Source organism: Somniosus microcephalus, unplaced genomic scaffold, assembly GCF_052327205.1.
Source record: "Somniosus microcephalus isolate GS21.2 unplaced genomic scaffold, FLI_Smic_1.0 unresolved_chr2, whole genome shotgun sequence".
Classification (NCBI taxonomy): Eukaryota; Metazoa; Chordata; class Chondrichthyes; order Squaliformes; family Somniosidae; genus Somniosus; species Somniosus microcephalus.
This window is the reverse complement of record NW_028225180.1, coordinates 17,281,213-17,353,301: the sequence shown is the minus strand read 5'-3', so window position 1 is coordinate 17,353,301 and position 72,089 is coordinate 17,281,213. Positions and strand designations below refer to the sequence as shown.

Here is a 72,089-nt window from a genome sequence, read left to right as displayed (position 1 = left end):
CTACACTGTCCCATCAAACACTCCCAGGGCAGGTCCAGCACGGGTTAGATACAGAGTAAAGCTCCCTCTACACTGTCCCATCAAACATTCCCAGGGCAGGTACAGCATGGCTTAGATACAGAGTAAAGCTCCCTCTAAACTGTCCCATCAAACATTCCCAGGGCAGGAACAGCATGGGTTACATACAGAGTAATTCTCCCTCTACACTGTCCCATCAAACACTCTCAGGTCAGGTACAGCACGGGTTAGATAGAGAGTAAAGCTCCCTCTACACTGTCCCATCAAACACTCCCAGGGCAGGTCCAGCACGGGTTAGATACAGAGTAAAGCTCCCTCTACACTGTCCCATCAAACATTCCCAGGGCAGGTACAGCATGGCTTAGATACAGAGTAAAGCTCCCTCTAAACTGTCCCATCAAACATTCCCAGGGCAGGTACAGCACGGATTAGATACAGAGTAAAGCTCCCTCTAGTGTCCCATCAAACACTCCCAGGGCAGGTACAGCACGGGTTAGGTACAGAATAAAGCTCCCTCTGTACTATCCCATCAAACACTCCCAGGGCAGGTACATTATTTGTTCGATACAGAGTCAATCTGCCTCTACACTGCCCCACCAAACACTCCCAAGGCAGGTACAACACGGTTTAGATACAGAGTCAATCTCGCTCTAAACTGTCCCATCAAACATTCACAGGGCAGGTACAGCACGGGTTAGATACAGAGTAAAGCTCCCTCTACACTGTCCCCATCAAACACGCCCAGGGCAGGTAAAGCACGGGTTAGGTATGTAGTGTATGTACCCGTCTACCTTTAAGGGAACTATTGAATGTAACCGTTCACCTTTAAGAGAACTACTTTAGGTGTGGCACTATTTGTTTGGCTTCTGTATACTGTAATACCGATAGTGACCACACCAGTATATAAGTGCTGTGGCAGGATTGCTGGGGCAGATTCGCCCGGACCTTCGAATAGTAAGGACCTGTTTGTTTGTTACTTCTGAAGTCTGTGTATTTATTAACTGCACAACCCACAGACTTTACAGTGGCGACGAGTCCGATCGTACCCTGCAGCAAGACTACCAAAAGCAACGAAGAGCGTCGAAGAGAGACAACCGCCCTCGTCGTGCTACCAAAAGAAAACACGAGGCTGCAACAACAGAAAGCAGGAAGACTAACAACAAAAGCTGTATCAGCAACAGGCACTGACTACCCTTCTGCCACGGTGCGGAGTGAGCCGACCAGCAAGAAACAAGGCGGCCGAAGAGACTGTGAGTAGGGGAAGGTGTAGAAGTATCCGGAGGATAAGGGCAGAGCACTCGACCTCGGTCGAGGGGGAGCTGTGTCGGCCAAAAGTCGGGTCCAACGGCGTCGGGTGACAGCCGGACCGCGATCGGCGGGAAAACTCCGGGCAGCGACCGCAGCCACGAAGCGCTGAGCCTGCGAGTAGGCGCGGGAAGCGAAACCCAGCCGCAGCCGGGTAGGGAAACACCGGTCTGCGAGAGGGCTGGGGAGGCGAACGGGAACCGTGCGGGTGAGAGCCGGGTGCGGAGAGAGAGACTGCGAGGAGCCAGTCCAGCGGCTGAGCTGTTCTCCACCAACGTGGTACTCAGAGCCGTCAAAACCGAACGTGCGGGAGTGGGTGAGAGACACAGCCGAAAACGGGGTGAGAGACTGCGCGAGAGCCAGTCCAGCGGCTGAGCTGTTCTCCACCAACGGGGTACCCAGGGCCGGTAGCACCGAACGTGCGGGTGAGAGAGCGACAGAGCCGGGTACGGAGAGAGAGACTGCGCGAGAGCCAGTCCAGCGGCTGAACTGTCCTCCGTTAACGGGGTGTACCCAGCGCCGGTAGAGCCGTGCGGGCGGGAGGAAAAGACAGAGCCGAGTAAGGGGAGCTGTGCGGTAGCCAGCCAGCGGCTGAACCTGTCCGCTGTGGGGGAAGCGTACCCCTTCCACCGGGAAGAAACGCGGGAAGCCGCCATTAGGCGGAGAAGATGCCAGAAGCGGGAAACCGCCATTGAAGTGGGCGGGGCGAGAAAGGAAGAGCGGGAAACCGCCATTTTCGCGGGAAAACCGCCATCTTAGAAATAAACAAATAAATAAGAATACTTAAAGAAATACTGGTGCTGCTCCCAAGGGAAGAAAGATGCCTAAGCGAGGGAATATTAATGATTTTAATTCTGAGATAGAAGACTGGGCCACGTACGTGGAACGCATCGAGATCTATTGTGAAGCCAACAAAATAGAGGAAGACGACAAGGCGATAACATTGTTAAACTCGATGGGCGCAAAGACATACGGGCTCTTGAAGGATTTAATAGCACCAGCTAAACCGGCGGATCAGTCTTTCGAAGAGATTGTGGTTGTTCTGAAGGACCACTTGAACCCCACACCGTTGATGTTGGCTGAACGATTCAAATTCTATGCAAGAACGCAACGGAAAGACGAAAACAACGCAGAATACTTGGTCGAACTGCGTAGGCTAGCGAAATACTGCCAGTTCGGAGGGAATCTGACAGAGGCATTGCGAGACAAGTTCGTAGGCGGACTGTCCAAGGAAGGGACGCAAAAGCGCCTACTCGAAGAGAACGACCGTACACTTGACAGGGCTGTCCTTATAGCCGCATCACACGAAGCCGCAGCGAAAGGAACGGCGGAAATGCAACTAAAGGCGGCGGCGCTCGGGGTGGACCAAATTACCTCGAGTACAACAAAATGCTATCGTTGTGGGAAGACAACACACGACCAGAATCAATGCTGGTTTAAGAACCAAGAATGTAGGAAATGTGGCAAACTGGGTCACATCGCTAAGGTATGCCGGTCAGGGAAGAAGACCAACAACCAAAGGAAGCCATCACAAGAAAAGTACAACAAGGTATACAAGGGGGCTGAGAAGAGTTCAGACGAACAGAATCCAGACTCAGATCCAAACGGCCAGGAGCTGGGTCGTCTGAGTATCCACCATGTGAGTAAGGAAGCTGACCTACAAACTATCTGGGTCATGCTAAAAATAGCTGGAGTCCAAGTGAAAATGGAGTTGGACACTGGATCAGCTGTATCAGTCATAAATCGAGGGGATTACCACCGGCTATTCTCACACATACCCTTAAGAGATACCAAGTTCGTATTGCAGACATACACGGGGCATAAAGTATACCCCATGGGAAAAATAAGAGTCAAGGTGAGAGATAGGGGTAAAGAACACCCAAGAATGAACTTGTATGTACTATATGAGGGAGGACCACCACTTCTAGGACGGGAGTGGATCAAGAAAATAGACATGGAATGGCACTACCTACAAGCAATGACGAGTGAGGACTCGGTGTAGACAAGCAGCTCAGACTCTGAGCCGGAAGACGATAAGTCCAGCCCACGTATGAAAAACAAGGTTAACATGAACTCACTGACTAAGGTTGGAAAAACGATGGCGTGCATAAAGACAGAGAATTCTGAGTCTGTTCAAGTCACAGACATATGCATTACGGAGGAACACCGAGCTCGAACTCAACGTTATTTCAAAGTACGACAACAATTCGAACAATTAAGTTACCGTCTCGTACAAGAGATGAAAACAATGAAAAAGTTCTATGACACCGAATGGGAGAGTCTGGAAAGACAACAGAACCTGCTGGCTCAAGCAGAGAGCGACCATAGAGCCATCGTGACCAATTGCCGATCACACCTCCCTTATGATGTTCAGGAGTTAGAATATTTGCATGATCTAGAGATACAGCATAAAGGCAAACCACGCTACACTGAGGATTTTGTTCTGCAATTGGAGACGGAGCTAGTGCAGGCAAGGTTAAGAGAAGCTGAATCGCAGTGTGCACTTAAAGAGATGCAGAAAAAAATCTTGGACATGGAAAAGAGAAACGCTTCTTTACCTGATGTGAATAATGTGGCCATGTTGCAAGAGGAGCTTATCACTCAGTTAAATGAAAATAAACGGAAAATGACTGAGATAGACTGCAAGAATAAAGAAGATTTGATGGCAGTGAGACTTCGAGAGGCAGATAGCATAGCAGCCTTGGCTGAACTCCAACAGGAAATTGCGAAAGAAGCAAATGAAGAGGAATCTTCAGGAAGCCGGGATTTTATTCCAGTTCTTCTCTACGACTCCTTACAAGCAGAGTGTGAGAAGTTGAAAGAACAGTATGAACAGGCCCAGGCTACAATTCTGGAGGGGATTAACTCGGCAACCTCCGAAAAGCTAGTTTCAGTAGAAGCATATGAACAACTAAAGGTTGAACATGAGCAAGAAGTCCAAAGGCTGCAGGAAATTCTTGATGAGCTCAAGGCCAAGACAAACTCATCGGTAGAAGTTCCATCCATAGATGAGAATTTAGCGGTGAAAGACATGGCAGAACATGAAAGACAAGATGTCCAAGAACTCATAAAAATATTGAAGGAAACCCAAGACAAATATGAGGCGGCAATGACCGAGGTTCAACGACTTGAAGAGCAGAGTCAACTGGGAATCCTTTCAGTGGAAGGGAAGGAAACTGTAAGAAACACAGAGACTGTAAGAATGGGCTCTGAACATGAGCTTGGGAGCATCAAGGCGCAACTTCTTCGAGCGCTTGAAACCAAAGTACAAGAGGAAAGGAAGGTGAAAGCATTGGAGGGAAAGGTGGATGAAATGGTGAAGACTCTGATCCACAGAGTCCCCGTGGAAGAGTTAACGGTCAGCCAACTCCTTCACATGCTGAGAGACAAGACTCCACAATGGGAACACGAGCTTCAATCTGCAAAGGGAAGGAAATCGGAGCTCCCAAAAGTTACGGAAATAACTGAGGTGGCAACACAGATTTTGTGTTACAGTTTACTCTATGAAGAGTTCGTTGAATCACGTCAATGTGAACAGAAGAATGTTGAAACAGCTGCTTCAGTAGAAGGATTAAATAGCCTGATACCGCAATCCCCGGTGGAAGGGAAGGTATTGAACTCACAAATGAGGTCAGTAGTGAAGGAATGGCAGACAACCCAGGAAGAGCGGGATGAATATGAATGCATGAAGAAGTCTTTTCAAGAAAGATGTCTAGGGAAGGAACCACCGTCAGCTAACGTCCAGACGGGGGAGGAGGAAGAAGGGGTAATAATAGTGGGGGATTTCAACTTCCCCAATATAAATTGGGACAGTCAGAGTGTGAAAGGCTTAGAGGGTACAGAATTCTTAAAGTGCATCCAGGAGAGCTTTTTGAGCCAACATGTAGAAAGTCCTACAAGAGAGGGGGCGGTACTGGACCTAATTCTGGGGAATGTAGCCGGGCAAGTGGTGGAAGTGTCAGTAGGAGAGCATTTTGGCGACAGTGACCATAATTCGGTGAGATTTAAGGTGGTCATGGAAAAAGACAAAGACGGCCCGGAAATAAGGGTTCTAAATTGGGGGAAGGCCGATTTTAATATGATAAGGCAGGATCTGGCCAAAGTGGACTGGGAGCAGCTGCTTATAGGAAAATCCACATCAAAACAGTGGGAGACTTTCAGAAGGGAAATAGAGAGAGTACAACGCCAACATGTTCCTGTAAAGGTCAAGGGTGGGACCAACAAGCAAAGGGAACCTTGGATGACAAGGGATATACAAAAATGCATTAGAAATAAAAGGGGGGCTTTTGGCAGTTACAAAAGACTAAAGACAGAAGAAGCCCTAGAGGAGTATAAAAAGTGCAGGGGCATACTTAAAAAAGAAATTAGGAGGGCGAGGAGGGGCCATGAAATAACACTGGCGAGCAAAATAAAGGAAAATCCTAAGATGTTTTATAAGTATATTAAGGGCAAGAGGATAACCAGGGAAAGGGTAGGGCCCATTAGGGACCAAAGTGGCAATCTGTGTGTAGAGCCAGAGGATGTAGGCGGGGTTTTAAATGAATTTTTTGCATCTGTGTTCACTATGGAGAAAGACGATGCAGACATAGAAATCGGGCAAGGGGACTGTGACATACTTGAACATATTAGCATCGAGAGGGAGGAGGTGCTAGCGGTTTTAGCGGGCCAAAAAGTGGATAAATCCCCAGGCCCGGACGAGATGTATCCCAGGCTGCTGTGGGAGGCAAGGGAGGAGATTGCAGGGGCTCTGACACTAATTTTCAGAACCTCTCTGGCCACAGGGGATGTACCAGAGGACTGGAGAACAGCTAACGTAGTACCATTATTCAAGAAGGGTAGCAGGGATAAACCAGGGAATTACAGGCCAGTGAGTCTAACATCTGTGGTGGGGAAATTATTGGAAAAAATTCTGAGGGACAAAATTAATCTCCACTTGGAGAGGCAAGGATTAATCGGGGATAGTCAGCATGGCTTTGTCAAGGGTAAATCATGTCTAACAAATCTGATCGAATTTTTCGAGGGGGTGACTAGTGGGGTGGATGAGGGAAATGCTGTGGATGTGGTGTACATGGACTTCAGTAAAGCTTTTGACAAAGTCCCGCATAGGAGACTGGTCAAGAAGGTAAGAGCCCATGGGATCCAGGGTGCCTTGGCGCGTTGGATCCTAAACTGGCTGAGTGGCAGGAGGCAGAGGGTGATGGTCGAAGGTTGCTTTTGTGACTGGAAGCCTGTGTCCAGTGGGGTACCTCAGGGATCGGTGCTGGGTCCCTTATTGTTTGTGATCTACATAAATGATTTGGATGAAAATGTAAAAGGTATGATCAGTAAGTTCGCAGATGACACGAAAATTGGTGGGGTGGTAAATTGCGAGGAGGAAAGCTTCCGGCTACAGGACGATATAAACGGGTTGGTCAGATGGGCGGAAAAGTGGCAAATGGAATTTAACCCTGAAAAGTGCGAGGTGATGCATTTTGGACGGACAAATAAGGCAAGGGAATACACAATGAGTGGTAGGACCCTAGGAAGTACAGAGGGTCAGAGGGACCTTGGTGTACATGTACATAGATCCCTGAAGGCAGCGGAGCAGGTAGATAAGGTGGTTAAAAAGGCATATGGGATACTTGCCTTCATTAGCCGAGGCATAGAATATAAGAGCAGGGAGGTTATGATGGAGCTGTACAAAACGCTGGTGAGGCCACAGCTGGAGTACTGTGTGCAGTTCTGGTCGCCTCACTATAGGAAGGATGTGATTGCTTTGGAGAGGGTGCAGAGAAGATTCACCAGGATGTTACCTGGGATGGAGCGCCTCAGCTATGAAGAGAGGCTGGACAGGCTGGAGTTGCTTTCCTTGGAGCAGAGAAGGCTGAGGGGGGACCTGATTGAGGTGTACAAAATAATGAGGGGCATAGATAGGGTAGATAAAGAGGAACTTTTCCCCTTAGTGGGGGGGTCAATAACAAGGGGGCATAGATTCAGGGTAAGGGGCAGGAGATTTAGAGGGGATTTGAGGAGGAACTTTTTCACCCAGAGGGTGGTTGGAATGTGGAACTCAATGCCTGAAAGGGTGGTGGAGGCAGGAACCCTCACAACATTCAAGAAGCATTTGGATGAGCACTTGAAATGCCATTGCATACAAGGCTATGGACCAAATGCTGGAAAATGGGATTAGACTGGACAGGGATGGATGGGCGGCGCAGACACGATGGGCCGAAGGGCCTCTTTCTGTGCTGTAAAACTCTATGACTCTATGACTCTATGACTCTCTCGCTGGCCTAACTCAGGACGAACCCGAATATTACCATGACCTGTTGAGTGACACTGAATATTACGAGGATGTGGTCTGCCCAGCTTGTGATGAAAACTCCCAAAGTGCTGAAATCGGAGGAAGCACTTAAGGTCTAAGGAACATAGAGAGTTGGTGGCGCTACAGCTGGCAGCCGAGAAAGGAACTCGGAGAGTTTCAAAAAGGCAGAAAAGAAAAAGAAGAAGCAGAAGATAATAACTGTCTAAAATATTAGCACTTCTACCATCTCAGGCGGGACACTACGAAAGGAGCTAAATTAGTTGAAAAAACTGGAAAATGTCAAGACAGCCAGTTGGTTGTAAAAGTCCGCACTGCTGGTTCAACAGGACGAAAGTTCAAGCTGTTACGTCAAGAAAAAGGCTATGGAGGAGTCACGCTAGCCAGGTGAACCGGCTACACCAAAGAAATGTTGTTCGGAACGAGTCAAGATCAGAGACTGAATCTATGAACTGTTTCCGCAGAGACTGAACCTGTGAAATGTTCCCACCGAGATTATATCTGTAAATTGCTTTATATGACATTGACTCCACCGAGATTATATCTGTAATTTGTTTATAGGAAGTTGAAGATATGTATGTTTAACGGAGACTCTGTAAGTAATAAGCTAAAAAGGGAGGATTGTAGTGTATGTACCCGTCTACCTTTAAGGGAACTATTGAATGTAACCGTTCACCTTTAAGAGAACTACTTTAGGTGTGGCACTATTTGTTTGGCTTCTGTATACTGTAATACCGATAGTGACCACACCAGTATATAAGTGCTGTGGCAGGATTGCTGGGGCAGACTCGCCCGGACCTTCGAATAGTAAAGACCTGTTTGTTTGTTACTTCTGAAGTCTGTGTATTTATTAACTGCACAACCCACAGACTTTACAAGATACAGAGTCAATCTCCCTCTACACTGTCATATCAAACATTGCCAGGGCAGGTACAGCACGGGTTAGATACAGAGTCAATCTCCCTGTACACTGTCCCATCAAACACTCCCAGGGCAGGTAAAGCAGAGGTTAGATACATAGTAAAGCTCCCTCTAAACTGCCCCATCAAAAACTCCCAGGGAAGGTACAGCACAGGTTAGATACTGAGTAAATCTTCCCCTACACTGTCCCATAAAACACTCCCTGGGCAGGTACAGCACAAGTTAGATACAGAGTAAAGCTACTTCTAGTGTCCCATCAAACACTCCCAGGGCAGGTAGAGCATGGGTTAGATACAGAGTGAAGCTCCCTCTACACTGTCCCATCAAACACTCCCAGGGCATGTACAGCACGTGTTAGATACAGAGTAAAGCTCCCTCTACACTGTCCCATCCAACACTCCCAGGTCAGGTAGAGCACAGTTTAGATACAGAGTACAGCTCCCTCTACACTGTGCCATCAAACAATCCCAGGGCAGCTGCAGAATGGGTTAGATACAGAGTAAAGCTCCCTCCACACTGTCCGCATCAAACACTCCCAGCTCAGGTACAGCACGGGATAGATACAGAGTAACGCTCCCTCTACACTCTCTCATCAAACACTCCCAGGGCAGGGACAGCACGGGTTAGATAGAGTGTAAAGTTCCCTCTACACTGTCCCATCAAACATTCCCAGGCCAGGTACAGCATGGGTTAGATACAGAGTAAAGCTCACTCTACATTGTCCCATCAAACATTCCCAGGGCAGGAATAGCATGGGTTAGATACAGAGTAAATCTCCCTCTGCACTGTCCAATCAAAAACTCCAAGGGCAGGTACAGCACGGGTTAGATACAGAGTAAATCTTCCCCTACACTGTCCCATCAAACACTCCCAGGACAGGTACAGCACGGGTTAGATACAGAGTAAAGCTCCTTCTAGTGTCCCATCAAACACTCCCAGGGCAGGTACAGCACGGGTTAGATACAGAATAAAGCTCCCTCTACACTGTCCCATCAAACATTCCCAGGGCAGGTACAGCATGGCTTAGATACAGAGTAAAGCTCCCTCTAAACTGTCCCATCAAACATTCCCAGGGTAGGTACAGCACGGATTAGATACAGAGCAAAGCTCCCTCTCGTGTCCCATCAAAAAATCCCAGGGCAGGTACAGCCCGGTTAGATACAGAGTAAAGCTCCCTCTAGTGTCCCATCAAACACTCCCAGGGCAGGTACAGCACGGGTTAGGTACAGAATAAAGCTCCCTCTACACTGCCCCACCAAACACTCCCAAGGCAGGTACAACACGGTTTAGATACAGAGTCAATCTCGCTCTAAACTGTCCCATCAAACATTCACAGGGCAGGTACAGCACGGATTAGATACAGAGTAAAGCTCCCTCTACACTGTCCCCATCAAACACGCCCAGGGCAGGTAAAGCACGGGTTAGATACAGAGTCAATCTCCCTCTACACTGTCCCATCAAACACTCCCAGGACAGGTACAGCATGGGTTAGATACAGAGTGAAGCTCCCTCTACACTATCCCATCATACACTCCCAGGGCATGTACAGCACGTGTTAGATACAGAGTAAAGCTCCCTCTACACTGTCCCATCCAACACTCCCAGGTAAGGTAGAGCACCTGTTAGATGCCGAGTGAAGCTCCCTCTACACTGTCCCATCAAACACTCCCAGGGCATGTACAGCACGTGTTAGATACAGAGTAAAGCTCCCTCTACACTGTCCCATCAAGCACTCCCAGGGCAGGTACAGCACGGTTTAGATATAGATTAAAGCTCCCTATACACTGTCCCATCAAACACTCCCAGCTCAGGTACAGCACAGGTTAGATACAGAGTAAAGCTCCCTATACAATTTCACATCAAACTCTCCCAGGGCAGGTACAGCACGGGTTAGATACAGAATGAAGCTCCCTCTAGCCTCCCATCAAACACTCCCTGGCAGGGATAGCTCGGGTTAGATACAGAGTAAAGCTCCCTCTACACTGTCCCATCACACCCTCCCAGGGTAGATACAGCACGGGTTAGATAGAGAGTAAAGCTCCCTCTACACTGTCCAATCAAACACTCCCAGGCCAGGTACAGCACGGGTTAGATGCAGAGTAAAGCTCCCTCTACACTGTCCAATCAAACACTCCCAGGGCAGGTACAGCACGGGTTAGATACAGATTAAAACTTCCTCTCAACTGTCCCATCAAACACTCCCAGGGCAGGTACTGCACGGGTTAGATACAGAGTAATGCTCCCTCTACACTGTCCAATCAAACACTCCCAGGGCAGGTACAGCACAGGTTAGATACAGAGTAAAGCTCCCTCTACACTGCCCCATCAAATGCTCCCAGGGCAGGTACAGCACGGGTTAGATACAGAGTAATGCTCCCTCTACACTGTCCAATCAAACACTCCCAGGGCAGGTACAGCACAGGTTAGATACAGAGTAAAGCTCCCTCTACACTGCCCCATCAAATGCTCCCAGGGCAGGTACAGCACGGGTTAGATACAGAGTAAAGCTCCCTCTACACTGTTCCGTCAAACACTGCCAGCGCTGGTACTGCACGGGTTAGATACAGAGTAAAGCTCCCTCTATACTGTCCCATTAAACAATCAAAGGTCCAGCGCGGGTTAGATACAGAGTAAAGCTCCCTCTACACTGTCGCATCAAACACTCCCAGGGTAGGTACAGCACGGGTTATATACACAGTAAAACTCCCACTACACGGGCCCATCGAACACCCGAGGGCAGGTACCGCATGGGTTAGGTACAGAGTAAAGCTCACTCTACACTGTCCCATCAAACACTCCCAGGGAAGGTACAGCACTGGTTAAATACAGAGTAAAACATTCTCTACACTGTCCCGTCAGCAATCACAGGGCAGGTATGCCCTGTGTTAGATACAGAGTAAAGCTTCCTCTACACTGTCCTATTAAACACTCCCAGGACAGGTAGAGCACGGGTTAGATACAGAGTAATGCTCCCTCTACACTTTCCAATCATACACTCCCAGGGCAGGTACAGCACATGTTAGATATAGACTAAAGCTCCCTCTACACTGCCCCATCAAATGCTCCCAGGGCAGGTACAGCACAGCTTAGATACAGAGTAAAGCTCCCTCTACACTGTTCCGTCAAACACTGCCAGCTCCTGTACTGCACGGGTTAGATACAGAGTAAAGCTCCCTCTATACTGTCCCCTCATACACTCCCAGGGCAGGTACAGCACGGGTTAGGTACAGAGTAAAGCTCCCTCTACACTGTCACATCAAACACTCCCAGGGACGGTACAGCACAGGTTAGATACAGAGTAAAGCTCCCTCTACACTGTCGCATCAAACACTCCCAGGGTAGGTACAGCACGGGTTATATACACAGTAAAACTCCCACTACACGGGCCCATCGAACACCCGAGGGCAGGTACCGCATGGGTTAGGTACAGAGTAAAGCTCACTCTACACTGTCCCATCACACACTCCCAGGGAAGGTACAGCACTGGTTAAATACAGAGTAAAACATTCTCTACACTGTCCCGTCAAACAATCACAGGGCAGGTATGCCCTGCGTTAGATACAGAGTAAAGCTTCCTCTACACTGTCCTATTAAACACTTCCAGGGCAGGTACAGCATGGGTTAGATACAGAGTAAAGCTCCCTCTACACTGTCCCATCAAACACTCCCAGGGCAGGTACAGCACAGGTTAGATACAGTGTAAATCTCCCCCTACACCGACCCGTCAAACTCTCCCAGGGCAAGAAGAGCACCGGTTAAATACACAGTAAAGCTCCCTCTGCACTGTCCCATCATACACTCCCAGGACAGGTAGAGCACGGGTTAAATACACAGTAAAGGTCCCTCTACATTGTCCCATCAAGCACTATCTGGACAGGTACAGCACGGGTTAAATACAGAGTAAAGCTCCCTCTAGACTGTCCCATGAAACACTCCCAGGGCAGGTACAGCACGTGTTAGGTACAGAGTAAAGCTCCCTCTACACTGTCCCATCAAACACTCTCAGGGCAGGTACAGCACGTGTTAGGTACAGAGTAAAGCTCCCTCTACACGGTCCCATCAAACACTCCCAGGGCAGGTACAGCATAGGAACAAAAGAACATAAGATGTAGGAGTACAGTTCTGGGCTCCGTACCTTCGAAAGGATGTACTGGTCTCAGAAGGAGTGCCGCTCAAATTTATCAGAATACATAAGAACATAAGAACATCAGAAATAGGAGCAGGAGCGGGTCATTCGAGGGGAAGCATCCTCTCTGCATCTACCCTGCTGTGATATCCGAGTGGTAAGGTCAGAAACTGAGAGAAGCGAGATATTGGAACAAAACCCAACTGTTTATTTACACGGTGTAGCAGAGAACATATCTCTTACACTGCTGGTGGCAAAGCACACACTTATTGCACGAGCACCAAGATGGAGGATTCACCTCTTAGTCATACCCATAATGCCGTGCCACATTACCATATTAACTGATGTACCAGGACATTGAATACATGACCCATTACCTTAAATACTGGTGAATGTGAACCCTTAATATTTGCCTCCATCTGGGGGATAACTTAAACATTACATCCCAGATTATAATACCTGTTGAGCCCCTTCAGAATCTTATATGTTTCAATAAGATCCCCTCTCATTCTTCTACTCTTCAACTCCACTTCCCTGCCCACTCCCCATAACCCTTGACTCCCTTATCGTTCAAAAATCTGTCTATCTCCACCTTGAATATATTCAATGACCCAGCCTCCACAGCTCTCTGGGGAAGAGAATTCCAAAGATTCACGACCCTCTAAGAAAATAAATTCCTCCTCATTTCCGTTTTAAAAGGGTGCCCCCTTATTTGGAAATTATGCCCCCTAGTTCTAGATTCCCCCACGAGGGGAAACATCCTCTCAACATCTACCCTGTCCAGCCCCTTCAGAATCTTATATGTTTCAATAAGATCCCCTCTCATTCTTCTAAACTCCAGTGAGTATAGGCCCAACCTGCTCAACCTTTCCTCATAAGACGACCCCTTCATCTCCGGAATCAACCTCGTGAACCTTCTCTGAACTGCCTCCAAAGTATATCCCTCCTTAAATAAGGAGACCAAAACTGTACGCAGTACTCCAGGTGTGATCTCACCAATACCCTGTACAGTTGTAACAGGACTCCCCTACTTTTATACCCCATTCCCTTTGCAATAAAGGCCAACATTCCATTTGCCTTCCTAATTACTTGCTGTACCTGCATGCTAACGTTTTGTGATTCATGTACAAGGACCCCCAGATCACTCTGTACCTCAGCATTTTGTAATCTCTCCCCATTTAAATAATTTGCTTTTTTATTTTTCATACCAAAGTGGATAATCTCGCATTTTCCCACATTAAACTCCATCTGCCAGATATTTGCCCACTTAGCCTCTCTATATCTCTTTGCAGATTCTTTGCATCCTCCTCACAATTTGCTTTCCCACCTATTTTTGTATCATCCGCAAATTTGTCTACATTACACTCGGTCACTTCATCCAAGTCATTAATGTAGATTGTAAATAGTTGAGGCCCCAGCACTGATCCCTGTGGCACCCCACTAGTTACAGTTTGCCAACCTGAAAATGACCCATTTATCCCGACTCTCTGTTTTCTGTTAGTTAGCCAATCCTCTATCCATGTTAATATATTACCCCCAACCCCGTGAGCTCTTATCTTGTGTAGTAACCTTTTATGTGGCACCTTAGCGAATGCCTTCTGGAAATCCAAATACACTGCATCTACTGGTTCCCCTTTATCCGCCTTGCTCTTTACATCCTCAAAGAACTCCAGCAAATTTGTCAAACACGATTTCCCCTTCATAAAACCATGCTGGCTCTGCTTGACAATATTATGATTTCCAAATGTTCTGCTGCCACTTCCTTAATGATGGACTCCAGCATTTTCCCAATGACAGATGTTAGTCGAACTGGTTGATAGTTGCCTGCTTTCTGTCTCCCTCCTTTCTTAAATAGGGTCATGGATTAGATAAACTGTAAAGCTCCCTCTACACTGATGCAATAAACACTCCCAGGGCAGGTACAGCACGGGTTAGATACAGAGTAAAGCTCCCTCTACACAGTCCCATCAAACACTCCCAGGGCCGGTACAGCACGGGGTTAGATACAGAGTAAAGCTCCCTCTACACAGTCCCATCAAACACTCCCAGGGCAGGTACAGCACGGGTTAGATACAGAGTAAAGCACCCTCTATACTGTCCCATCAAACACTCCCAGGGCAGGTACAGCATGGGTTAGATACAGAGTAAATCTCCCTCTATACTGTCCCATCAAACACTCCCAGGGCAGGTACAGTACGGGTTAGATACAGAGTAAAGTTCCCTCTAAACTGCCCCATCAAACACTCCCAGGGCAGGTACAGCATGGGGTTAGGTGCAGAGTAAAGACCCTCTACACTGTCCCATCAAACACTCCCAGGGCAGATACAGCACGGTATAAATACAGAGTAAAGCTCCCTCTACACTGTCCCATCAAACACTCCCAGGGCAGATACAGCACAGGCTGGATACAGAGTAAAGCTCCCTCTACACTGTCCCATCAAACACTCCCAGGACAGGTGCAGCATGGGGTTAGATACAGAGTAAAGCTCCCTCTACACTGTCCCATCAAACACTCCCAGGGCAGATACAGCACGGGTTAGATACAGAGTAAAGCTCCCTCTACACTGTCCCATCAAACACTCCCAGGGCAGGTACAGCACGGGGTTAGATACAGAGTAAAGCTCCCTCTACACTGTCCCATCAAACACTCCCAGGGCATGTACAGCACGGGTTAGATACAGAGTAAATCTCCCTCTACACTGTCCCATCAAACACTCCCAGGGCAGGTACAGCACGAGGTTAGATACAGAGTGAAGCTCCCTCTACACTGACCAATTATCCTGCTCCTATTAGTGAGGTTGACTGATTGGCCGGTGGGGGGGGCGAGGTGACTTGAACCGTTTTTGCGCTGACTGTACGCTCTTGCTTTCCAAGGTTGTACATGTGACCGTGGAGGACCTGTGGCTATTGGAGGATGAGTCAGAGAGTCATGATACGGAGGAGAGGCTTTGCGAGTGGCAGTAGGGCAGGTTCAATACTTCCATCCTTTTCCAGAATGGATCCAGAACCACTGGAACCCACAAATTGGTCTCTGATCCCTTTCATTCCTCAGGACCTTGCAGAGATGGGCAGGATCTCCTGCGGATTGTCCACCTCTGTCTCCCAACTGGGCCAGAAACTCATCAGGAGATCCATCTACCAGCCTGGGGTTCAACCAATCAGACCATCCATTTCCCAACCTTGGGATCAACTAATCAGACCATCCATCACCCAGCCTTGCGATCAACCAATCAGACCATCCATCTCCCAGCCTGGGGATCAACCAATCAGACCGTCCATCTTCCAGACTTGGGATCAACCAATCAGATCATCCATCTCCCAGCCTTGGGATCAACCAATCAGACCATCCATCTCCCAGCCTTGTGATCAACTAATCAGACCATCCATCACCCAGCCTTGGGATCAACCAATCAGAACATCCATCTCCCAGCCTGGGGATCAACCAATCAGACCGTCCATCTTCCAGACTTGGGATCAACCAATCAGATCATCCATCTCCCAGCCTTGGGATCAACCAATCAGATCTTTTCTCTACCGAACCTGGGATCATCCAATGAGGTTGTTGGTGTTGAATGAGCCTATAGTGACTGCTCCCTCATTCGGTCCCCTCGAGCCTGCTCCGCCAGTCAATGAGATCATGGTTGATCTGTATTCTATGCCCATCTACCCACCTTGGTTCCGTAACCCTTAATACCCTCACCCAACAAAAATCCATCAATCTCAGTTTTGAAATTTTCAATTGACCCCCGGCCTCAACAGCTTGTTGGGGGAGAGAGTTCCAGATTTCCACCACCCTTTGTGTGAAGAAGTGCTTCCTGACATCACCCCTGAAGGTTCGGCCCCCTTGTTCTGGACTCCCCCCACCAGAGGAAATAGTTTCTCTCGATCGAACCCATCAACTCCTTTAATCATCTTCAACACCTCGATTCGATCGCCCCTTAATCTTCTACACTCGAGGGAACACAAGCCCAGTCTGTGCCACCTGCCCTCGGAATTTAACCCTTTTAGCTCCGGGATCATTCTGGTCAATCTTCGCTGCTCCCACTCCGAGGATAATATTTCATCCCTGAGGTGGAATCTTTTGTCGGGAACACGTTATCGTTTTGTGGTCGATTGTTTCTCCGTCACTTTATTCCAAAGAGGCAACGAACTATTCCAGAATGTTCCATTGTCTGGGAACTGTTTCTGAATTGTTTTCCCGAATGTTTAGGGCCGTTTATTATCGTTGTTTACAGATTAAAGTTTGACTGTTAAAGTCTGGAATCTAATCGAGGAGTGCGGGCGGTTTATTGATGAGGAGGAACCAGAGGGCGTTCGGTCATCTCCTGATTTAAGTTCCGATGGTCAGACCCCAAACACACACACACAGAGCAGGAAAGGCCCAGGCTCCATCCCCGGCCTAGCCCTGAGTTAGCCTGATCTCAGACCTGGTGTGGTACTGAGCCCCACACACACACACGGAGCAGGAAAGGTCCAGGCTCCATCCCCGGCCTAGCCCTGAGTTAGCCTGATCTCAGACCTGGTGTGGTACTGAGCCCCACACACACACACAGAGCAGGAAAGGCCCAGGCTCCATCTCCGGCCTAGCCCTGAGTTAGCCTGATCTCAGACCTGGTGTGGTACTGAGCCCCACACACACACACGGAGCAGGAAAGGTCCAGGCTCCATCCCCGGCCTAGTGCTGAGTTAGCCTGATCTCACACCTGGTGTGGTACTGAGCCCCACACACGGAGCAGGAAAGGCCCAGGTTCCATCCCTGGCCTAGTGCTGAGTTAGCCTGATCTCACACCCGGTGTGGTACTGAGCCCCACACACGGAGCAGGAAAGGCCCAGGCTCCGTCTCCGGCCTAGTACTGAGTGAGTCTGATCTCAGACCTGGTGTGGTACTGAGCCCCACACACACACATGGAGCAGGAAAGGCCCAGGCTCCATCCCCGGCCTAGTCCTGAGTTAGCCTGATCTCACACCTGGTGTGGTACTGAGCCCCACACACGGAGCAGGAAAGGTCCAGGCTCCATCCCCAGCCTAGTGCTGAGTGAGCCTGATCCCACACCTGGTGTGGTACTGAGCCCCGCACATGGAGCAGGAAAGGCCCACAATCAACACCCATAAAGGCTCTACCAATACAACCGGCTGGTATTCGGGGTAGCATCAGCTCCGGCTATTTGGCAGAGGGCAATGGAACAAGTCCTGCAAGGGATCCCAGGGACCCAGTGTTATTTGGACGACATCCTGGTCACGGGCGAAAATGACAGTGATCACCTTGCCAACCTGGAGCAGGTGCTCACTAGATTGCAGGAATATGGGCTCCGAGCTAACCGCCCCAAATGCGAGTCTTTTAGAAAACAGATCTCGTATTGTGGCCACGTTATCGATAAAGAGGGGTTACATAAGTCCCCAGAGAAGATTGAGGCAGTAGTCAAGGCTCCAGCACCGGAAAATGTGTCACAACTGAGGTCGTTCCTCGGGCTGGTAAACTACTGCCATAAGTCCTTGCCAAATTTGTCTACAATACTACACCCACTGAACACCCTACTGCAAACTGGGGTGCCATGGAAGTGGAGTGACAAATGTAGACGAGCTTTCCAGAAGAGCAAAACACTAATCCCATCGAAAGAGGTATTGGCCCATTACAACCCGGCATTACCAATTCGGTTGGCATGTGATGCGTCACCCTACGGCATTGTAGCGGTGCTGTCGCACAAATTCTCGGACGGCTCAGACAGGCCAATAGCCTTTGCGTCACAATCACTAACCTCAGCCGAGCGTAACTACGCCCAGATTGACAGGGAGGCCCTCAACCTAGTGTGGGGAGTGAAAAAGTTAAATCACTATCTGCACGGGCAGAAATTCACCTTGCTGACTGATCACCAGCCTCTTGTCTCCATTTTTAATCCGAAGAAGGGCGTTCCGGTGATGACTGCGCAACGACTACAAAGATGGTCACTTTTTCTAGGGGTGCACCACTATGAGATTGAATATAAGGGCACGAAACAGCATGGAAATGCTGATGGGCTTTCACGCCTGCCACTGCCTACTGCGGAGGAAGCACCAGCAGTGGATCCTGTCGAAATATTCCATTCGACTATAGTTGAATACCGACCGGTAACTAACGCTTGTATCGAAAAGGAAACCCGGAATGACCCGACACACACTCTGGTCTATGATTTGACGGTGAAGGGATGGCCAGCACATGGCGACTCACTGTTGCCAGCATTCTCGACAAGGAGAGAACAGCTGTCAGTGTGCCGGGGGACCTTGATGTGTGGGTCCCGAGTGGTTATACCACCCAAGTTAAGGGGTAGAGTGCTCAATGAGCTTCATGAGGGTCATCTGGGATGGGTAAAAATGAAAAGCCTAGGCAGGGCTTATGTGTGGTTGCTGGGAATCAATAAACAAATCGAGGACCTGACCAAGAGCTGCTCAGGATGCCAGAAAGTCCAAAAAGCACCAACACAGGCCCCTCTACACCCATGGGAGTGGCCCTCATCTCCATGGCAACAGGTGCATATTGATTTTGATGTTTTTAAGAGCCGTGAATGCGCACTCGAAATGGCCAGAGGTCATCAAAATGTCCTCCACCACCACGGAGAAAACTATTGCAGTCCTACGGACCATTTTTGCCAGGAATGGCTTGCCAGAACAGATTTGCTCCGACAACGGACCACAGTTTGTGTCCGAAGAGTTCCGGAGGTTCTTGAAAAAGAATGGGGTAAGGCATTACACATCCGCCCCGTATCATCCAGCCACAAATGGATTGGCTGAGAGGTTCGTACAAACCTTTAAGAAGGCAATAAAGGCTATGTACAATGACAACATTCCGCTGCAGCACAAGGTGGACAATTTCCTGTTCACCTACCGGAATGCGATACATGCAGTCACCAACCAGGCCCCAGCCATGATGTCCTTTAACCGAAGATTAAGATCTCGCCTGGATTTGCTCAGGCCAAACGTACGAAGAGATGTTGAGAGTAAGCAATTCCAGCACATCCATGAGAAGCCAACAAGGAGCTTCAATTTAGGGCAACCAGTCTTGACACGCGACTACCGAACAGAAAAATGGCAGCCAGGAACGATATGCACACGGCAGGGCCCACTAATGTACACAGTGGACGTTGGGGAGAGCATCGTGAGATGCCATGCTGACCAGATCCTAGAGTCACAGGAACAAGTCAACCCCATGCCTCGCCCATACATAGCTGGTGATGAACCCGACGTACAGGTCGCATCTACCCCAGAAACAGTAGCATCGGAAGCTGATGAATCAACCGACGACAGGGGGCCAGAATCGCCTCCGCACCAAGAGCAAGACACTCGGGAAAGGCACTATCCAGAAAGGATCAGGAAGCCTCCCCAAAGACTGAATATATAAATAGACAACTTTCAGCTAATGTTGCATGTTAAATGAGTGTTATGGTACTGTTAATCTAAAAGGGGAGGAATTGTAATGTATATACCTTTAAGGGAGGAACTACTTTTTACAGCTCATATATACTGTAGTACTGGCAGTGACCACACCTGTATATAGCACTGAGTAGTGATCTGCACAGGCACTTCCACTGTGAGCCACGTTGAGTAAACACCTGTTGTACCATTTCTCCTGCAGTCTGTGTCTTATTATACACAGACACTACACCCTCCAGACCCTACAATCCTCCCAATCTCTGTAACCCTTTCCAGCCCCTACAACCCTCCCTATCTCTGTAACCTCCTCCGGCCCCTACAACCCTCCCTATCTCTGTAAACTCCTCCAGCCCCTACAACCCTCCCTCTCTTTGTAACCTCCTCCAGCCCCCACAACCCTCCATATCTCTGTAAACTCCTCCAGCCCTACAACACTCCCTCTCTCTGTAACCCCCTCCAGACCCTACAACCCTCCCTATCTCTGTAACCCCTTCCAGCCCCTACAACCCTCCCTATCTCTGTAACCTCCTCCAGCCCCAACAACCCTCCCTATCTCTGTAACCTCCTCCAGCCCCACAACACTCCCTATCTCTGTAACCTTCTACCGCCCCTACACCCCTCCCTATCTCTGTAACCTCCTCCAGCCCCTACAACCCTCCCTATCTCTGTAACCCCCTACATCCCTCCCTATCTCTGTAACCTCCTCCAGCCCCTACAACCCTCCCTATCTCGGTAACCTCCTCCAGCCCCAACAAACCTCCCTCTCCCTGTAACCCCCTCCAGACCCTACAAACATCCCTATCTCTGTAATCCCTTCCAGCCCCTACAACCCTCCCTATCTCTGCAACCTCCTCCAGCCACTACAACCCTCCCTATCTCTGTAACCCCCTCCAGCCCCTACAGCCCTCCCTATCTCTGTAACCCCTTCCAGCCCCTACAACCCTCCCTATCACTCTGACCTCCGCCATCCCCTACAACCCTTCCTATCTCTGTGACCTCCGCCAGCCCCTACAACCCTCCCTCTCTCTGTAAACTCCTCCAGCCCCTACAACCCTCCCTATCTCTGTAATCTCCTCCAGCCCCTACAACACTCCCTATCTCTGTAAAATCCTCCAGCCCCTGCAACCCTCCCTATCTCTGTAACCTCCTCCAGCCCCGACAACCCTCCCTATCTCTGTAACCTCCTCCAGCCCCTACAACCCTCCCTATCTCTGTAACCTTCTCCTGCCCCTACACCCCTCCCTATCTCTGTAACCTCCTCCAGCCCCTACAACCCTCCCTATCTCTGTAACCCCCGACATCCCTCCCTATCTCTGTAACCTCCTCCAGCCCCTACAACCCTCCCTCTCTCTGTAACCCCTTCCAGCCCCTACAACCCTCCCTATCTCTGCAACCTCCTCCAGCCACTTCAACCCTCCCTATCTCTGTAACCCCCGCCAGCTCCGACAGCCCTCCCTATCTCTGTAACCCCTTCCAGCCCCTACAACCCTCCCTATTACTCTGACCTCCGCCATCCCCTACAACCCTCCTTATCTCTGTGACATCCGCCAACCCCTACAACCCTCTCTCTATCTGTAACCTCCTCAAGCCCCTACAACCCTCCCTATCTCTGTAACCTCCTCCAGCCCCTACAACCCTCCCGAGCGTGCAGCACGGTGGCATAGTGGTTAGCACTGTTGCCTCACAGCGCCAGGGACCCGGGGTCGAATCCGGCCTCGGGTGACTGTCTGTGTGGAGTTTGCACATTCTCCCCGTGTTTGCGTGGGTTTCCTCCGGGTGCTCCGGTTTCCTCCCACAGTCCAAAGATGTACGGGTTAGGTTGATTGGCTATGATAAATATTGACCCTCAGTGTTAGGGGGATTAAATACGTGGGGTTACGGGGATAGGGTGGGATATGTGTCGGTGCAGGCTCGATGGGCCGAAATGGCCTCTATCTGTACTGTGAGGATTCTGTGATTCTGTGATTCTATGATCTCTGTAACCTCCTCCAGACCCTACAACCCTCCCTATCTCTGTAACCTCCTCCAGGTCCTACAACCCTCCCTATCTCTGTAACCTCCTCCAGCCCCTACAACCCTCCCTGTCTCTGTAACTCCTCCAGCTCTACAACCCACCCTATCTCTGTAATGCCTACAATCCCCTACAACCATCCCTATCTCTGTAACCTCCTCCATCCACTACAACCCTCACTATCTCTGTAACCTCCTCCAGCCCTACAACCCTCCCTATCTCTGTAACCTCCTCCAGCCCCTACAACCGTCCCTCTCTCTGTAACCCACTCCAGACACTACAACTCTCCCTATCTCTGTAACACTTTCCAGTCCGTACAAACCTCCCTATCTCTGAACCTCCTCCAGCGCCTACACCCCTCCCTAACTCTGTTATTACCTCCAGCCCCTACACACCTCCCTATCTCTGTAACCTCCTCCAGACCCTACACCCTCACTATCTCTGTAACCCCTTCCAGCCCCTACAACCCTCCCTATCTCTGTAAACTCCTCCAGCTCCTACAACCCTCCCTATCTCTGTAACCCTCTCCAGCCCCTACAACCCTCCCTATTTCTGTAACCCATTCCAGTCCCTACAACCCTCCCTATCTCTGTGACCTCCGCCAGCCCCTACAACCCTCCCTCTCTCTGTAACCTCCTCCAGCCCCTACATCCCTCCCTATCTCTGTAACCTCCTCCCGCCCTACAACCCTCCCTATCTCTGTAACCTCCTCCAGCCCCTACAACCCTCCCTATCTCTGTAACCTCCTCCAGCCCCTACAACCCTCCCCTATCTCTGTAACCTCCTCCAGCCGATACAACCCTCCCTATCTCTGTAACCTCCTCCAGCCCCTACAACCCTCCCTATCTCTGCAACCTCCTCCAGCCCCTACAACACTCCCTATCTTTGTAACCCCCTCCAGACCCTACAACCCTCCCTATCTCTGTAACCCCTTCCAGCCCCTACAACTCTCCCTATCTCTGTAACCTCCTCCAACCCCGACAACCCTCCCTATCTCTGTAACCCCCTACACCCCTCCCTATCTCTGTAACCTCCTCCAGCCTCTACAACCCTCCCTATCTCTTTAAACTTCTCCCGCCCCTACACCCCTCCCTATCTCTGTAACCTCCTCCAGCTCCTACAACCCTCCCTCTCTCTGTAACCCCATCCAGTCCCAACAACCCTCCCTATCTCTGTAACCCCTTCCAGCCCCTACAACCCTCCTGATCTCTGTAACCTCCTCCAGCCCCTACAACCCTCCCTATCTCTGTAACCCCCTACACCCATCCCTATCTCTGTAACCTCCTCCAGCCCCTACAACCCTCCCTATCTCTGTAACCTCCTACAGCCCCTACAACCCTCACTATCTCTGTAACCTCCTCCAGCCCCTACAACCCTCCCTATCTCTGTAACCTCCTCCAGCTACTACAACCCTCCCTAACTCTGTAACCCTCTCCAGCCCCTACAACCCTCCCTATCTCTGTAATCTCCTCCAGCCCCTACAACCCTCCCTATCTCTGTAACCTCCTACAGCCCCTACAACCCTCACTATCTCTGTAACCTCCTCCAGCCCCTACAACCCTCCCTATCTCTGTAAGCTCCTCCAGCTACTACAACCCTCACTATCTCTGTAACCCTCTCCAGCCCCTACAAACCTCCCTATTTCTATAACCCATTAAAGTCCCTACAACCCTCTCTATCACTGTGACGTCCGCCAGCCACTACAACCCTCCCTATCACTGTGACATCCGCCAGCCACTAAAACCCTCCCTCTCTCTGTAACCGCCTCCAGCACCTACAACCCTCCCTATCTCTGTAACCTCCTCCAGCCCCTACAACCCTCCCTATCTCTGTAACCTTCTCCCGCCCCTACACCCCTCCCTATCCCTGTAACCTCCTCCAGCCCCTACAACCCTCCCAATCTCTGTAACCCCCTACATCCCTCCCTATCTCTGTAACCTCCTCCAGCCCCTACATCCCTCCCTATCTCTGTAACCTCCTCCAGACCCAACAACCCTCCCTCTCTCTATAACCCCCTCCAGACCCTACAACCCTTCCTATCTCTGTAACCCCTTCCAGCCCCTACAACCCTCCCTATCTCTGCAACCTCCTCCAGCCACTTCAACCCTCCCTATCTCTGTAACCCCCTCCAGCTCCTACAGCCCTCCCTATCTCTGTAACCCCTTCCAGCCCCTACAACCCTCCCTATCACTCTGACCTCCGCCATCCCCTAAAACCCTCCCTATCTCTGTGACATCCGCCAACCCCTACAACCCTCCTTATCTCTGTAACCTCCTCCAGACCCTACAACCCTCACTATCTCTGTAACCTCCTCCAGGTCCTACAACCCTCCCTATCTCTGTAACCTCCTCCAGCCACTACAACCCTCCCTGTCTCTGTAACTCCTCCAGCCCTACAACCCACCCTATCTCTGTAATGCCTACAATCCCCTACAACCCTCCCTATCTCTGTAACCTCCTCCATCCACTACAACACTCACTATCTCTGTAACCTCCTCCAGCCCTACAACCCTCCCTATCTCTGTAACCTCCTCCAGCGCCTACAGCCCTCCCTCTCTCTGTAACCCACTCCAGACACTACAACCCTCCCGAACTCTGTAACCCTTTCCAGTCCGTACAAGCCTCCCTATCTCTGAACCTCCTCCAGCGCCTATAACCCTCCCTAACTCTGTAACCCCCTACACCCCTCCCTAACTCTGTTATTACCTCCAGCCCCTACACCCCTCCCCATCTCTGCAACCTCCTCCAGCCCCTACACCCTCACTATCTCTGTAACCCCTTCCAGCCCCTACAATCCTGCATTCTCTGTAAACTCCTCCAGCTACTACAACCCTCCCTATCTCTGTAACCCTCTCCAGCCCCTACAACCCTCCCTATTTCTGTAACCCATTCCAGTCCCTACAACCCACCCTATCACTGTGACCTCCACCAGCCCCTACAACCCTCCCTATCTCTGTGACCTCCGCCAGCCCCTACAACCCTCCCTCTCTCTGTAACCTCCTCCAGCACCTACAACCCTCCCTATCTCTGTAACCTCCTCCAGCCCCTACAACCCTCCCCTATCTCTGTAACCTCCTCCAGCCGATACAACCCTCCCCATCTCTGTAACCTCCTCTGGCCCCTACAACCCTCCATTTCTCTGCAACCTCCTCCAGCCACTACAACCCTACCTATCTCTGTAACTCCCTCCAGACCCTACAACTCTCCCTATCTCTGTAACCTCCTCCAACCCCGACAACCCTCCCTATCTCTGTAACCTCCTCTAGCCCCTACAACCCTCCCTATTTCTTTAAACTTCTCCCGCCCCTACACCCCTCCCTATCTCTGTAACCTCCTCCAGCTCCTACAACCCTCCCTCTCTCTGTAACCCCATCCAGCCCCTACAACCCTCCCGATCTCTGTAAACTCCTCCAGCCCCTACAACCCTCCCTATCTCTGTTACCCCCTACACCCATCCCTATCTCTGTAACCTCCTCCAGCCCCTACAACCCTCCCTATCTCTAACCTCCTCCAGCCCCTACACCCCTCCCTATCTCTGTAACCTCCTCCAGCCCCTACAACCCTCCCTATCTCTAACCGCCTCCAGCCCCTACAACCATCCCTATCTCTGTAACCTCCTCCAGCCCCTACAACCCTCCCTATCTCTGTAACCTCCTACAGCCCCTACAACCCTCACTATCTCTGTAACCTCCTCCAGCCCCTGCAACCCTCCCTATCTCTGTAACCTCCTCCAGCTACTACAACCCTCCCTATCTCTGTAACCCTCTCCAGCCCCTACAACCCTCCCTATCTCTGTAATCTCCTCCAGCCCCTACAACCCTCCCTATCTCTGTAACCTCCTACAGCCCCTACAACCCTCACTATCTCTGTACCCTCCTCCAGCCCCTACAACCCTCACTATCTCTGTAACCTCCTCCAGCTACTACAACCCTCCCTATCTCTGTAACCCTCTCCAGCCCCTACAACCCTCCCTATTTCTGTAACCCATTAAAGTCCCTACAACCCTCCCTATCACTGTGACATCCTCCAGCCACTACAACCCTCCCTATCTCTGTGTCATCCGCCAGCCCCTACAACGCTCCCTCTCCCTGTAACCTCCTCCAGCACCTACAACCCTCCCTATCTCTGTAACCTCCTCCAGCCCCTACAACCCTCCCTATCTCTGTAACCTCCTCCAGCCCCTACAACCCTCCCCTATCTCTGTAACATCCTTCAGCCGATACAACCCTCCCTATCTCTGTAACATCCTCTGGCCCCTATAACCCTCCCTATCTCTGTAACCTCCTCCAGACCCTACAACCCTCCCTATCTCTGTAAACCCTTCCAGCCCCTACAACTCTCCCTATCTCTGTAACCTCCTCCAACCCGACATCCCTCCCTATATCTGTAACCCCCTACACCCCTCCCTATCTCTGTAACCTCCTCCATCCACTACAACCCTCCCTCTCTCTGTAACCCCCTCCAGACCCTACAAACCTCCCTATCTCTGTAACCCCTTCCAGCCCCTACAACCCTCCCTATCTCTGTAACCTCCTCCAGCCCCTACAACCCTCCCTATCTCTGTAACCCCTTCCAGCACCTACAACCCTCTCTATCTCTGTAACCTCCTCCAGCCCCGACAACCCTCCTTATCTCTGTAACCTCCTCCAGCCCCTACAACCCTCCCTATCTCTGTAACCTCCTCCAGCCCCTACAACCCTCTCTATCTCTGTAACCTCCTCCAGCCCTACAACCCACCCAATTCTCTGTGGTCCTCAGGCGGTTGTGGGTTCAAGTCCCACTCCAGAGACTTTAGCACAAAAATCTAGGCTGACACTCGAGGGAGTGCTGAGGGAGTGCTGCACTGCCGGAGGTGCTGTCTTTCGGATGAGACGTTAAACCGTCTGTTCTCTCAGACGTTAAAGATCCCATGGGCACTATTTCGAATAAGGGCAGCAGAGACTTCTCCCCGGTATCCTGCGGGCAATATTTATCCCTCAACCAACATCACTAAAAATTAGATGACCTGATCATTATCATGTTGCAGTTCGTGGGAGCTTGCTGTGCGCAAATTGACTGCCGCGTTTCCTACATTACAACGCTTCAAAAACAAAGCACTTCATTGGCTGTGAAGCACGTTGGGACGTGCCGGAGGAGGTGAAAGGCGCTGTGGAAATGCAGAAGTCTTTCAATGAAGGGAAATGTGTGACCCAACCTGCTCACAGCAAGCTCCTCTCCCGAACTAGGCTGGAGGCAGACTGAGCCAAGATCAAAGAGTGATATGGAGACCAGGACTGTGCACAGTGCTCCGAGTGTGATATGGAGACCGGAACTGTGCACAGTGCTCTAAGTGTGATATGGAGACCAGAACTGTGCACAGTGCTCCTAGTGTGATATGGAGACCAGAACTGTGAACAGTGCTCCAAGTGTGATATGGAGACCAGAACTGTGCATAGTGCTCCAAGAGTGATATGGAGACCAGATCTGTGCACAGTGCTCCAAGTGTGATATGGAGACCAGAACTGTGCACAGTAACTCCAAGTGTGATATGGAGACCAGAACTGTGCACAGTGCTCCAAGTGTGATATGGAGACCAGAACTGTGCACAGTGCTCCAAGTGTGATATGGAGACCAGAACTGTGCACAGTGCTCCAAGTGTGATATGGAGACCAGAACTGTGCACAGTGCTCCAAGTGTGATATGGAGACCAGAACTGTGCACAGTGCTCCAAGTGTGATATGGAGACCAGAACTGTGCACAGTAATCCAAGTGTGATATGGAGACCAGAACTGTGCACAGTGCTCCAAGTGTGATATGGAGACCAGAACTGTGCACAGTGCTCCAAGTGTGATATGGAGACCAGAACTGTGCACAGTGCTCCAAGTGTGATATAGAGACCAGAACTGTGCACAGTGCTCCAAGTGTGATATAGAGACCAGAACTGTGCACAGTACTCCAAGTGTGATATGGAGACCAGAACTGTGCACAGTGCTCCAAGTGTGATATGGAGACCAGAACTGTGCACAGTGCTCCAAGTGTGATATAGAGACCAGAACTGTGCACAGTGCTCCAAGTGTGATATAGAGACCAGAACTGTGCACAGTGCTCCAAGTGCGGTCTAACCAAGGTTCAGCCTGTTGACATGTTGACAGTGCAGGGGGTTTCTCTTGCTCGTTCTGGTCTCCTACCAGGCTTCGTGCAATAATTACCCTTGAGTGGTTCGACCCACTCTTCCCTACGGTTCTAGACCTTGGACTTAGGTGCAGGGAACTGTAGTGCAGAGAAAGACTCAATAGACCAGGTTGAATAGCACGAAATGGATGCTTTTATTATTAAACAGTTTGCAGCATTATAAAATACATGTCATAAGCACAGATTAAAGTAACTACAAGTATACACATATCTATAAACTTAACTCTATGGAAATGGGGAACACACGGCACATCGAAAAAGGGGAAACACATTACGATTACCCTTAACCCCCTCCCCTAGACCTAAACTGAGTTTCGACTTGAGGAACTCGGGATCATGCTCACCACTTTCAGATTCGTGAAAAGGGGTTCGCAGCCTTTTTGGCACAGCTTTCCGTCGTCACGTGGATTTGGAAACTTCTGGCGCAGTTTGTTTTTCTCTCAGGCGATGGAGCAGCAGATACAGCCTTGATGAGCGCTCGTCATGGATGAATCCGTTAACAAGCTGTTGAAGAACTGGACACACATGGGAGAATCGGCCACCGATGTGATGTTGAATAACTGGATCACATGGGAGGGTCCAGCAAGGAAAACTGAGAAATGGGATGTTGAAACACGGGAGTGCTAGGCCCGGAGTGTCCTTTTATTTCTCCCTCCGGCCTGGCTCATCGGTTTTCCTGAGGGTGTCTTCTCCTTCGGCCTGGGTCGTTGATGATCTCCCGACAACAGTACCCGGGCCACCCTCGTCGTCTTCCCGTCGTGGCCGAGCCTTGCCTGGCTGAACACCGACCACGTCCCGCAACCGAAGTGCTGCCTTCCGTCCCGAGGTTTTGAATAAGCGTGAATCCTTGTAGAAGCTCTTGAAGCGAAGCGTCCTGAAGCTTAGAGGTCGAAGAAGCGTAAAAGCGAACGAACCTCCTGATGGACTTTTCAATCCACAGTTATACCCTTTTGGGACAGTCTTATCTCCCGCCAAATCATAGTCCTGTCTTTGTAATATTTTTGGTGGGCAGAAATCTCTGCAGGGGCGCTTTGTCTTACAATGGGAGCCGGTGATAGCTTAACTGGCCTTCCTGGCCGATAATGTCTTTTACTTTGTCACCGTAACTCGGTTCGCATATTGATCGGTCTGGAGATTGCCCTTGATGGCTGTTAAACAGTTTTTCCTTTGTACAGTAAATGGGTTTAAGTGTTCATTCAAATGTCTGCCCATTCCTTGATGGGCCCCATCCTGTTACCTGAAACTGTCTTGTACTCAGTGATGTGCCTCAATAATTCCGAGACTCGAAGTTAGCAGAACAAAAACAAGGCTTTTATTAACTTAGAAAGTAACACGTAAGAGAGAGAGATGCCTTCCTTCTGGAGACTGAGGCCAGACTGAAGCTAGCTTACAAACGGGGCCAGGTATGGGCGGAGCCCTACACACAGCACATTCCAGCACATTCCAGTATACAATACAGCACATTCCAGTACACAATACAATGAGGTCTGGGGGAAGGGAAATGACACTGAAACCGATCTCAATCACAGGCAGTGGTGAATGGAATATTTCATCACATTCACCCCTTCTATAGATTTAGTCTGTTCGGGGGTTTGATAGTCCTCTGCGACCGACGTGGCTGTTGCAGTGCCGCGGGTGTCGGCTGGGTGTCCCCGGTAGCCTCCTGGGTCTCTGCCGGGGGTGCCGGTTGTTGGAGGGGTAGTTGGTGGGGGTGCCGTTGGTCGGTGTTCTTCCGGGGGTGATGAAAGAGTAGTGGGTGGGTAAGAGTTGCTGTGATCGTCGTTGCCGCTATTGCCGTGGTTGTTGTCGATGCCGGCTGGGGCGACGTCTTTTATGGACACGGTGTCCTCCCTTCCATCGGCGTGCCGGACATATGCTTATTGGGGGTTGGCGTGGAGTAGGTGTACTGGCTCCACGAGAGGGTCCGTCTTGTGGCCCCTCACATGCCTTCGCACGAGTACCAGACCTGGGGTGGAGAGCCATGACGGCATGGATACGCCTGAGGTGGATTTCCGGGGAAAGACAAACATTCGTTCATGAGGCGTGGTATTAGTGGCCGTACACAATAGCGACCGTATCGAATGGAGCACATCCGAGAGGACTTCCTGCCAGCGGGAGATAGGGAGGCCCTTGGTCCTTAGAGCTAGAGTGACTGCTTTCCATACTGTCCCGTTCTCTCGCTCCACTTGGCCGTTACCCCGGGGGTTGTAGCTGGTGGTACGGCTCGTGGCGATCCCCTTGGACAGCATGTACTGGCGTAGCTCTTCACTCATGAAGGACGCCCCCCTATCCGTATGGATGTAGCTCGGCATACCGAACAGGCAGAACAGGCTGTTGAGGCATTTAATGACCGTGGCGCTGGTCATGTCTGGGCAGGGGAAGGCGAATGGGAACCGGGAGTATTCGTCCACAACGCTCAGGAAGTAAACATTGCGGTCGACGGACGGGAGGGGGCCCTTGAAATCTAAGCTGAGCCGCTCAAAGGGCCGTGTAGCTTTGATTAAGTGGGCTCTATCTGGGCGGTAGAACCGAGGCTTGCACTCAGCGCAAGTGCAGCAGTTCCTGGTCAGGGACCGAACTTCCTCAGTCGAGTAGGGTAAGTTACGGGACTTTATGAAGTGGAACAGCCGCGTGACCCCTGGGTGGCAGAGGTCGTTGTGGAGGGTCTGTAGCCGATCCCCGGTGGCGCTGGCACACATCCCTCGTGAGAGGGCGTCAGGGGATTCGTTAAGGGCCCCTGGCCGGTAAATGCTGTCGTACTCGAAGGTGGAGAGCTCGATCCGCCACCTAAGAATCTTATCATTTTTAATCTTCCCCCTCTGTTTATTATTGAACATAAACGCTACCGACCGCTGGTCGGTAAGTAGGGTGAAGCGTTTGCCGGCTAGGTAGTGGCGCCAGTGGCGCACTGCCTCCACGATGGCTTGGGCCTCCTTTTCCACGGAGGGGTGTCTGATCTCGGGCCCTTGGAGGGTCCTCGAGAAGAAAGCTACGGGCCGCCCCGCCTGGTTGAGGGTGGCCGCCAAGGCGAAGTCAGACGCATCACTTTCCACTTGAAATGGAGTGTTCTCGTCCACTGCCTGTAGCGTGGCCTGCTCAATATCCTGCTTAATGCTTTTGAAGGCGGCGTGGGCCTCAGCAGAGAACGGGAAAGAGGATGCTTTCAAGAGGGGGCGGGCTTTGTCAGAGTAGTTGGGGACCCATTGGGAATAATAAGAAAATAACCCCAGGCACCTTTTCAGGGCTTTGGGAGTGTTGGGCAGGGGCAGCTCCCGTAGGGGGCGCAATCGGTCGGGGTCTGGCCCGATTTCCCCATTCTCCACCACGCTGCCTAGTATGCAGAGGCGCGTGGTGTTGTAAATGCACTTGTCCTCGTTGTAGGTGAGGTTGAGTTTTTGTGCGGTTTTCAGGAACCTCTCGAGGTTCGAGTCGTGATCCTGCTGGTTGTGACCGCAGATGGTGACGTTGTCGAGGTAGGGGAAGGTTGCCTGCAAGTGGTGGTCATCGACCATGCAGTCCATCTCCCTCTGGAAGACCGAGACCCCATTCGTCACCCCAAAGGGGACTCTGAGGAATTGGTAGAGGCGTCCGTTCGCCTCGAAGGCGGTGTACGGGCGGTCCTCTGGTCTGATAGGGAGCTGGTGGTACGCTGACTTCAGGTCGATGGTGGAGAACACCCGGTATTGGGCGATTTGGTTCACCATTTCTGATATGCGGGGTAGCGGGTAGGCGTCTAGTAGGGTGTACCTGTTGATCGTTTGACTATAGTCGATCACCATCCGTTTCTTCTCGCTACCCCTTACCACTACCACTTGGGCGCGCCACGGGCTGTTGCTGCGTTCAATAATGCGCTCTTTCAGGAGCCTGTCTACCTCGGTCGCGATAAACCGCCTGTCCTCCTAGCTGTACCTCCTGCTTTTGGTCGCTATTGGCCGGCAGTTAGGGGTAAGGTTCGCGAATAGCGAAGGCGGCTTTACCTTCAGGGTAGCCAGACCGCACACTGTGAGGGGCGGCTGGGACCCACCGTACTTGAGCGTGATGCTTTGGTGGTTGCACTGGAAATCCAGGCCCAAGATCACGCTCGCACATAGGTTCTTCATGATTAATACTTTAAAATTATCATATACAGTTCCGTTAACGCACAATTGTACCGTGCAGTAACCCAGAATGGTCGATGTCTGGGTTTTATCAGCCATAGAGATGGTACCCTGAGTAGGGACCACCTTTAGGGAGAGTTGTTGTGCCAGTTCTGGGTGGATAAAGCTCTCCGTGCTTCCACTGTCAATTAAGCATTTAACCCGGCACCCGTTTACCTCGATGTCCACCATTGATCTGGATAGCGGGTGCGGCCTGGTCTGGTCCACTGTGACCGATGCCACTGTAGGGCCCTGATCGATACAAGATGGCGTCCACGCTGTCTGCTCACAAGATGGCGGACCCCACGAGGTCGGGCAAGATGGCGTCCAAGATGGCCGCTCCCACGGCGCACACGCGGCGGTGGCGGGTTTTCCGGCGGTTGGTTTTCCGGCGGGGTTCCCTCTGCACACCTTCCCGAAGTGCCCCTTCTTACCGCACTTAAAGCAGGTGGTGCCTTTCGCCGGGCACAGATTTCTGGTGTGCTTTGGCTGCCCGCAGAAGTAGCAGTTGGGTCCCTGACGCGTCGCGGCTGTCGTAGGGCTTCTGGGGGGAGAGCGGGGCCCAGCCGGTGTCGGGCTGTCGGGCGGGGAAGATGCCTTCCAAGATGGCGGCGCCCTCGGTGCACACGTAGCGGCGTGGATGGCGCGGGCTGAAGAGTAGGCGTCCGAGTTTCTCTGGGCCACATCCAGGGATCGCGCGGTGTCCGCAGCCTGTTTCAGGTCCAACCCCGTTTTTTCCAGCAGCCTTTGCCGGATGTAAGTGGAGCTGAGGCCTGTGATGAAGGCATCGCAAACAAGCTCGTCAGTGTACACTGCGGCTTTTACATCTCGGCACTTGCAGCCTTTGCCAAGCATTTTCAGGGTGCTTAGGAACTCCTCCACCGATCCCCCAGGTCGCTGTGCGCGAGTAGCGAGCAGATGCCTAGCATACACCTCATTCGTAGGCTGCTGGTAATGCGCCTTTAAGATGTCGCAGGCGGCCAGGTACGTCTCGGCATCTTGGATGAGGGGGTAAACCTGGTGGCTTACCCAATTCCGCAGAATTCCGAGTCTCATCCTCGCAGCGTCCGTAGCGTCTTTGACGGCTGCGGAATTGTCCAGGAAGGATTCCATACACATAAACCAGTGTCCGAAGCGTGCTGATGCGTCCGGAGCATGTTGATCCAAATCCAAACGTTCGGGTTTCAGGAGTTGATCCATAGTGTTGAAAAATAAGTTAATAAAATTGATGTGCCTCAATAATTCCGAGACTCGAAGTTAGCAGAACAAAAACAAGGCTTTTATTAACTTAGAAAGTAACACGTAAGAGAGAGAGATGTCTTCCTTCTGGAGACTGAGGCCAGACTGAAGCTAGCTTACAAACGGGGCCAGGTATGGGCGGAGCCCTACACACAGCACATTCCAGCACATTCCAGTATACAATACAGCACATTCCAGTACACAATACAATGAGGTCTGGGGGAAGGGAAATGACACTGAAACCGATCTCAGTCACAGGCAGTGGTGAATGGAATATTTCATCACACTCAGAATCCAATTAATATGTATGCTCAGTTCCCTGAGTTTCGTTTTCCCGATACTGGCTTTCGCGGGCTTACTGTCCTCAATCCACAAGCCTGTCTGGCTTGCAGTAACAGAAATCAAATGGTCCCAGAAACTGATCACGAGGTCCGGAGGCCATTTTGTATGCCCTTTTTGTTAAGTATGTGTATTGTATTGAACAATTAACACAAAGACTTAAACGTATAACTCAAACAGGTCTTTACTGGTTGGAGGTAGGGACTGTACGTAGGTCTTTACTTCATGCCCACAGGCGGGAACTGAGGGGAGATCAGTACCCACAGTACTATTTATACCCCTATGGCCAGGAGTGGTACTGCATATCACTACGCCCTACAAGTAGTGCAGTCCTGTCCATAGGTTCAAAGTAGCACACATATTACATACACAACATTCCTCCCTTCCTAGCTTTACAGTCATCTCCCCATTTAACATAACGTAATAACATATATACATATATAACTTCAGGTTTACATAACAGAATAACATAGATACATAGATAACTTCATGTCAAAACAGATCACAGATTCAGTCTCTGCGGAAAACAGTTCACAGATTCAATCTCTGTGGTGTAGTCGGTTCACGTTGCTGGAGTGACTCATTCAATAGTCCTTCCATGGATTTAACAGTTTGAACTTCCGAACTGAATTGGCTCCGTTCGGAGGGACCACGTGTGTGATCTGGTAGAGGTAATAATGGTTCAGATGGGTCATCTTCTATTTCGACTTTTCCTTTTCTGCTTCTTGGAGACTCTCTGGGCTCCACTGTCAGCTGCCAGCTGCATGCGCAGTTCCTCCTTCTCTTCCTCCTTTTTTCGTAGTAGAGCCACCTTCTCCCGATGTTCCGTAGACTTTCGGTGCTCCTCCATGATTTCTGTATGGTGGGAGTCGAAGTTACAAGTTGGGCAGGACAGGACATAGTAATATTCGGTGTCGTCCTGATCTAGGCCAGTGAGAGGGTCTTCTATTTCCTCCATACCCAGCTGGGCGTTAGCCAGCTTTTGTTCCAAGTCCAGACATCTTTCCTGAAGAGACTTCTTCATGCGTACCTCTTCATCCAGCTTTTTCTGGGCTTTCAGCAAGTCGTTTACTAATGACCTCATTTGAGATTTTACTACTTCAACTTCTTTTGGAGATTGATTGATCGGACTATTCAACCCCTCTACCGGAGCAGCTGTTTCAGCGGTCTGTTGTTCTACGTTGACGTGAGTTAGCGTACTTTTGGCATCCAAGGGCTGCTCTGTTGCAGTCATCTCAGTCTGTGTTGCCACCTCAGCTCTTCCAATAACCTTTGAGAGCTCCGAACCCCTTTCGTTTGAATATTGAAGTTCGTGTTCAAGTTTTTCCCATTTCAGAGTCCTGTCCTTCAGCATATGCAGGAGTTGGCTGACCGTTAACTCCTCTGACATCAGACGTTTTGTGTGCTCCTGCTCCATTTTCTCCATCAGCTGCTTCTGTTGTCTTTCCAGATTCTCCAACTCTATATCAAAGAACTCTTTCGTTGCATTCAACTCTTGCTCAAAACGGCGAAGCATTTGTTCTAATTGCTGTTGTAGTTTGAAATGGAGTTGAGTTCGAGCCCGGTGTCCCTCAGAAATGGGCACATCAGTAGACTTGCCAGACTCAGAATCCACAGTTAAACTATGTTGTTGTTGCTCAGTGGAATTCTGTGCTGAAACTTTGTCTTTTGCACCTGAGTTGGGCTTACCATCATCCGTTCCAGAGTCTGGGCCGACTATCTTCACCGAGTTCTCACTCGTTATTGTTTGTAGGAAATGCCAGTCCATATTCATTTTCCTAATCCACTCCCGTCCTAGTAGTGGAGAACCTCCTTCAGATATCACATATAAGTCCATTATTTGACTGTCTTCGCCCTTGTGGACCACTGCAACCTCTATTTTCCCGATGGGGTACACTCTTTGCCCCGTGTATGTTTTCAATATAATCCCCGTATCCTGTAGGGGAATATGTTGGAATAACTTTCCGTAATCTTTCTTATTTATGACCGCCAATGCCGATCCAGTGTCCAATTCCAGTTTTACTTGGACTCCTTCTATCTGAAGAGTGACCCAAATTGTCTGGAGGTCTGCACCCTTACCAGCGTTGAGTACTCTTAAGCTAGCCAGTTCATTACAGCTTAAGCTAGCCAGTTCATTACTGCTAGCATCTGAATCGGACTCCTGTTCGGTCACCTTGTGTACCTTTGCGTATTTTCCTTGCGGTGACTTCTTGTTGCTGGTCTTCTTCCCTGACCTGCATACTCTAGCTATATGTCCAAGCCTACCACAAGTTCTACATTCTTGGTTTTTAAACCAACACTGGTTCTGATCATGCATTGTCTTTCCACAACGATAACATTTGCCAGAACTCACACCCAATTTGTGTGCACTGAGCTCCGGTGACCGTAGCTGCATTACTGCCGTGCCTCTCGCTGCGGCTTCGTGTGCTGCTGCCATAGTAACCGCCTTCTCAAGCGTCAGCTCATTCTCCTCGAGCAGTCGCTTTTGTGTATCCTGTTTAAATAAACCACACACAAATTTGTCTCGTAGTGCATCTGTCAGTCCCGTTCCAAACTGGCAATATTTCGCTAATTTACGCAATTCCAGCAAATATTCAGCATTGCTTTCATGCTGTAGCTGCCTTCTGTCATAAAATTTAAATCGTTCCGCTAGCATCAGCGGCGTGGGGTTTAGATGATCTTTCAGGACAGTAACAATCTCATCGAACGTCTTATCCGCCGGTTCATCTGGTGATAACAGGTGTTTCAATTGCCCGTATGTCTTCGCACCCATTAAATTTAATAATGTTAGAGCTTTATCTTGGTCACGAATTTTATTGGCCTTACAATAATTTTTTACTCTTTCAACATATATGGCCCAATCTTCGAGGTCACTATCAAAGGTGCTAATATTCCCGTGTTTAGGCATTGTAGATTTGCAATTTCTCAGATTTTATTTTGTTTACTTGTTATCAAAGATGGCGGCTTCCCGCTCTTGCCGTCGTCCTCCGCCCACAAAATGGCGGTTTTCCCGCGCTTGGCGGTCTTCACCCGTCCCCCGACGCCGTCTCCCTTCAGCCCCCGAGTGCGGCCTTTATCTTCGCCATGATCGATAGCCCGCGCTGTGCACCGCGGCTCTCGCACCTTGAGCATCTGCAGCCGCCGCGCCTTTCAGTCCGAGTGCGGCCCTTATTTTTGGTCCCGATCGCTGGCCCGCGCTGCGCCTCGCACTTGAAGCGGCTCCCGGCCTCTGGCTCACCCGCTCGCGCGGCTCTTGCTCGCTCCCTCCCGGGCTCTGGCTTACCCGCTCGCGCGTTTCACCGCGGCTCTTATCAGGGATTGCGATCGCCCTTATCTTCTCCAACTTCCCCAGCCCTGTCTTTGCAGCCAACGCTGCACGGCTTACCCCACCACCGAGGTTGAACAAGGAAACTGCAGAAAGACTTCTGTCAGTCGCTGGAAGCTGCCAGGATGGCTGCTGCACTCCAGTGCTCAGTCGCTGATGGAGGCTTCAGAGTCCTAAAGCCTGTCACTTCTAGTGGGGTGGTGATGTTTGAAACCTCTCTTCAACTGCCGCAGGGTAAGAACCTGACTCGTCGCCAGTGTTAAGTATGTGTATTGTATTGAACAATTAACACAAAGACTTAAACGTATAACTCAAACAGGTCTTTACTGGTTGGAGGTAGGGACTATACGTAGGTCTTTACTTCATGCCCACAGGCGGGAACTGAGGGGAGATCAGTACCCACAGTACTATTTATACCCCTATGGCCAGGAGTGGTACTGCATATCACTACGCCCTACAAGTAGTGCAGTCCTGTCCATAGGTTCAAAGTAGCACACATATTACATACACAACACTTTTATCAAAGGTTTTTCTGTACAAACTTACTTTTGGTCAATAAACTGTCTTATTAACCCTATTTTCTTGCGTGATTAATTACTGAAAATTTCGAATCTTACAACAGTGAGAAGTTGTTTAAAGTGGAGAGGACAATGAGACAGTGTGCATTTATTCATTGCCCACAGACCAGTCAGAAGTGTGAGATGCAAGGTGGAAAGTTTTAGATAGGAGGAAGTGGTTTCACTTTGTCACGTGGATTACAATAATTCAGCTGAGCGACTAATTTCTTGCAGTGTGTACGTGATTGTGAAGACAAGTTGGTTTATTGCCGAAATCTTTGTGTTGAAGTAAAGATGGAGTGGCTGTTTCACATTCTGTTCCTGACGTCCTGTGAGTATCACAATGCTGACTTCAATTCCCCAAACCCTTTGTCCTCTCCTGCTACACATGTTCCTGATCAATGACTTTCTTTCCTACCTGTCAGTCGTGGCTCAGTGGGTCTCAGTCTCTCTCTCGCTCTGTCGGAGGGGCAGTACTGAGGGAGCGCTGCACTGTCGGAGGGGCAGTACTGAGGGAGTGTTGCACTGTCGGAGGGTCAGTACTGAGGGAGCGCTGCACTGTCGGAGGGGCAGTACGGAGGGAGCACTGCACTGTCGGAGGGGCAGTACTGAGGGAGCGCTGCACTGTCGGAGGGGCAGTACTGAGGGAGCGCTGCACTGTCGGAGGAGCAGTACTGAGGGAGCGCCGCACTGTCGGAGGAGCAGTACTGAGGGAGCGCCGCACTGTCGGAGGGGCAGTACTCAGTGAGTGCCGCGCTGTCAGAGGGGCAGTACTGAGGGAGTGTTGCACTGTCGGAGGGTCAGTACTGAGGGAGCGCTGCACTGTCGGAGGGGCAGTACGGAGGGAGCGCCGCACTGTCGGAGGAGCAGTACTGAGGGAGCGCCGCACTGTCGGAGGGGCAGTACTGAGGGAGTGCCGCACTGTCGGAGGAGCAGTACTGAGGGAGTGCCGCGCTGTCGGAGGGGCAGTACTGAGGGAGCGCCGCACTGTCGGAGGGGCAGTACTGAAGGAGTGCTGCACTGTCGGAGGAGCAGTACGGAGGGAGCGCTGCACTGTCGGAGGGGCAGTACTGAGGGAGCGCTGCACTATCGGAGGAGCAGTACTGAGGGAGCGCCGCACTGTCGGAGGGGCAGTACTGAGGGAGTGCCGCGCTGTCAGAGGGGCAGTACTGAGGGAGCGCTGCACTGTCGGAGGGGCAGTACTGAGGGAGTGCCGCACTGTCGGAGGGGCAGTACGGAGGGAGCGCTGCACTGTCGGAGCGGCAGTACTGAGGGAGCGCTGCACTATCGGAGGAGCAGTACTGAGGGAGCGCCGCACTATCGGAGGAGCAGTACTGAGGGTGTGCCGCGCTGTCAGAGGGGCAGTACTGAGGGTGCGCTGCACTGTCGGAGGGGCAGTACTGAGGGAGTGCCGCACTGTCGGAGGGGCAGTACTGAGGGAGCGCTGCACTGTTGGACGAGTCATTAAGTTGAGGCCCCGTCTGCTCTTTCCGGTAGACCTAAAAGATCCCACGGCCACTATTGGAAGAATAGCAGAGTGGAGTTCTCCCTCGTGTCCTGGGGCCCAATATTTATTCCTTGACCAATGTCACTTAATACTAAAACAGAATATCTGGTCATTTTCACATTGCTGTTTGTGGGAGCTTGCTGTGCACAATTGGCCGCCGCTTTTCCTACATTACAACAGTGACCACACTTCAAAAGCACTTCATTGGCTGTGAAGCGTTGTGGCACATCCTGAGGTCGAAAGGGCGCGTTATAAATTGGAGTTCTGTCTTTCTGATTGGCCGGTAGGAGTCTGGTCAGTTTACCCGTGAATCCTGAGGGTGTCGTTTGTCCGAGGCTAACTCAAAGCACAGAGTTGAACATGGAAGAAAATTCTGCCGCCTTGTACTTCTCTCGGAGCAAGGCGTCCGATGACTTGGCGATAAGATCCCTGCGGACAGAGCTGGAGGTTGACGAGTCATTTAAGGATATCTGGGAAAAAGCCAGTTGGAAACAGAAGAATCTCAAAGTGGCTGGTGGTCTCCGAGAGGAGCATGTCATCGCCATGGCCACCTACACCTTTGGTGGAGCTTTGTATAGTAGCTTGAACAAAGAGGTTCGAAGCTATGGCGGTGACCTCAACATATACAATGCTTGCTTTAACCTGAAGAGCTTTCACTACCTTCTCTCTGTCGCCCTGGACGAGTTGAGAAACAGCTCCATTGGGCGGCTGGTGTATCGGGGGACAGAGAGTCAGATCCCTGGGATGCTGGACACAGAGATGAGGTTCGGAATATTTGCCTCCACTTCCTTCAGTGAGGCAGAGGCTAAGGAGTTTGGGACAAACACTTTCTTTGTAATATGTATATCGTACGGTGTCGACCTCCAAAGGTTCTCATTCAATCCGTCGCAACAGGAGGTCTTGATCCCACCTTATGAGATTTTCAAAATCACAGGCTCGTCAGGAGGGAAGAGATACACCCTCGACTCGACAGGCTACAAGGGAGTGAAGGTGGATCTGGAGCTGAAGTCAGACGGCACCGGTCGTCTGATCGTTTCCGCCACCAAAACCGCCTGGTGGGTCTGGTTACTGACCGCTTTGGGGATCTTAGTCATTCTGGGGGTAGTTGGGGGTCTCATCAGGTGCAACCCCCAATGCTATCACTACGACGCCCTGAAATGCCAAGAGCTGACCATAAAGAAGAATACCCTCAGTCAACTAGTCCTGGGACTCAATAAAGTAACTGATAACAATACTAACAATAACCAGTCCCAGGACAGTGACAGGGTAACACAAAGAATTCGACCCAACACAATCGTCGCTAAGCAAAAGGAAAAATATCTGTCATATTGGGCAGAAACAACAAAAACCCAAAGCAAACTCAATTGCTACTTGGCCCTAAACAGACAATACAACATAGCTGATTACCTGACCATGGTAAAGGATAACAAACTGAGAAGAACCTTGACAAGGTACAGACTTAGCGAACATAGCCTAGCGATCGAAAAAGGCAGACACAGGCAGACCAGGCTGCCAAGAGAAGACAGGATATGCTCTCACTGCAGTCAGGGAGTAGTTGAGACAGAGATGCACTTCCTCACAGCCTGTGGAAAATATCAGGGCATCAGAGAGAATTTCTATCAAAAATTCTCACAAATATGCCCTGAATTCAGAAATCTGACTGACAACCAAAAACTCCCATTCCTACTGGGGGAGGAGAGAAGCTGTGTAACACTGGCGGCACACTATGTTACAGCTTGCCATGAACAGAGGGACAACCAGTAAACTAAGACAAGAGTATATATAAACAAGGCGAAAATATATTTATAAACTCAGGGATATACCTGTTTATACACTGTATGAATGGAACCGCGTTTATGTGTTCAACCATAAATGTATTTTGATGCTTTGGCAACATAAGATGTACCTTATCATGCCAATAAAGCGATTTGTATTGTATTGTATTGTATTGTACTGCAGTGACTGAATCCCACCTCCCTAACCCCAAACCCTCTAACCCCTCACCTGTCACCCTCCTAACCACTCACCACTCTAACCCCTCACCCCTCTAACCACTCACCCCTCGAAACACTCACCCCTCTAACCCCTCACCCCTCGAACCCCTCACCCCTCCAACCACTCACCCCTCGAACCCCTCACTCCTCTAACCACTCACCCCCTCTAACCACTCACCCCTCTAACCCCTCACCCCTCTAACCCCTCACTCCTCTAACCCCTCACCCCCTCTAACCACTCACCCCTCTAACCCCTCACCCCTCTAACCCCTCACCCCCTCTAACCCCTCACCCCTCTAACCCCTCACCCCTCTAACCCCTCACCCCCGCTAACCCCTCACCCCCTCTAACCACTCACCCCTCTAACCCCTCACCCCTCTAACCCCTCCCCCCCTCTAACCCCTCACCCCTCTAACCCCTCACCCCTCTAACCCCTCACCCCCGCTAACCCCTCACCCCCTCTAACCACTCACCCCTCTAACCCCTCACCCCTCTAACCCCTCACCCCCTCTAACCCCTCACCCCTCTAACCACTCACCCCCTCTAACCACTCACCCCCTCTAACCCCTCACCCATCTAACCACTCACTCCTCTAACCCCTCACCCCTCTAACCCCTCACCCCTCTAACCCCTCACCCCTCTAGCCCCTCACCCCTCTAGCCCCTCACCCCTCTAACCACTCACCCCCTCTAACCCCTCACCCATCTAACCCCTCACCCCTCTAACCCCTCACTCCTCTAAACCCTCACCCCCGCTAACCCCTCAAACCCTCTAACCACTCACCCCTCTAACTCCTCACCCCTCTAACCTCTCACCCCCTCTAACCACTCACCCCTCTAACCCTTCACCCCTCTAACCCCTCACCCCTCTAACCCCTCACCCCTCTAACCCCTCACCCCCGCTAACCCCTCACCCCCTCTAACCACTCACCCCTCTAACCCCTCACCCCCTCTAACCACTCACACCCTCTAACCCCTCACCCCTCTAACTCCTCACCCCCTCAAACCCCTCACCCCTCTAACCCCTCACCCCTCTAACCCCTCACCCCTCTAACCACTCACCCCTCTAACCCCACACCCATCTAACCCCTCACCCCTCTAACCCCTCACCCCTCTAACCACTCACCCCTCTAACCACTCACCCCTCTAACCACTCACCCCTCTAACCCCTCACCCCCGCTAACCCCTCACCCCCTCTAACCACTCACCCCTCTAACCCCTCACCCCTCTAACCCCTCACCCCTCTAACCCCTCACCCCTCTAACCCCTCACCCCTCTAACCCCTCACCCCCTCTAACCCCTCACCCTCTCTAACCCCTCACGCCTCTAACCCCTCACCCCTCTAACCCCTCACCCCTCTAACCCCTCCCCCCTCTAACCCCTCACCCCTCTAACCCCTCACCCCTCTAACCCCTCACCCCCTCTAACCCCTCACCCCTCTAACCCCTCACCCCTCTAACCCCTCACCCCTCTAACCCCTCCCCCCTCTAACCCCTCACCCTTCTAACCCCTCACGCCTCTACAATACAATACAATAATACAATACAAATCGCTTTATTGGCATGATAAGGTACATCTTATGTTGCCAAAGCATCAAAATACATTTGTGGTTGAACACATAAACGCGGTTCCATTCATACAGTGTATAAACAGGTATATCCCTGAGTTTATAAATATATTTTCGCCTTGTTTATATATACTCTTGTCTTAGTTTACTGGTTGTCCCTCTGTTCATGGCAAGCTGTAACATAGTGTGCCGCCAGTGTTACACAGCTTCTCTCCTCCCCCAGTAGGAATGGGAGTTTTTGGTTGTCAGTCAGATTTCTGAATTCAGGGCATATTTGTGAGAATTTTTGATAGAAATTCTCTCTGATGCCCTGATATTTTCCACAGGCTGTGAGGAAGTGCATCTCTGTCTCAACTACTCCCTGACTGCAGTGAGAGCATATCCTGTCTTCTCTTGGCAGCCTGGTCTGCCTGTGTCTGCCTTTTTCGATCGCTAGGCTATGTTCGCTAAGTCTGTACCTTGTCAAGGTTCTTCTCAGTTTGTTATCCTTTACCATGGTCAGGTAATCAGCTATGTTGTATTGTCTGTTTAGGGCCAAGTAGCAATTGAGTTTGCTTTGGGTTTTTGTTGTTTCTGCCCAATATGTCAGATATTTTTCCTTTTGCTTAGCGACGATTGTGTTGGGTCGAATTCTTTGTGTTACCCTGTCACTGTCCTGGGGCTGGTTCTTGTTAGTATTGTTATTAGTTACTTCACTGAGTCCCAGGACTAGTTGACTGAGGGTATTCTTCTTTATGGTCAGCTCTTGGCATTTCAGGGCGTCGTAGTGATAGCATTGGGGGTTGCTCATTTGTAGGTGATTCCAAAATTTGGTGGCTCTTTTTTGGATAGTGATTATTAATGGGTATTGGCCTAGTTCCGCCCTGCATGTGTTGTTTACTGTTTTCCTTTGAGTCCGGAGGATACTTTTACAGAATTCCGCATGTAGGATCTCAATTGGGTGTTTGTCCCATTTTGCAAAATCTTGTTGTGTTAGTGGTCCCCAGACCTCACTGCCATAGAGTGCAATTGGTTCAATTACTGATTTGAAAATTTTGAGCCAAATGCTAATTGGGATTTCTATTTGGATTGATTTTTTGATGGCATAGAAAGCCCTTCTTGCTTTCTCTTTCAGTTCATTCACAGCCAGTTTGAAGTTTCCCGTAGAACTGATTTTTAAGCCCAAGTATGTGTAGTGAGTGGTTTGTTCAATTTTGGTTGTTCCTACTGTGAAATTTATTGTGGGTCCATGTTGTTTGGATCTTTGCTGGAACACAAGGACTTTGGTTTTTTGGGGATTTATTGTCAGGGCCCAAGTCTGGCAGTACGACTCCAGCAGGTCCAGGTTCTGCTGTAGACCCTCCTTAGTTGGTGACAGCAGAACCAGGTCGTCGGCATAGAGGAGGAATTTAACCTTGGATTCATATAGGGTGAGGCCGGGTGCTGTAGATTGTTCAAGTAGTTTTGCCAATCCATTAATGTAAATATTAAAGAGTGTCGGTGAGATTGGCGAGCCCTGCGTCACCCCCCGCCCCTGTGGGAAGTATTTTGTTTGTTTGTCTCCAATTTTAACTGCACATTTATTGTTTGTATACATTGATTTAATTACATCATATGTTTTACCTCCTACCCCGCTTTCGATAAGTTTCAGGAATAAACCGTCATGCCAGATGGAGTCGAAAGCCTTCTGGAAATCTACAAAGCAAGCGTAGATTTTGCTTTTGTTATGGTGAACGTGTTTGTCAATTAGGGTCTGTAGGGTGAAGATATGATCGGATGTTCTATAGTTTGGCAGGAATCCAATTTGGCTTTTACTCAAGACATTGTGCTCCTCAAGGAAGTTTATAAGTCTTTTGTTTATGATGCTACAGAATACCTTCCCCAGGTTACTGTTTACACAGATGCCTCGATAGTTGTTTGGGTCGATTTTGTCCCCACTTTTGTATATGGGTGTTATGAGTCCTTTGTTCCAGATGTCAGGGAAATAACCGACACTCAGAACCAAGTTGAAGAGTTTTAGGATAGCCAGTTTCAGTTTGTCGTCTGCGTGTTTAATCATCTCCTTTAGTATGCCGTCTGTCCCGCAAGCTTTTCCTGGTCGCAGGTCCTTGAGTTTTTCAAGAAGTTCTTTTTCTGTTATTATGGCGTCTAGCGGGTTTTGGTTATCTTTTATAGCCATTTCAAGCTTTTCAAGTTTTTTGCGTATTTGGTGTTGCTCTGGTCCTAGTGTGTTTTTCTGGTATAATTTTTCAAAGTGGTTTACCCATGTGTCCCCATTTTGAATGGACAAATCGTCGTGTTGTTTTTTGTGTAGTGTTTTCAAGTTGTCCCAGAAACAATTCGACTCAATGGATTCCTCCATGGAGCTGAGTGTATTCTTAATAAATTGCTCTTTTTTGGTCCTGAGTGTGTTTCTGTATTGTGTTAGCGTCTGACAATAAGTAAGGCGTAATTCCTCGTTTTCTGGATGTCTGTGTTTTTGGTTTGATAGTTTTCTAAGTTTTTTCCTCATGTTATGGCAATCATGGTCAAACCATTTTTCATAGTTTTTTGTTTTGGGTTTGTTCTTGCGAGCTTTCAAGTTTGCATTTGTTGCCAAATTATCAAAAATATTGTTTAGTTTACTAACTGCCCGGTTTACGCCTTCTTTATTGTGAGTGTATATGTTATCCAGAAAGGTGTCTAAGAGAGCTTGAGTTGATGCATTGCTAATTGTTTTCTGGTATTTTTCCGTGTCGTTTTTGGCCCATCTGTACGATTTTTTGGTGTTGTACAGTTTACTGGGTTGTGTTTCTATGTTGTTTGTTTCTGTCTTTTTGAGAAACATGGTAATTTGACTGTGATCTGACAGTGTTGTTTGTGGTTTGACTGTGAATGCTCTGAAAGAGGATGGGTCCAAGTCTGTAATCATATAGTCTACTGTGCTGCAGCCAAGAGGTGAGCAGTAGGTCGATCTTCCTAGGAGGTCTCCTATGAACCTACCATTGACAATGTACAGACCCAGGTTTCGACAGAGTTGTAGTAGCTGTTTACCGTTGGTATTTGTCTGCTTGTCGCAGTTATGCCTGTATGGAAGGGAAGGGATGTCAAAGTGGTTATTGCTGAATACGTAATTGTTTCCCTGATTATTGGTGAAGTCTGGTTCTTCGCCCGTTCTTGAATTGAGGTCCCCACAGATCAACACGTTCCCCTGGGCCTGGTATTGGATAATTTCCCCCTCCATGTTGGAGAAGGTGTCCTCTTTGTAGTATGGGGAATCGATTGGAGGGATATAAAGTGCGCAAATGTACACATCTTGGGTGTTTGAGATAATCTCCCTCTCAAGTTTGAGCCACATATGGTTTTCGCCCTTTTTTATAAATTTGATGTAATTCTTAAGTTCTGTTTTAAACCAGATCAGTATGCCTCCGGAGTCTCTGCCTTGGGTTACACTTGGTAATTTATTGGAGGGGACCACTAGCTCAGTGTACCCTTGGGGACAGCCGGTGTGTCCTTTTCCTTTATACCAAGTTTCCTGTAAAATGATAATATCTAGATCTTTAGTTTCCTCTATGAACTCTGGGGTCCTACTCTTCACTTCTCGCAGTGAAGAGCGTAGACCTTGGATATTCCAGGTCGAAATATATAAGGATTTCATGTTAAGTTTTATCTTTTTCTATGATAGGTTAAAGAGTGGTACGTGTTTGTCGTGTCTAAGTGTGGGGAAAAAAAAGATCACCCCAGTTGTCTACAAAAGTTAATACAATTTGGTTACAGTTCTTTCTATTAATTAGTCCTTGATCCATAAGGCGGAAGTAGATGCTGCTGCACATCTGCTTATTGTCTCTTAATGGATTGTTTCTGTCTGAGGTATTGCGTACGTCCTGTGCATCTCTCCCTCTGTCTGGCTGGTAGCGGTCCTATTCCCCTGTGGGACAGGAGTGGTGCAGGTCTGATAATGTTGTTTTGCATGGGGATCCTCTCCGGTCTCGGTTGGTGTGGTGGTGGTCTTTGTAGTGTTCCTGATATGTACCCCGCTGATCTCTGGTGGTCGGGGGGGGGTCCTCTTGGAGTCTGGGTATGGACCCGGTTAAAAGCGACGTCCTTCAGGGCTTTAGCAAAGATCGATATTTTTTGCCTTTGGATGTGGACGTGGTCGTAAAGACATTCTTCATCGAGGGTGGGGTGTTGGGCCAGGTGTACGTTGTGGTTTGATTCGCAGTCTCTTGCTATGCTGGCATTTATCTCATGAATTGTGTTGTTGTTGAAGTCTGTTCTCGGCAATATTGTGGAAACAGTGATTCTAGTGTTTGGAAATGTACTGCTTGCCTTCCTAATCATTGCTCTGAGCGATGTTGCTACCTCTTTCTGTTTGGCCTTTAGGTCATTTGTGCCCGTGTGTATTATTATGTGTTGGGGGGAGCCTAATCTGGCTTTGGTCAGCCATCCCATGGCTCTGTCTGTTGTTGGGCACCAAATCTTTTCTACTTTACTTCTAGGGAAGAGCTTTTTCTCCCATAGAAATTTCCCATTTGAGTCTATGAGTATTACGACGTCAGCCTTGTTTGTGTTTACTGTCTGGTGGCTTTCGCCTGGACTCATAGTGTGTGTGCTGGGCTGGGGTGTCTGGTGTGTGCGTACCTCTTGTGAGCGGCTCGCTTGTGGTTCCCCGGTGGTGGGGGAAGATTGCGAATCAGTATGCTGGTCGGTCTGTGTGGCACCCCTTGTATTGTGTGTCTGTTGCTTTTGTTCCGTGTGGGAGTGCAGCCGTTCCGTCCGGCTCTGTCTTGTCTTATCTCTAGTCTCTGGTTGCTGGTCTAATGGTGTTTTCTCTCCTCTATGGCTCTCTTCTTTTTCCTGCAGCTCTTTCACCTGATTCTTAAGTAGATTCACCTGGTTATCAAGTCTATTCAGCTCTCTCTTGTGTCTCTCCCTCTCCTGCTTTTGTTTGTCATTCAATTTGAGGACCTCCTCTCTAAGTTTAACCATCTCTATCTCTAATTGATAAAATTTATCTTTTGGTTGTATCTGGCTGTGTGATCCCGGGGTATGTGTCTGGTCGGCCCTGGAAGGCTCACTCACTTCCTGGCTAAGCTGGTCGGCCCTGGAAGGCTCACTCACTTCCTGGCTATGCTGCTCTTCTCTTGTTGGGCTGGGAATGGTAGGGGAACTATGTGTGGCTTCCTCCGTGGTAGTTATGCTGGGGTTTGTCAGTTGTATCGTGTGGCTGTGGTTCCCCGGGGTTAGTGTCTGGTTTGAACTGTGTGGCTCGTTCATCCCTTGACCATGCAGATTTTCTCCTGGTAAGTTGTCAATGTTGGGGGGAGTGCGGGCCACTCTGGGGCTGTTCATTCCCCTCGTAGTTGATCTTTTCAGTGTCCTGAAGGCCGTTGCAAATTTGTCGAGGTTGCCTTGCACTAATATTGTTCCGGTATTGTACGCGTTGACAGTCGTGATTGAACTGTCTCCTGGTGTGTTAATTTTCATTATGGACCCATTTGCGGTATTTTTTAGCTTAACACTGGTATAGTGTGATTTTATTGCTCTGATCCAAGCCGCTGGCTGATCTGAGTAGAATATGAGGTTACTTTTTGTCCCATTGTTGTAACAGTCAGTAAAGAGAGTTTCTGGTTTTTCTCTCATCTGAGCATGCTTGATCGTTTTTATAGCTTTTTTTGTGGTGTTGGGGGGAATCTGGAAGCGGGGCTGTTGTGGATCTTCTGATTCGCTCATTTTTGGTAAAGTATTGTTGATCTTAGAATAAGCTTTTCTGGGGCCCCGGGTTTGGTGTTACCCTCTCCCTGTTCGCGAACTTTCCCGGTCCCCCTCTCCGACCCCGTGGTCCCTGGGCCTCGGCTCCTGGGTTCACCCTTCTCAGGTCTGAGTCTGTGAGCCACTGTTTCCCGGTGCCTTCGGGCTGTTCCCCTCCCCCTCAGAGGTCTCTGGGCCTTTGTTTCGGCCTGGCTCCTCGGGCCTTTCCCTGGGCCTCCCTCCCTGGGCCCTGTACTCACGGTCTTGGTTGCGAGCCTTCTGGTTGCTCTCCTTCTCCTCAGAGGTCTCTGTGCCTGCTGGCCTGGCTCCTCGGGCCTTTCCCGTGCTGGATTGTTGGGCTGTGGCCCGAGTCCCCTCGGCTGTGCTGATTGCTGGATTTCCGGGCTGCGTTCCGAATCTCCTCGGCTGTGCCGATTTCTGGGATGCGGCCCGAGTCCTCTCCGCTGTGCCCGTTGCCGGGCTGCGTTCCGATTTCTGGGATGCGGCCCGAGTCCCCTCGGCTGTGCCGGTTGCTGGACCGCTGGGCTGCGGCCCGAGTCACCTCGCCTCCTCGAACTCGGTCCCGATGCCGCCGACTCAACCACCGCTGCTGAAGCCCCGTGTGGCTGCCGTTCACTGGTTTGTGTAGTTCTTCTCTTGTTTCTTTTTTTTTTTGCTTTGGCTTTTTTTTTTCCTCTATTTTCCTCTGGGTTTTTTTTTTTTTTTTTGGTAGTCTTTCTGGCGGTCTTTTCCTTCTCTACTTTGTCTAGACTAATCTAAACTTAAACTAACCTAAACTAAACTAACTTAACTAGAACTAAATTTAATTTTAAAACCTTTTTAAAAATTGAAATGAAATGAAACCTTTTTTTCCCCACTTTAGACACTAAAAACACTAAAATCTCAGCAGCCCATCTTCAGCGTGTGTATTCACTCCATCTGCTCCTATGGATGCTCTAACCCCTCACCCCTCTAACCCCTCCCCCCCACTAACCCCTCACCCCCTCTAACCCCTCACCCCTCTAACCCCTCACGCCTCTAACCCCTCACGCCTCTAACCCCTCACCCCTCTAACCCCTCACCCCTCTAACCCCCCCCCCCACTAACTCCTCACCCCCTCTAACTCCTCACACTCTCCCCAACTGCAGCCTGGTCAGTTGTCAGAAATCATACGTCTAGTCATCGCTGAATTGACCAATCGCTGGTGTCAGTACGTACGCGGTGTTTTTGCTTATTGTCGCTTGAGCTTAAAGTAAAGGGATAGCCCTGTGTCTGCTAAAGTATAACCGGGAATTGTTATACGCAACATAACTGATGGATGCTTGCTTGCAATCTATTGCTAATTTTTAAGTTAAAGAAGTGTATAAATGTAAAGTTGTTCAAGCAGCACGAAAAGGCCCAATGCCTAGGCCCGCGTGTTCTATCTGTGACTATACTCCACTTTGTAAATTGCTTTTTGTGCTGAAGTTAATGAATAAAATGTTTATAACCAGAAGACTGAATTTGTTACTACTCAAGTGAACAAACAGAAGTAGGTTCAGGACAACACTATGTAACAGGATCGAGGGGCTGAATGGCCTCCTCCTGTTCTTGTGTAACAGGCTCGAGGGGCTGAATGGCCTCCTCCTGTTCCTGTGTAACAGGCTCGAGGGGCTGAATGGCCTCCTCCTGTTCTTGTGTAACAGGCTCGAGGGGCTGAATGGCCTCCTCCTGTTCCTGTGTAACAGGCCCCAGAGGCTGAATGGCCTCCTCCTGTTCCTGTGTAACAGGCCCCAGAGGCTGAATGGACTCCCAGTGTTCCTGTGTTTTTCTTATTCGTTCATGGGATCTGAGTGTCGCTGGCAAGGCCAGCATTTATTGCCCATCCCTAGTTGCCCTTGAGAAGGTGGTGGTGAGCCGCCTTCTTGAACCGCTGCAGTCCGTGTGGTGAAGGTGCTCCCACAGTGCTGTTAGGGAGGGAGTTCCAGGATTTTGACCCAGTGACGATGAAGGATCGGTGATATACTTCTAAGTCAGGATGGTGTGTGACTTGGAGGGGAACTTGGAGGTGGTGGTGTTCCCATGCGCCTGCTGCCCTTGTCCTTCTAGGTGGAAGAGGTCGTGGGCTTGGGAGGTGCTGTCGAAGAAGCCTTGGCGAGTTGCTGCAGTGCATCTTGTAGATGGTCCACACTGCAGCCACGGTACCCCGGTGGTGGAGGGAGTGAATGTTCAAGGTCGTGGATGGGATGCTTTGTCCTGGATGGTGTCGAGCTTCTTGAGTGTTGTTGGAGCTGCACTCTTCCAGGTAAGTGGAGAGTATTCCATCACACTCCTGACTTGTGCCTTGTAGATGGTGGAAAGGCTTTGGGGAGTCAAAAAGTGAAACATTTGCCAAAGAATACCCAGCCTCTGACCTGCTCTTGTAGCCACAGTATTTATGTGGCTGGTCCAGTTAAGTTTCTGGTCAATGGTGACCCCCAGGATGTTGATGGTGGGGGATTCGGCGATGGTAATGCCATTGAATGTCAAGGGGCAGTGGTTAGACTCTCGCTTGTTGGCGATAGTCATTGCCTGGCACTTGTGTGGCATGAATGTTACCTGCCACTTATCAGCCCAAGCCTGAACGTCGTCCAGGTCTTGCTGCATGCGGACATGGACTGCTTCATTATCTGAGGAGTTGTGAATGGCGCTGAACACTGTGCAGTCATCAGCGAACATCCCCATTTCTGACCTTATGTTGGAGGGAAGGTCATTGATGAAGCAGCTGAAGATGGTTGTGCCTAGGACACTGCCCTGAGGAATCTTAGCGACAAGAACAGGTTGGAGAAGCTGGATTTGTTTCCATTAGAGCAAAGGAGGTTGAGGGGTGATTTGATCGAGGTGTACAAGATTATGACGGGTTTGGATAGGCTAGACGGGGAAAGGCTGTTCCCACTAGTTGATGGTACAAGGAATCGGGAAACAGATTTAAGGTTTGGGGCAAGAGATACAGGGGGGATGTGAGGGAAAACATTTTTACGCAGCGAGTGGTGAGGACCTGGAACTCGCTACCGACGTAAGTGGTGGAAGCGGAGATACTCGATGTTTTCATGGGGAGACTGGATAGGCACTTGAGGGAGTGGAGAGAGTGCGGCAAAGATTCACCAGGCTGATACGGTGGCATAGTGGTTAGCACTGTTGCCTCACAGCGCCAGGGACCCGGGTTCAAATCTGGCCTCGGGTGACCGTCTGTGTGGAGTTTGCACATTCTCCCTGTGTTTGCGTGGGTTTCCTCCGGGTGCTCCGGTTTCCTCCCACAGTCCAAAGATGTGCGGGTTAGGTTGATTGGCCATGATAAAAATTGGCCCTTAGTGTATTGATTTCTTTGTGGGTTCAATGACGACTCATTTATGAAAGAGAAGGTCTTTTAATCTAAAATCTGTTCAACTCTTTTTAACAGCCTTTACAGGACACATCATGCTGTGATGCATCTAGAACGAAACTGAAACTAAAACTAACTGCCTTGCTTGTCTGTGTCACATGCCCTCTGCTGGTCAGGCACAAGCAATCAATACATGCAAACATGCTGGAAATGCATCATAATCAAACAGGCAAATACCATCTCTATTTGCTGATATCATTACATCTCCTTTTCTCAAAACAAAAGTATTTTACTTTTAACTAACAACATGTTTTCTTTGTATTAATCTGCATTTTAACTGTAACACTTAATGAACTTACATTATCATTAACATGATCAAGGTTTTTTAACCTTGCTTTGTGTGTTCACATGAAATATGTCAATACACTAGAACTTGAAGAAAGAATAAGATAACAATACTTCCTTCCATAACAATAGTCCTTAAATTTGCTCAATGAGTCTCTCAGGAGGCTTCACGTGTCTTGAGGATTTTCTGATTGATTGCCCTTGAATCTGAGTTGTTGCCTCAGATGATTGGTTCTCAGCTGTGTGATCAGGTTGTTCAACAGTATCAGTCTCTTGACCTGCTGTGGCTGGTCCCATGAGAAGATCTCGACGATTTCTTCTCAGAACAGCACCCTCATCTGTCTGAATGGTGTATGATCTTGGTTGAACTTCACTCAGGACAGTTCCCTTCTGAGTCCATGTGTTTGTTTTGTCTTTGAACCTTACTTGGTCACCAGTGTGGAGTTCAGGTAGGTTTTGTGTTCCTCTGTCATAGTAGTACTTTTGCTTTTCTTTCTGTTGTTCTTTGAACTTCCTCACTTTCTATTTGCTGATATCATTACACTTAGTGTTAGGGGGGATTAAATACGTGGGGCTATGGGGTTACGGGGATAGGGCTTGGGTGGGATGGCTGTCGGTGTATGGACCGGGGGCTAAGGTTTGGATGATCAGCCATGATCTCGTTGAATGGCGGAGCAGGATCGAAGGGCTGAATGGCCTACTCCTGCTCCTATCTTCTATGTTTCTATGTTTCTATGATACCTGGGATGGCAGGGATGACGTATGAGGAGAGATTGTGTCGATTGGGCTTGTACTCGCTGGAGTTTAGAAGAATGAGAGGGGATCTCATTGAAACTTATAAAATTCTTACAGGACTGGACAGACTAGATGCAGGAAGGATGTTCCCGATGGTCGGGGAGTCCAGAACCAGGGGTCACAGTCTAAGGATAAGGGTCAGAGATGAGGAGGAATTTCTTCACCCAGAGAGTGGTGAACCTGTGGAATTCTCTACCACAGATAACCTCCCAGAGATGTCGGGGAACATAGGGTCTGATGAAAGGGAGGAACTGAAAGAAATCAGTATTTGTAGGGAAATGGTTTTAGGGAAATTGAATATAAGAACATATGAAATAGGAACAGGAGCAGGCCAATCGACCCCTCGAGCCTGCTCCGCCATTCAATAAGATCGTGGCTGATCTGATCCTAACCGCCAATCTACTAACCCCTCACCCCTCTAACCCCTCACCCCTCGAACCCCTCACCCCTCTAACCACTCACCCCTCGAACCCCTCACTCCTCTAACCACTCACCCCCTCTAACCACCCACCCCTCTAACCCCTCACTCCTCTAACCCCTCACCCCCTCTAACCACTCACCCCTCTAAACCCTCACCCCTCTAACCCCTCACCCCCTCTAACCCCTCACCCCTCTAACCCCTCACCCCTCTAACCCCTCACCCCCGCTAACCCCTCACGCCCTCTAACCACTCACCCCTCTAACCCCTCACCCCTCTAACCCCGCCCCCCCTCTAACCCCTCACCCCTCTAACCCCTCACCCCTCTAACCCCTCACCCCCGCTAACCCCTCACCCCCTCTAACCACTCACCCCTCTAACCCCTCACCCCTCTAACCCCTCACCCCCTCTAACCCCTCACCCCTCTAACCACTCACCCCCTCTAACCCCTCACCCCTCTAACCCCTCACCCCTCTAGCCCCTCACCCCTCTAGCCCCTCACCCCTCTAACCACTCACCCCCTCTAACCCCTCACTCCTCTAACCCCTCACCCCGCTAGCCCCTCACCCCCTCTAACCACTCACCCCTCTAACCCCTCACCCCTCTAACCCCTCACCCCCTCTAACACCTCACCCCTCTAACCCCTCACCCCCTCTAACCCCTCACCCCTCTAACCCCTCACCCCTCTAACCTCTCACCCCCTCGAACCACTCACCCCTCTAACCCTTCACCCCTCTAACCCCTCACCCCTCTAACCCCTCACCCCTCTAACCACTCACCCCTCTAACCCCTCACCCCCACTAACCCCTCACCCCCTCTAACCACTCACCCCTCTAACCCCTCACCCCCTCTAACCCCTCACCCCTCTAACCCCTCACCCCTCTAACCCCTCACCCTCTAACCCCTCACCCCTCTAACCCCTCACCCCTCTAACCCCTCACCCCTCTAACCCCTTCCCCCTCTAACCCCTCACCCTTCTAACCCCTCACGCCTCTAACCCCTCACCCCTCTAACCCCTCACCCCTCTAACCCCTCCCCCCCACTAACCCCTCACCCCCTCTAACCCCTCACCCCTCTAACCCCTCACGCCTCTAACCCCTCACGCCTCTAACCCCTCACCCCTCTAACCCCTCACCCCTCTAACCCCTCCCCCCCACTAACCCCTCACCCCCTCTAACCCCTCACCCCTCTAACCCCTCACCCCTCTAACCCCTCACGCCTCTAACCCCTCACCCCTCTAACCCCTCACCCCTCTAACCCCTCCCCCCCACTAACCCCTCACCCCCTCTAACCCCTCACCCCTCTAACCTCTCACCCCTCTAACCCCTCACGCCTCTAACCCCTCACCCCTCTAACCCCTCACGCCTCTAACCCCTCACCCCTCTAACCCCTCACCCCTCTAACCCCTCCCCCCCACTAACCCCTCACCCCCTCTAACCCCTCACCCCTCTAACCCCTCACCCCTCTAACCCCTCCCCCCCACTAACTCCTCACCCCCTCTAACTCCTCACACTCTCCCCAACTGCAGCCTGGTCAGTTGTCAGAAATCATACGTCTAGTCATCGCTGAATTGACCAATCGCTGGTGTCAGTACGTACGCGGTGTTTTTGCTTATTGTCGCTTGAGCTTAAAGTAAAGGGATAGCCCTGTGTCTGCTAAAGTATAACCGGGAATTGTTATACGCAACATAACTGATGGATGCTTGCTTGCAATCTATTGCTAATTTTTAAGTAAAAGAAGTGTATAAATGTAAGGTTGTTCAAGCAGCAGGAAAAGGCCCAATGCCTAGGCCCGCGTGTTTTATCTGTGACTATACTCCACTTTGTAAATTGCTTTTTGTGCTGAAGTTAATGAATAAAATGTTTATAACCAGAAGACTGAATTTGTTACTACTCAAGTGAACAAACAGAAGTAGGTTCAGGACAACACTATGTAACAGGATCGAGGGGCTGAATGGCCTCCTCCTGTTCTTGTGTAACAGGCTCGAGGGGCTGAATGGCCTCCTCCTGTTCTTGTGTAACAGGCTCGAGGGGCTGAATGGCCTCCTCCTGTTCCTGTGTAACAGGCTCGAGGGGCTGAATGGCCTCCTCCTGTTCTTGTGTAACAGGCTCGAGGGGCTGAATGGCCTCCTCCTGTTCCTGTGTAACAGGCCCCAGAGGCTGAATGGACTCCCAGTGTTCCTGTATTTTTCTTATTCGTTCATGGGATCTGAGTGTCGCTGGCAAGGCCAGCATTTATTGCCCATCCCTAGTTGCCCTTGAGAAGGTGGTGGTGAGCCGCCTTCTTGAACCGCTGCAGTCCGTGTGGTGAAGGTGCTCCCACAGTGCTGTTAGGGAGTGAGTTACAGGATTTTGACCCAGTGACGATGAAGGATCGGTGATATACTTCTAAGTCAGGATGGTGTGTGACTTGGAGTGGAACTTGGAGGTGGTGGTGTTCCCATGCGCCTGCTGCCCTTGTCCTTCTAGGTGGAAGAGGTCGTGGGCTTGGGAGGTGCTGCTGAAGAAGCCTTGGCGAGTTGCTGCAGTGCATCTTGTAGATGGTACACACTGCAGCCACGGTACCCCGGTGGTGGAGGGAGTGAATGTTTAAGGTCGTGGATGGGATGCTTTGTCCTGGATGGTGTCGAGCTTCTTGAGTGTTGTTGGAGCTGCACTCATCCAGGCAAGTGGAGAGTATTCCATCACACTCCTGACTTGTGCCTTGTAGATGGTGGAAAGGCTTTGGGGAGTCAAAAAGTGAAACATTTGCCGCAGAATACCCAGCCTCTGACCTGCTCTTGTTGCCACAGTATTTATGTGGCTGGTCCAGTTAAGTTTCTGGTCAATGGTGACCCCCAGGATGTTGATGATGGGGAATTCGGCGATGGTAATGCCATTGAATGTCAAGGGGCAGTGGTTAGACTCTCGCTTGTTGGAGATAGTCATTGCCTGGCACTTGTGTGGCATGAATGTTACCTGCCACTTATCAGCCCAAGCCTGAACGTCGTCCAGGTCTTGCTGCATGCGGGCATGGACTGCTTCATTATCTGAGGAGTTGTGAATGGCGCTGAACACCGTGCAGTCATCAGCGAACATCCCCATTTCTGACCTTATGTTGGAGGGAAGGTCATTGATGAAGCAGCTGAAGATGGTTGTGCCTAGGACACTGCCCTGAGGAATCTTAGTGACAAGAACAGGTTGGAGAAGCTGGATTTGTTTCCATTAGAGCAAAGGAGGTTGAGGGGTGATTTGATCGAGGTGTACAAGATTATGACGGGTTTGGATAGGCTAGACGGGGAAAGGCTGTTCCCACTAGTTGATGGTACAAGGAATCGGGAAACAGATTTAAGGTTTGGGGCAAGAGATACAGGGGGGATGTGAGGGAAAACATTTTTACGCAGCGAGTGGTGAGGACCTGGAACTCGCTACCGACGGAAGTGGTGGAAGCGGAGATACTCGATGTTTTCATGGGGAGACTGGATAGGCACTTGAGGGAGTGGAGAGAGTGCGGCGAAGATTCACCAGGCTGATACGGTGGCATAGTGGTTAGCACTGTTGCCTCACAGCGCCAGGGACCCGGGTTCAAATCTGGCCTCGGGTGACCGTCTGTGTGGAGTTTGCACATTCTCCCTGTGTTTGCGTGGGTTTCCTCCGGGTGCTCCGGTTTCCTCCCACAGTCCAAAGATGTGCGGGTTAGGTTGATTGGCCATGATAAAAATTGGCCCTTAGTGTATTGATTTCTTTGTGGGTTCAATGACGACTCATTTATGAAAGAGAAGGTCTTTTAATCTAAAATCTGTTCAACTCTTTTTAACAGCCTTTACAGGACACATCATGCTGTGATGCATCTAGAACGAAACTGAAACTAAAACTAACTGCCTTGCTTGTCTGTGTCCCATGCCCTCTGCTGGTCAGGCACAAGCAATCAATACATGCAAACATGCTGGAAATGCATCATAATCAAACAGGCAAATACCATCTCTATTTGCTGATATCATTACATCTCCTTTTCTCAAAACAAAAGTATTTTACTTTTAACTAACAACATGTTTTCTTTGTATTAATCTGCATTTTAACTGTAACACTTAATGAACTTACATTATCATTAACATGATCAAGGTTTTTTAACCTTGCTTTGTGTGTTCACATGAAATATGTCAATACACTAGAACTTGAAGAAAGAATAAGATAACATTACTTCCTTCTATAACAATAGTCCTTAAATTTGCTCAATGAGTCTCTCAGGAGGCTTCACGTATCTTGAGGATTTTCTGATTGATTGTCCTTGAATCTGAGTTGTTGCCTCAGATGATTGGTTCTCAGCTGTGTGATCAGGTTGTTCAACAGTATCAGTCTCTTGACCTGCTGTGGCTGGTCTCATGAGAAGATCTCGACGATTTCTTCTCAGAACAGCACCCTCATCTGTCTGAATGGTGTATGATCTTGGTTGAACTTCACTCAGGACAGTTCCCTTCTGAGTCCATGTGTTTGTTTTGTCTTTGAACCTTACTTGGTCACCAGTGTGGAGTTCAGGTAGGTTTTGTGTTCCTCTGTCATAGTAGTACTTTTGCTTTTCTTTCTGTTGTTCTTTGAACTTCCTCACTTTCTATTTGCTGATATCATTACACTTAGTGTTAGGGGGGATTAAATACGTGGGGTTATGGGGTTACGGGGATAGGGCTTGGGTGGGATGGCTGTCGGTGTAGGGACCGGGTGCTAAGGTTTGGATGATCAGCCATGATCTCGTTGAATGGCGGAGCAGGATCGAAGGGCTGAATGGCCTACTCCTGCTCCTATCTTCTATGTTTCTATGTTTCTATGATACCTGGGATGGCAGGGATGACGTATGAGGAGAGATTGGGTCGATTGGGCTTGTACTCGCTGGAGTTTAGAAGAATGAGAGGGGATCTCATTGAAACTTATAAAATTCTAACAGGACTGGACAGACTAGATGCAGGAAGGATGTTCCCGATGGTCGGGGAGTCCAGAACCAGGGGTCACAGTCTAAGGATAAGGGTCAGAGATGAGGAGGAATTTCTTCACCCAGAGAGTGGTGAACCTGTGGAATTCTCTACCACAGATAACCTCCCAGAGATGTCGGGGAACATAGGGTCTGATGAAAGGGAGGAACTGAAAGAAATCAGTATTTGTAGGGAAATGGTTTTAGGGAAATTGAATATAAGAACATATGAAATAGGAACAGGAGTAGGCCAATCGACCCCTCGAGCCTGCTCCGCCATTCAATAAGATCATGGCTGATCTGATCCTAACCGCCAATCTACTAACCCCTCACCCCTCTAACCCCTCACCCCTCTAATCCCTCACCCCCTCTAACCCCTCACCCCTCTAACCCCTCACCCGTCTAAACCCTCACCCCTCTAACTCCTCACCCCCTCTAACCCCTCCCACCCTCTAACCACTCACCCCTCGAACCCCTCACCCCTCTAACCCCTCACCCCCTCTAACCCCTCACCCCTCTAACCCCTCACCCCTCTAAACACTCACCCCTCTAACTCCTCACACCTCTAACCCCTCACCCCCTCTAACCCCTCACCCCTCTAACTCCTCATCCCCTCTAACCCCTCACTCCTCTAACCCCTCACTCCTCTAACCCCTCACCCCTCTAACCCCTCACCCCTCTAAACCCTCACCCCTCGAACCCCTCACCCCTCTAACCCCTCACCCCCTCTAACCCCTCACTCCTCTAACCCCTCACCCCTCTAACCCCTCACCCCTCTAAACCCTCACCCCTCTAACACCTCACTCCCTCTAACCCCTCAACCCTCTAACTCCTCATCCCCTCTAAACCCTCACTCCTCTAATCCATCACTCCTCTAACCCCTCACCCTCTCTAACCTCTCACACCTCTGACCCCTCACCCACTCTAACCCCCTCACCCCCTCTAACCCGTCACGCCTCTAACCCCGCACCCCTGTACCCCTCCCCCCCGAACCTCTCACCACTCTAACCCCTAAATCCCTCTAACACCTCAGCCCTCACCCCCTCTAAACCCTCAACCCCTGTAACCATTCACCCCTCAAACCCCTCACCCCTCTAAACCGTCACCCCCTCTAACCCCTCACCCCCTCTAACCCCTCACCCCCTCTAACCCCTCACCCCTCGAAGCCATCACCCCTCTAACCCCTCACCCCTCTAATCCCTCACCCCCTCTAACCCCTCAGCCCTCTAACCCATCATCCCTCTAACACCTCACCTCCTCTAACCCTTCACCCCCCTCTAAAGCCTCATCCCTCTAACCCCTGACCCCTCTAACCCCTCACCACCCTGACCCCTCACACCTCTAACCCCTCACCCCTCTAACCCCTCACCCCCTAACCCCTCACTCCTCTAACCCCTCACCTCCTCTAACCCCTCACACCTCTGACCCCTCACCTACTCTAACCCCCTCACACCCTCTAACCCCTCACCCATCTAACCCCTCACCCCTCTAACCCCTCACACCTCACACCCACTAATCCGTCAAACCTCTAACCCCTCACCCCCTCTAACCCCTCAACCCCTCTAACCCCTCACTCCCTAACCCCTCACCGCATCTAACCCCTCACCCCTCTAACTTCTCACCCCTCTAACCCCTCACCCCTCTAACCCCTCACTCCCTCTAATGCCTCACCCCCTCTAACCCCTCACCCCATTTAACCCCTCACTCCTCTAACACCTCAGCCCCTCAAACCTCTCACCCCCTCTAACACCACACCCCCTATAAATCCTCACCCCTCTAAACCCTCACCCTCTCTAACCCCTCACCCCCTTCAACCCCTCACTCCTCTAACACCTCAGCCCCTCAACCCCTCTAACCTCTCACCCCCTCTAACACCACACTCCCTATAAACCCTCACCCCTCTAAACCCTCACCCTCTCTAACACCTCACCCCTCTAACCCCTCACCCCCTAACACCTCACCCCCTCTAACCCCTCACACCCTCTAACCCCTCAACACTCTAACCCCCACACCTGCTCCAACCCCTCACCCCTCTAACCCCTCACCTCCTCTAACTCCTCACCCACTCTAACCCCACACCCCACTAACCCCTCACCCCCTCTAACCCCTCACCCCTCTAACCCCTACCCCTCTAACCCCTCACTGCCTCTAACCACTCACCCCTCTAACCGCTCAACCTCCTAACCCCTCACCCCTCTAACCCCTCACCCCCTCTAACCCCTCACCCCTCTAACCCCTCACCCCTCTAACCCCTCACTCCTCTAACCCCTCACCCCTCTAAATCCTCATCCCCTCTAACCCCTCACTCCGCGAACCCCTCACACCTCTAAACCCTCACCCCCTCTAACCCTTCACCCCTCTAACCCCTCACCCCTCCAACCCCTCACCCACTCACCCCTCTAACCCCTCACCCCTCTAACCCCTCACGGCTCTAACCCCTCACCCCCTCTAGACCCTCACCTCTCTAAACCCCCACCATTCTAACCACTCACTCCCCTAACCCCTCACCCCCACCAACCCCTCATCCCTCTAACCCCTCACCCCCTCTAACCCCTCACCCCTCTAACCCATCACACCTCTAACCCCTCACCCCTCTAACTCCTCACCCCCTCGAACCCCTCACCCCTCGAAACCCTCACCCCTCACACCCTCTAACTCCTCACCCTCTAACCCCTCACCCCTCTAACCCCTCACCCCTCTAACCCCTCACCCCTCTATACAATACAATACAATACAAATCGCTTTATTGGCACGATAAGGTACATCTTATGTTGCCAAAGCATCAAAATACATTTATGGTTGAACATATAAACGCGGTTCCATTCATACAGTGTATAAACAGGTATATCCCTGAGTTTATAAATATATTTTCGCCTTGTTTATATATACTCTTGTCTTAGTTTACTGGTTGTCCCTCTGTTCATGGCAAGCTGTAACATAGTGTGCCGCCAGTGTTACACAGCTTCTCTCCTCCCCCAGTAGGAATGGGAGTTTTTGGTTGTCAGTCAGATTTCTGAATTCAGGGCATATTTGTGAGAATTTTTGATAGAAATTCTCTCTGATGCCCTGATATTTTCCACAGGCTGTGAGGAAGTGCATCTCTGTCTCAACTACTCCCTGACTGCAGTGAGAGCATATCCTGTCTTCTCTTGGCAGCCTGGTCTGCCTGTGTCTGCCTTTTTCGATCGCTAGGCTATGTTCGCTAAGTCTGTACCTTGTCAAGGTTCTTCTCAGTTTGTTATCCTTTACCATGGTCAGGTAATCAGCTATGTTGTATTGTCTGTTTAGGGCCAAGTAGCAATTGAGTTTGCTTTGGGTTTTTGTTGTTTCTGCCCAATATGACAGATATTTTTCCTTTTGCTTAGCGACGATTGTGTTGGGTCGAATTCTTTGTGTTACCCTGTCACTGTCCTGGGGCTGGTTATTGTTAGTATTGTTATTAGTTACTTTATTGAGTCCCAGGACTAGTTGACTGAGGGTATTCTTCTTTATGGTCAGCTCTTGGCATTTCAGGGCGTCGTAGTGATAGCATTGGGGGTTGCTCATTTGTAGGTGATTCCAAAATTTGGTGGCTCTTTTTTGGATAGTGATTATTAATTGGCATTGGCCTAGTTCCGCCCTGCATGCGTTGTTTACTGTTTTCCTTAGAGTCCGGAGGATACTTTTACAGAATTCCGCATGTAGGATCTCAATTGGGTGTTTGTCCCATTTTGCAAAATCTTGTTGTGTTAGTGGTCCCCAGACCTCACTGCCATAGAGTGCAATTGGTTCAATTACTGATTTGAAAATTTTGAGCCAAATGCTAATTGGGATTTCTATTTGGATTGATTTTTTGATGGCATAGAAAGCCTTTCTTGCTTTCTCTTTCAGTTCATTCACAGCCAGTTTGAAGTTTCCCGTAGAACTGATTTTTAAGCCCAAGTATGTGTAGTGAGTGGTTTGTTCAATTTTGGTTGTTCCTACTGTGAAATTTATTGTGGGTCCATGTTGTTTGGATCTTTGCTGGAACACAAGGACTTTGGTTTTTTGGGGATTTATTGTCAGGGCCCAAGTCTGGCAGTACGACTCCAGCAGGTCCAGGTTCTGCTGTAGACCCTCCTTAGTTGGTGACAGCAGAACCAGGTCGTCGGCATAGAGGAGGAATTTAACCTTGGATTCATATAGGGTGAGGCCGGGTGCTGTAGATTGTTCAAGTAGTTTTGCCAATCCATTAATGTAAATATTAAAGAGTGTCGGTGAGATTGGCGAGCCCTGCGTCACCCCCCGCCCCTGTGGGAAGTATTTTGTTTGTTTGTCTCCAATTTTAACTGCACATTTATTGTTTGTATACATTGATTTAATTACATCATATGTTTTACCTCCTACCCCGCTTTCGATAAGTTTCAGGAATAAACCGTCATGCCAGATGGAGTCGAAAGCCTTCTGGAAATCTATAAAACATGCGTAGATTTTGCTTTTGTTATGGTGAACGTGTTTGCCAATTAGGGTCTGTAGGGTGAAGATATGATCGGATGTTCTATAGTTTGGCAGGAATCCAATTTGGCTTTTACTCAAGACATTGTGCTCTTCAAGGAAGTTTATAAGTCTTTTGTTTATGATGCTACAGAATACCTTCCCCAGGTTACTGTTTACACAGATGCCTCGATAGTTGTTTGGGTCGATTTTGTCCCCACTTTTGTATATGGGTGTTATGAGTCCTTTGTTCCAGATGTCAGGGAAATAACCGACACTCAGAACCAAGTTGAAGAGTTTTAGGATAGCCAGTTTCAGTTTGTCGTCTGCGTGTTTAATCATCTCGTTTAGTATGCCGTCTGTCCCGCAAGCTTTTCCTGGTCGCAGGTCCTTGAGTTTTTCAAGAAGTTCTTTTTCTGTTATTATGGCGTCTAGCGGGTTTTGGTTATCTTTTATGGCCATTTCAAGCTTTTCAAGTTTTTTGCGTATTTGGTGTTGCTCTGGTCCTAGTGTGTTTTTCTGGTATAATTTTTCAAAGTGGTTTACCCATGTGTCCCCATTTTGAATGGACAAATCGTCGTGTTGTTTTTTGTGTAGTGTTTTCAAGTTGTCCCAGAAACAATTCGACTCAATGGATTCCTCCATGGAGCTGAGTGTATTCTTAATAAATTGCTCTTTTTTGGTCCTGAGTGTGTTTCTGTATTGTGTTAGCGTCTGACAATAAGTAAGGCGTAATTCCTCGTTTTCTGGATGTCTGTGTTTTTGGTTTGATAGTTTTCTAAGTTTTTTCCTCATGTTATGGCAATCATGGTCAAACCATTTTTCATAGTTTTTTGTTTTGGGTTTGTTGTTGCGAGCTTTCAAGTTTCTAACCCCTCACCCCTCTAACCCCTCACCCCTCTAACACCTCACCCCTCTAAACCCTCACCCCTCACCCCTCTAACCCCTCACCCCCTCTAACCCCTCACCCCTCTAACCCCTCACCCCCTCTAACCCCGCAAACCCTCACTCCTCTTTCCCCTCACCCCCTCAACCTCCTCAATCCGCTAATCCCTCACCCCTCTAACCCCTCACCCCAATAACCCCTCACCCCTGTAACCCCTCACCCCTCTAACCCCTCACCCCCTCACCCCTCTAACCCCTCACCCCTCTAACCTCTCACCCCTCTAACCCCTCACCCCCTCACCCCTCTGACCCCTCACCCCTCTAACCCCTCTCCCCGCCTAACCCCTTGCCCCCTCTACACCCTCACTCCTCTCCCCCCTCACCCCTCTAATCCCCACCCCTCTAACCCCTCACCCCTCTAACCCCTCACCCTCTAACCCCTCACCCCTCTAACACCTCACCCCTCTAACCCCTCACCCCTCTAACCTCTCACCCCCTCTATCCCCTCTATCCCCTCACCCCTCTAACCCCTCACCCCCTCTAACCCCTCGCCCCCTCTAATGCCTCACCCCTCTAACCCCCTCACCTCTCTAACTCCTCACCCCTCTAACCCCACACCCCTCTAACCCCTCACCCCCTCTAACCCCTCACCCCCTGTAACCCCTCACCCCTCTAAATCCTCACCCCCTCTAACCCTGCACCCCTCTAACCCCTCCCCCTCTAACCCCTAACCCCTCTAAGCCCTCACTCCTCTAACCCCTCAATCCCTCTACCCCCTCACCCCCTCTAACCCCTCACCCCTCTAGCCCCTTGAAATAAAGAGTAGATTGCCTTTCAAAAGCTAGGCTTTATTAACCTTAAAAAACCAGCAAGTACATGTTGAGCACCCAGTCTCAACCAAACTGCAGAGAACTGAATTTAAGATGGCCACCACAGGTCACATGGAATCAACTAACCAATAAGTTTACAGCATATATCTCAAGGCAGGAAAACAGGCAACCAATTACAATGCTTCTTATAAAACAAGAATAATCACCACATTCACCCCTCCTTTTTAAAATATACTTCAACCTAGGTAGCCTTTACAGTTTACAATTAGTTATTTATGACTAGAGCAATACATGTATAATGCCTTCAACAATTTTAAAATTTTACTATTAAATTATTAATTATTTTAAAAGTCCATTTTTAATCGGTCGACCGGATATCTTGTTCGTGTCGACCTTCTTAGCCTTGGTGGAGTTCCTTGCCCTCCCACACCAGGAGACACAGAAATATCTTCTGCAGGGAGGCTATCAATATCCCGATTATCAACGGTTTCCGGATTGGAAGTCCCATTAGAAGGTAGACTGGGAGAGTCATGAACATCCATCGGGGGCAGACTAAGGGAATTGTAAGTGTCTGCAATAGGATTGGAAATGTTCATAGTATCTGTGACGACATCAACATTATCTGAATTATGGCTATTGTTAATGTCCTCAGGAGAGGGCTGGCCACCACAAGGAGCTAAGTCTTTAACTGAAACCGTACTTTCTTTCCCATCTTGGAATCGAATGTGAGCATATTGGGAATTTGCCTCCAATAGCTCCACCTCCTCCACTAAAGGATCATACTTTGACAGTCTAACATGGCGTCGGAGCAGCACAGGTCCCTGCATAGTAAGCCATGAAGGTACCGAATATCCCGTAGTGGATCTCCATGGATAGTTGAAGAGCCTTTCATGGGGGGTCACATTAGTAGCCGTTGAAAGCAATGATCTAATGGAATGCAGGGCATCAGGCAGTACCATTTCCCACTGTGTATTCTTAAGGTTCCGGGATGTCAAAGCCAACATAACTGCCTTCCAGATCACCCCATTGTATCGTTCGCACTGTCCATTACCCTGCGGATTATACGGGGTAGTTCTGCTAGTAGAAATTCCCCGACTCTGGAGGTATTCCTTCAACTGGGAAGACATAAAAGAACTTCCCTGATCCGAATGGATATACGCAGGCATCCCAAAGATGACAAAAAGTTGAGTCAGACATTTAATAACTGTAGCAGCTGATACATCTGCACAAGGAAAAGCAAAAGGGAACCTTGAAAACTCATCTACAACAGTAAATATATATCGATTCTGAGTCGTTGAAGGAAGAGGCCCCTTAAAATCAACGCTCAGGCGTTCAAAGGGAGAAGTAGCCTTTATAAGATGAGCTTGTTGAGGCTTAAAGAAATTCAGTTTACATCGGGCGCAGACAGGGCATGACGAAGTCATCCGCTTGACGTCTTCAACTGAAAATGGCAAATTCTTACTGCGTACGAAGTATATCATCCTCGTAACACCAGGATGGCACAAAGCATTATGAAGATTAATAAGCATATCTCCGTGAAGCACAGAACAATAAGACCTCGACAGCGCATCAGCGGCAACATTATCCTTCCCCGGACGATAGACTATATCGAAATGGTAGCATGCCAACTCGATCCTCCACCTCATTATTTTATCATTCTTAATCTTTCCGAAATGTTTGACATCAAACATGAAGGACACAGATTTTTGGTCAGTTACTGACGTAAAATGTCGCCCAGATAAATAATGTCTCCACTTACGCAGTGCTTCTACTATTGCGTACGCCTCTTTCTCTATTGATGAATGTCTCTGCTCACTATTGCTCAGAGTACGTGAGAAAAAGGCCACAGGTCTTCCATTTTGGTTCAGGGTAGCCCCAATTGCAAAATCGGAAGCGTCCGTCTCAATCATGAAGGGAACCTGCTCATCAATAGAATGCACAACTGCTCCAAGGATATCCTTTTTAAGATTAACAAAACACATCCTGGCCTCCCATGATAGAGGATATGTCGTAACCCGAATAAGGGGCCGGATCTTCTGCGAGAAGTTTGCAATCCAATTAGAATAATAAGAAAACAGTCCAACAACTCGTTGCAAGGCCTTAGAATTAGTAGGGCAAGGTAATTCAATCAGTGGTCGCAGCCGTTCTGGATCTGGTTTAATCTTGTTTCCCGAGATAATATACCCCAGTAAATTTACCTCGGTGGTCGAAAAGATACACTTCTCTTTATTGAAAGTTAAGCCAACTTTTTCCGCAACTTGAAGGAATCTTTCCAGATTAAAATCGTGCTCCACCCTTGATTTGCCACACACCGTGATGTCATCTAAATATGAGAAGGTGTCAGAGAGAGAGTTATCACTTATAAAAGCATCCATTGCCCGTTGAAAACAGGCGACACCGTTAGTAACACCGAATGGTACTCGGCAAAACTGGTACAGCTTTCCGCCAGCTTCAAAGGCCGTATATGGTTTGTCCCTCTTAACGATAGGAATCTGATGATAAGCACTCTTTAGGTCAATAGTGCTAAAAACCTTATATTGAGATACTTTATTGATAAGCTCATCAATCTTAGGCAGGGGGTACGCATCTAATTGAGTATACCTGTTAAGAGTTTGAGAGTAGTCTATCACCACTCGCTTCTTATGTCTCTCATTAGTGGTGACAACTACCTGTGCCCGCCAGGGCGAAAAACTCGGTTCAATGATTCCTTCCAATAAAAGACGTTGAACTTCAGAATTAATAAATTCTTTATCCTGACTGCTATACCTTCTTGACTTGGTAGCAATTGGCTTAAAATCCGGCATCAAATTGGAAATAAGTGATAATGGAGAAATGAATAAAGAAGTGAATCCACAAATAGACAAAGGTGGCTTGGTTCCTCCGAAAGAAAGACTGAGGGACTCATGTAATTGAAGCACATCATGACCAATCAAAATGTCCGCACAGAGATTAGGCAGAACGGATAGGCATATATCAGTATACGTATTACCTAGGAGAATTAATTTCACAAGGCAACAACCAGCTACTTGTGAGGTGAGAGTCGTCTGAGCCATACACACCTGATAGGAAACAGGCGAAATTTTCAAACGCTTCTCCCTCACAAACTGAAGACTTATAAAGCTCTCAGTACTGCCCGTATCTATAAGGGCCTTCACTTCTAACCCATTAACTTGGGCCATGACTATAGCCTTGTTTAGGCCATGGGAAAAGGCGGCAGAAACTGATGCAATAAAGGCCCTATCTAAAGGCTGAATGGTTGCAGAGGAGGCAACCGATTTGCAAACACGAGCATAATGACCTCCCTTGCCGCATTTACTACACACAGCCTCCCGGGCAGGGCACTTCAGATGGGGGTGCCGGGCGTTCCAGCAAAAGTAACACTTCTGAATCCTAGAGGCAACAGCTGCCGACGTAGAAACTGTTTCGGAATCTGGTAAACCACTCCTATTAAATCCATGTGACTCCCTTTCATCCGGAACTGCCGAAACCACGGTCGCAGGCTGATCAAAAAGAGCATAAGAATCTGAACTTCTCTGAGCCAAATCCAATGTAGAGGCTTGCTCAAAAGCACTCTTAAGATCCAAGGTCTTATTTTCTAATATCCGCTGATGAATTGATCTAGACAGTAATCCATTAATAAATGCATCCCGTACCGACTCTTCCTTATGTTCTTCTGTAGACATGGCCTTATAATTACAGTTAGCACCAAGGCGCCGGAGTGCTTGTAAATAAGCATCCAAGGATTCTCCCGCCTGCTGCCTATGGGCAGATAAAAGGTGACGTGCAAATACCTCATTTTTGGGTTTAACAAAATTTTTTTCCAACGTAGCAATAGCCAATTCATAAGTTTCACAGTCCAAAATATACTTATACACATCCGGAGCAATGTAGTTGATTAGTATATCCAACTTATTCAGAGATTGCTGATCCAACACACCCAAAAAGTTTTTAATTGTACGATACCAATGCTTCCATTGATCATCCACTCCTGCAGAATTAGGGTCAGCATTAAATCATTCCGGTCAAAAATATCGTTCCATTATAGCAAAAGGTTAATAAATTGAAATAAAGAGTAGCTTGCCTTTCAAAAGCTAGGCTTTATTAACCTTAAAAAACCAGCAAGTACATGTTGAGCACCCAGTCTCAACCAAACTGTAGAGAACTGAATTTAAGATGGCCACCACAGGTCACATGGAATCAACTAACCAATAAGTTTACAGCATATATCTCAAGGCAGGAAAACAGGCAACCAATTACAATGCTTCTTATAAAACAAGAATAATCACCACACCTATCTTAAAACTCCTGGTCGGCCTTTCATTCATATTCTGAAACTGCCTGTTCTCCACATCTCTTCGGACGTTTGGCTTAACCAAATCCAAGCGGCATCGTAGTCTTCGATTGAAGAACATCATGGCTGGAGTTTGGTTGGTAACTGCATGTGTTGCATTCCGGTAGGCAAACAAGAAGTTGTCCACCTTCTGTTGTAGGGGTATATCTTCATTACACATTGCCTTGATAGCCTTCTTGAATGTTTGGACAAACCTCTCGGCCAATCCATTAGTGGCTGGATGATATGGGGCAGATGTGTAATGCTTAACACCATTGTTCTTTAAGAACCTCCGGAACTCTTCAGACACAAACTGTGGTCCATTGTCAGAGCAAATCTGTTCAGGCAGCCCATTCCTGGCGAATATGGTTCGTAAAACTGTGATAGTTTTTTCCGTGGTGGTTGAGGACATTTTTATTACCTCTGGCCACTTTGAATGTGCATCCACCACAATTATAAACATCGAGTCCATGAAGGGACCAGCAAAATCAATGTGCACCCTTTGCCATGGAGATGAGGGCCACTCCCATGGATGCAGAGGAGTTGTGGTGGGGCGTTTTGGACCTTCTGGCATCCTGCACAGCTCTTGGTCATCTCTTCGATTTCTCTATCGATTCCCGGCCACCACACAAACGCTCTGGCTAAGATCTTCATTTTTACCCCACCCAGATGACCCTCATGAAGCTCATTGAGCACTCTATTCGTCAACTTAGGTGGAATTACTACTCTGGATCCACACATCAAGGTTCCTCTGCACACTGACAGCTGTTCTCTTCTCGGCGAGAATGCTGGCAGCAGTGGTTCGCCATGTGCTGGCCATCCCTTCACCGTTATATCATAGACCCGTGATAGTGTCGGGTCATTCCGTGTTTCCTTTTCTATGTTTGCATTCATCACAGGGAGACATTCGACTATGGTCGAGTGGAATAACTCCATTGGATCCACTGCAAGGTCTTCTTCTTCCACCGTCGGCAACGGTAGACGCGACAATCCATCAGCATTTCCATGCTGTTTAGTTCCTTTGTACTCGATGTCATATTGGTGTGCCCCTAGGAAAAGGGACCGTCTCTGCAGCCGTTGTGCTGTCATTATCGGTACGCCCTTCTGAGGGTTGAAAATGGAGACAAGAGGTTGATGATTGGTTAGTAGAGTAAATTTTTGACCGTGCAGATAGTGATTGAACTTCTTCACCCCCCACACTAGGCTGAGGGTCTCTCTGTCAATCTGGGCGTAGTTACGCTCGGCAGAAGTTAACGAGCGTAACGCAAAAGCTATCGGCCTCTCCAAACCATCAAGGAATTTATGTGACAGTACCGCCCCAATGCCGTAGGGAGACGCATCACACGCCAGCCTGATTGGCAGTGCTGGGTTGTAGTGAGCCAATACTTCCTTTGAAGTGATTAAGTCCTTACTCTTCTGAAAAGCACGTTTACAATCATCGCTCCATTTCCATGCTACCCCCATTCGTAGCAGGGCGTTCAGTGGGTGCAGAATTGTCGACAAATTCGGCAAAAACTTATGGTAGTAATTCACCAACCCGAGGAATGACCTCAGTTGCGGCACATTTTCAGGCGCTGGGGCCTTAACAACCGCTTCAATTTTGTCAGGGGACTTATGTAACCCCTCTTCATCAATCACGTGGCCACAATACGATATCTGTTTCTTAAAAAATTCGCACTTGGGGCGGTTGGCTCGCAGCCCATGTTCCCGTAGTCTAGTGAGCACCTATTCTAGGTTATTAAGGTGTTCACTGTCATCTTCACCTGTTACAAGGATGTCGCCCAAGTAACACTGAGTCCCCGGAATCCCTTGCAGGTCTTGTTCCATCGCTCTTTGCCATATCGCCGGAGCCGATGCTACTCCGAATACCAATCGATGATACTGGTAAAGACCTTTGTGAGTGTTTATCGTGAGATACTTCCTAGAGGACTCTTCAACCTCCATCTGCAAATATGCTTGTGCTAGGTCAATTTTTGTAAAACGCTTCCCTCCAGACAGTGAGGCGAAGATGTCTTCTATCCTTGGAAGAGGATATTGTACTGTGTGAAGGACAGGGTTCACCGTCACCTTGAAATCCCCACAGATGCGAATCTTCTTTGGCGCTCCGGACTTATTGCTTAACGTTTTCTTCATGACAGGAAAGATGGGTGTCGCCCACATGCTCCAGTCAACCTTAGACAACACGCCCGCCTTCTCCAGATTCTCCAGCTCTGCCTCGACGGCTGGGCGAATTGCATATGGTACCGGTCTCGCTTTCAAAAACTTGGGAACTGCATTCTCTTCTATTTTTAACGAGGCAGTTACGCCTTTAAGCGTGCCCAGTTCTTGTTGAAATACTTCTTTGGCGTTAGCTAAGATTGTTGACAATCGTCCAGGAGTGACGTCTTCATCTTTTTTACCGTCCACCATCATTGCATGAATGGAATGCCAATCTAAGTTTATCTTCCTGATCCATTCCCGTCCCAATAACGGTGGTCCACCATTTGGCAGTATGTAGAGATACAATTTCCGTATTTTCTTGCCATTGTATTCGACAGGCACCCTTATTTTTCCTCTGGGGTATACTTTTTGCCCCGTATACGTCGTCAAGACGATGGATGTCTCTCTCAAGGGTATGTGTGCAAATAGCCGCTCGTAGTCTCGTCGATTCATGACGGTTAGCGCTGATCCTGTATTCAATTCCATTTTAACTTGTGACCCTGCTACCGTGAGAGTGACCCAAATGGTTCGGTGATCCTCTTTTGCGATTACATTGTGAAGTTTGAGACAGCTTAGTCTCCTGTTTCTGGATTCACTATCGCTCATCTGGTCTTCCGAACTACTGTCTGTCATCTTTTGTACTTTCTTGTATGGTTCCTTAGTAGCCTTTTTGTTGTCGCTGGTCTTCTTCCCAGACCTACAAACTCGTGCAATGTGTCCAATCTTCCCGCATTGTCTGCATATTTTGCCTTTGGACCAGCAGTCCTTCTGGTCATGGTTAGTTCTGCCGCAGCGATAACATTTTGCAAATCCCCGTGTCATTTCGTGGGTGCCATATTCCTGTGGTTTTTGTTGAATTTCTGCAGCTCCCCTGGCTGCTGCTTCATACGATACTGCCACGCTGAAAGCCTTATCTAGCGTCAGCT

The 72,089-nt window shown here is 49.5% G+C and overlaps 1 protein-coding gene across 1 annotated transcript; it reads left to right on the top strand.

The window, feature by feature from the left end:
* The first annotated feature begins 38,240 nt into the window (after positions 1-38,240).
* Positions 38,241-50,149, top strand: LOC147092201 (ecto-ADP-ribosyltransferase 5-like). Its single transcript, XM_085975568.1, has 3 exons — positions 38,241-38,287; positions 39,647-40,559; positions 50,096-50,149. Exons 1-3 carry the CDS (start codon positions 38,241-38,243, stop codon positions 50,147-50,149), a joined length of 1,014 nt encoding a protein of 337 aa, XP_085831694.1.
* Positions 50,150-72,089: the final 21,940 nt, after the last annotated feature.

Bases quoted from the DNA above. Each gene is read 5' to 3' on its own strand.
- LOC147092201 (XM_085975568.1), top strand. From the start codon at position 38,241: ATGTTCCTGATCAATGACTTTCTTTCCTACCTGTCAGTCGTGGCTCA. The intron at 38,288-39,646 runs GTGGGTCTCAGT...ATTGGCCGGTAG, and splicing joins TACCTGTCAGTCGTGGCTCA to GAGTCTGGTCAGTTTACCCG. The intron at 40,560-50,095 runs GTCCTGGGACTC...TTTGTGCTGAAG, and splicing joins AGAATACCCTCAGTCAACTA to TTAATGAATAAAATGTTTAT.